The sequence below is a fragment of the Punica granatum genome, chromosome 2 (assembly GCF_007655135.1).
Source record: "Punica granatum isolate Tunisia-2019 chromosome 2, ASM765513v2, whole genome shotgun sequence".
Classification (NCBI taxonomy): domain Eukaryota; kingdom Viridiplantae; phylum Streptophyta; class Magnoliopsida; order Myrtales; family Lythraceae; genus Punica; species Punica granatum.
Genome location: NC_045128.1, coordinates 41,736,938 through 41,790,286, shown reverse-complemented (window position 1 = coordinate 41,790,286; position 53,349 = coordinate 41,736,938). Strand labels below are relative to the sequence as shown.

The window sequence follows — 53,349 nt, the reverse complement described above, 5'->3', positions numbered from 1 at the left end:
AAAACCTCCTCTATTTACAATCAGAGTTTTGGCGTAATTTCGACGCAAGAAGAAGATAAGAATGCTTATAGTGAGGGAGAACGTGAGTTAATTAGCAAGATAATGGGAGATAAGGCTATTGGAGGCCACATGTTTAAAAATGGATTAAACATGTGCTTCATTCTCTTAATGTCACGTGTCCTTATTGCATGTTATGCAAGTGATTCAATTAATCGTTAACACATGTTATCGAATGAATCCCTCGAGAAATTAATTTTATATCGGTAGTAATTAGTAAGGGAATAAATATCCCGATTTTATCACACATAATAATCCCTTTGGAAGTCACTAATGATTAATCACCAAGGTGGAAGCCAGCTTTGCACACATCTCACTAGATTTCCTCGCCCATGACCCATGATCGGATCTCGGAGACAAGCTCCGGGCAATCTTCCCATACATCGACGGAGTGCGCCTATCTAGGAGGCTAAACATCCAACAACTCCCTGAGTAATAAACCCGACACTTCATACTATACGCACATCAATACTAAAATGATCTGCGACTGCACCGAGCACATTTTAAATTAAAGGATAGGAAAAAAAATTAAAAGGCAGAAAAACATAAAAACAAAAGGGGAAACTGGGCATAATAATTCGAGACGCACCGAAAAGGCGTGAGCTTTTAATTTTTCCTTTAGCATCGATCAAGAGGGGATTGCTGATGCTTGCCCGGCGACAGCTAGAGACCCCAGTGAGACAGCTGTGCAGCTGCGGACGTGGCAGAACCTCGTTGGTTGGCCCCCGCCCCTCATCGTCCTTTTTACTTACATGTCGTACTATTTCCCTCTCTCACAGTCACACAACACTGATCTACTTCGGCCAGCTAATTGGTCACTGTAACGGCTACATTTTTTAAAAGAAAAAGAAAACCGGAACCAGATTGCTGTTCCGACGTGGAAATCAACGTGGCACTAGCGACAATACACTGTCAATCCCTCCCATGGGGCCCACGTCCTGTGGGAGTCGCTCGCTTGTGAGTGTGGGAGAAGCCAATGGAACAAGGAAAAAAACTCGGCTATAAATAAGACCCCACTCACTCAGTTCACTCATCAGTGTGCTTGAGAAGCAGAGTGAGCTGAGCTGAGCATCTTCTTGAAGAAGAAGAGAGAAAGAAAGAAAGAAGCTTCCTTTCATTTGCCTGAGGAAGCTCAGCCCTGATGGCGGTGTCGAGGATGTGTGTGGTGTTTGGTTTGTTTGTGGGTCTTGTAATGGCGGTGGGTACGGCCAGCTCGGCCAAGTTCGAGGAGCTCTTTCAGCCGGGCTGGGCCGCCGACCATCACGTCCGTGAAGGAGATGTCCTCAAGCTCAAGCTCGACTACTATTCTGGTAATAATAACATCATGACAAGATAACCCCATAAATAGCCAGCTTAATGAGTTCTTTTCCTTATGGGGTTGAAACCTTAGATCCTGAAAACATTTCCAGATTATCCTCATTACTGAAATGGGAACGGGATCATCATGATCTGGACTGATTAAAGTTGCAATTTTTTCTATCAATTATTATTATTATCGCAGGAGCTGGGTTCTCATCGAAGAGCAAGTACATGTTCGGGAAGGTCACCATTCAGATAAAGCTAGTGGAGGGTGACTCTGCTGGGACCGTGACTGCTTTCTATGTGAGTTGCTTGATATCTAATCACTTCATTGCTCAATGCTAATAGTACGTATGAATGATTCCTCCGCTTTCTTTTTTTTTCATGAATTGTTATAATTTTTGGTTCATATATATTTTGCTGGCTTTTATTAATGATTAATTCGAGTGGACCATGTGGAAGAACGTAAACTCACAGTGCAAGTAAGAACAATGTTGACACATATCAGATGCTTTGCTTTGCCTTTTAGTAAGAACAATTTTGACGAGTGACGAACAACTCATCAGCAAAGTGTCGATTCCACCTGGGTCCCCCAACTCCTCCATACTTAATAATATTATGTCAAACAGTCCATTCACTGCATAACTTGAGCTCCGAATGCATCAGCTGCATATCCAGTAAAGAATGACAATTGGAAAAGAATAAATATTATGTAATATTATACGTGTGAGTTTTCTACTTGTTATGATTGTGGTGTTGTGGACGCGGTAGTATTAACTTGTGTGCTTACTGTGGGACAGATGTCATCGGAAGGGCCGAACCACAACGAGTTCGACTTTGAGTTCCTGGGCAACACCACTGGCGAACCTTACCTGGTGCAGACCAACGTGTACGTTAATGGGGTCGGGAACAGGGAGCAGAGGATGAACCTGTGGTTCGACCCAACCAAGGACTTCCACTCCTACTCCCTCCTCTGGAACCAGCGCCAAGTAGTGTAAGCACCCATTATTATATATAAATTACTATTTAAAACATTGATTAGTGAGATACCATTGAATAAGTGTTGCGAGTGTGGGTTTGGTTTGTCTAGTTTGATTTGCACATATAGGAACAAGGTTTCCCCGAGAAAGGGGAGGGAATCTTGCATTGCATTATTAAAATGGCAGAGCAACCAAAAGCAACGTATGTGTCTCATAAGAGAACAAATATATCGAAGGACAAGTGGGTTGTCCAGTGTCTTTGCCCTGTTTGGCTGTTTTGGTTTGTTCTCCATCTGCATCTCGAAATTCCGTACAAAGGAAGTTGGAACTGATTATATTATATAAAGTAATATGCATACTGTACTTCCATTGGTGGTAATGGTATTTCATTTGATGGTATTGGAATTTTTGTCATATTATATATTTATTTAGGCTTCTCAGTGAGCTTATGGGATTTGATTTGGCTGACTTGCAGATTCCTAGTCGATGAGACCCCGATTAGGGTCCACACTAACTTGGAGCACCGGGGCATCCCCTTCCCCAAGGACCAGGCCATGGGCGTGTACAGCTCGATATGGAATGCTGACGACTGGGCCACTCAGGGTGGCCGGGTCAAGACCGACTGGACCCACGCTCCCTTTGTGGCCTCGTACCGTGGCTTCGACATCAATGCATGCGAGTGCCCCGTGAGCGTGGCAGCCACCGAGAATGCCAAGCGATGCATGAGCACTGGAGCCAAGCGGTACTGGTGGGACGAGCCAACCGTGTCGGAGCTGAGCCTGCACCAGAGCCACCAGCTCATGTGGGTTCGGGCCAACCACATGATCTATGACTACTGCACCGACAAAGCCCGGTTCCCCGTGACCCCGGCTGAGTGTGTGCACCACCACCACTAGAGGGGAAAGTTTCGAAGGATTGGTATCGTGTGTAAATTTGAATGAAAAAAAAATGGTGGGGCGCAACATGGCCTCCATGTTGTGCTCGTTGGGTTCATAGTTCATGGCTTTTTGTTCTTCTCGTTACTTCTTGTAATATAATAAATGTTCCTGCTGTCCAACACTCATTCCTCTTCTCCTCTCTGGATACTTTCAAGCTTATTAGTGAAAACTAATTCGATTAGCGTGTGAGTTAGGACATATGCAGGCCATATATATTAATTAGTTCATATAGGCACATTTATTAAGTTAATGGCTTTATATAATATCCTCTTAATGAAAAATATAAATATAAATAAATAGAAGAGGGAGACAAGGATTTGATTTGGGGAGCTGAAGGATAGGCCGCTGAAATTGGCAACCCCATAGGCCCCATGCATTCAATGTGTGTTATGGTATGGCCTCAATAATTTGAGGGGCATTAGCTCTTATGTAGCTGAAGGAAATGATTGTCACCTTTTCATTTGGACCCATCCTAATCTTTAGGTGAGGAGTCAATTTATTTGATACCCTTGTGACTCTCCTCTCTCTTCGCCCCCTATTATGATAGCTACCCATCCCAATGTTAGAAATCAAATTTTTCATATAGATTACATCTTAGCCACATATGGCGGATATGAAATGCTATATATATATATATATATTTTGTCGTGATTTTTCTCACATTTGGTCAAAGACGCTGATATTATTGTCGGTCCGTGAAATTATGGGATGTGTCTTCGTCGCTATTCAGACTAACGATTGATTTTTTCTTTAGCTCCCGAGACAATCAATTCTTGATAAAAGTCGAAACTCTATGGGCTTGATGAAGTCGGGTAGCTATGAAAACTTACACTGACCCACGTATTAAATCGCCATAGAAGAGACCTGCCATTAACAAAACATTTTCTGAAAACATGCCAGACACGTACTAATGTTAAAGGGATGGGTTTCAATTTTAAAGGGACGACTGAAAACTCCATCAATGAACAAAGGACATTTGAACAATAATGTTGATTTCAAAGAAACTTTCATTTACTGTAGGACACTGCAAGTTTAGATATAATACAGAGCTGCTGTGCTTTAGAACAAACACATGGACCTGATGAAACCGCATTAGATATTTCTCGTAGGAGGAAGGTTTGGGCAGGAGAGTGCTGGAACGAGGCCGATCTACAAGGCGCTTTTCGGGCACTTTGGGCTAAAATGACTCGAGACAACCCTCGAGTCCAAGAGCTCAAATGACGGATGCTGATTTCAGGCAGCGTGGTGTCTTGTACTGATTAAAAGACGCACCTCAACTAATAGCACAGTCCATGAGCTTGTCAAACGTTCCCATCCCCACCACTTTTATCTCCAAAGGCCCAATGGACTTAACCGTGGTCCGGCCTTGTCTATTGACACTATTCAGTGACTCCACGATGATGAGGCAACACTCCTCGAGCACGGAGGAATGTATCGGGGTCGAAGTCGAGCCAGTTTGGTGGATCTCCCAATATATGATGCAGTGCCCCGGAATTGATGATGTGTCCGCACGACTCGTGTAGTCAATCACAGTTGCACCAAACCCTAGAGGTGAGCAAAAGCGTTATTCACCGCATTCTGGAGCTCAGCTTCATCAGTTTTGTCTGAATCAATACTGAGAACCACGTTCTCCGGCATACGAACTTGAACTGCGGGGCATTGTTCTTGAAACCAGATACTCGTAGTATGTCCCCGACTCTATATCGATAGAGACCTGCATAAAGTGGTCATTTATAAGGCTCATCATAATTTATTAACTGGTCCGCCGGGGCCAAACGACTCTAGCGATGGCAACGGCTTAATGTAAATGGATATTTCACCCGTCCCAAACACTGATAGGCGATTAACGCGTTTTACCTGTTGGGTCATGAGAAGGCTTAAGGATTCGAGATCAAAACCTTGTAAGGTTTGGGAAGGATTTAAGATTTATCTAAAAATCCATCACAAACCTGTTAAACATAAATAAACTAAATTACCCTCCATATTACTCATATTTATAAAAATAGCATTCGTTATTTTCTTTTGTTTCCTGTTTTTTGATTCTAATTTCTAGTATTCACAATACTTGTTTAGTGTAATGAATTTGAAAGCGTTGTGGTTTGTGAACAAGTTATGAACTTATAAATGTTTTGATTTATTTTCTTTCGTATAATCATTTTCCTAGAATTTATATTTTGCATTTGAATACTTTTTGTTATATAAAAATATTTTTCTGTAAATCAAATATGATGATAAGTTTATACAAAAATTTCTCTCAAACTTAGTAACATGGGAAAAATGGGTTCCCAATGCATTTCTGTTAAATCAGTGGGAAGGGTTTGATAATTTTCATTTAAAATCTTTACGGGTTTGAAAAGGGTTTAGGATTGACTTTTCTTAACAGGTATGAACATAGCCGTCCCAAACCCTCATAGCGCCATCCCTAAACGACTCCAAGATTTCTCTTTCTCACAAGGAGGTACGATCACTACTCTATTCGACAAATATTCATGTGAGATCCACCATGAAAGCAAAACCAGGGACCATTGGACCAGGGGGGCTACGAATAATAACACTATCGAAACAAGAATTTTGCTACAACAAAACAACCGTAGACAAAGAATAAACTTACCGGCATAGGTGGTGACAACCACCTCTTACTCCTATCCGAGTTTGACATCAACCAAATCGACCACCTCTAGTTGATCTTCCTTGTGATCAAGCCCCGGTTCATTTGAGACCACATTGTCAAATCCATGGTCACGGTTCACAGTTAAGAATTCGAAATAGGCTAGCGTGGGAATAAGCGTGTAAGACAAATCACTAGGCTTACATAAAGGATCCAGATTCAGTCCAAAGTAGCACTCGGAAGATGCATATATGTAGGACACCAGAGGTAGCCCGTTAAAGTAGTACTCCAGCATAGGAACGTACTGAGACATAGTCCCAGTCACCACGGCATCCACGCACTTCGTGTTTGGCCAAAGCTGTCTAACGATACCATGCCACGATTCCTTACAGCACTCTGATTCGATGAGTTCCGCCAATTCAGGGTCGGGAGTGAGGATTCTTGAGACTGCATTGATGACACTCTAGTCTCTTATCTCGGGTTCCAGCGCACCCATTCGGATATCACGGCACAGAAGGGCCCAGTTCTTTTCCAGGAACTTTATGGCCCGTAACAAACTGGAAGCGAAGGTCGACCCAATGTGAACCACTTGGGTGTTTTGGCAGAGCCCGCAGAGCAACTGGGTGTACATGCTCGGGTAAGAGTCCTGACAGAGGATGGCTTCGTGTGGACTTGTGTAGTTCTTGTTGTGTCGCCTTTTGTTGATGATTGTTAAGAGTGGCTGGGCCACTATGCCACCTGCGGTCTTAAATTCCGATTTTCTGAACGTAAATCGCATCGCCTTGCCTTTGTCTAAATCAGGGTTGAATTGATTCATCAAAGGCATTGCGAGGTCATCCAGCAAAAATCTCCTCTGGATTTCCTCTTCGGTTGTAGGAATCAGCTTCCATTCTCCACCCGATGTCCCGGAACTGCACGCACCGAACGAGAAATCACTTTCATGTATTTGAAATATTTACACCTCGACGATGTGCACGTCAATCACGAGGATTACCTTGTGGAAAACTCAGATATGGTTTGGGAGCACAGGATTGGTGAAGTGTCACCCTCAGCTATACAGTCGATATCAGGCTTTAGATCCTCGAACATGACGACAGGTATGACTCCTGAACATTTCCACATTGGTGCACCCCTCGAGACCGTGTCCTCGCAGGTACTCGATGTCAGCGCTGCGAGACAATATCTCGGCCAGAACCTGCTTCTGAACATCAGCGGGCGCGAGTAGTAATATCTTCAATGAACTGTAATGCTTTGGCATTCTCAATATCTTAGGAACTTCCGACATTTTGCCCAGACAAAATAAAGTAATCAAGACAAGTTAATGGAAAGCTATGGATCAATAGGAAGAGGATATATAGAACGGGAGAATTATAACAATGGTCATATGAGTTTCTCGTCCTCTTGCTATTGTTGTTTTTTTCCTTTTTTCTTCCGTTTTCTTGGATTTAGCAATTGATGGGACCTTGCCAGTTGCCGCCACCTCCATCTGGGTGGTGGATGGTGATCATGGACAAGGGTGGATCCACCGGCGAGGCCCTACTTCCCGGAATGGAGAACCACATAAATATGCAACTTCTAGAGGTCACTCGACCTCGATAATTGGTGATTGTAGATCTAATGGACACGTGAATATGATCCTGTGTATGTATGAGTTATTATACTAGCTAATATACGTTCCAGTCTACTGCAATTCCCATTCTACAAAAAATTTCCATGCATATGCCATCAGCGATTTAAGAGTCAATGATGCTCTCGATCGAGTAACTAAAACGCACGTGCTTATTTTTTACTCCATTTTTTTTTTGAAAATTAATACAAGTGCTTATTATTGCCTGAACAGAACTTCGAGGCACATGCTTTGCAGCACGATAAAGGACTGACATGAATATGACTTTGCTTTATATATATATATATATATATATATATCTCTTTCATTTTTTGGAAAAAAATCTTAGCTCGTCCTACCTTAACGGCATACAAATCTACTTAATGCGGAAGTAGCAATAGAAACTTGCCAAATCAGTGTGTGGGCCCTCATCATCCTCCCTGTCAATAAATAAATTGGTAGTTACACAAGGAAGAATACCCCCAAATAATATATTTGTGTGTGTGCGTGTGTGTACACAAGATAAGATAAAGCACATGTTAGATTTCATCAGACACGAGAGTTGCTCATCAAGAGCCCAATGGACCAAATGAGGCCCAGTATCTACCAAAACTGAAACACTCGGCCAGCAACGGAAGCCCAATATGAAAAATGCCTGTCCAAAAAGTTGAGGGTGCGTTTGGAAACAAAGTTTGATTTTAATTTTGATTTTGGAAAAGGACAAATGAGATTGTATTATAAATTTGACTTGGAAAATGTGTATTTTTGTTGTGTAGTGGATAGAGTTAAAATCAAAATCATAATTCTAAAATTAAACTCCGTTCCCAAAGCCTGAATCTCTCAATTGAGGAACGTTAAGGATGTCGGTAGAAATGGTAGGAAATAGTAAGATGGACTAACTGGTCAACGAATTGGAAATGGTGGATACACATACACTTTTTCTTTTCTTGGAAAAAGAGAAGTCAACGCACGCATTTTACGGTAAAGAAGTTTTGGAAACTCAAACTCATCATCTCCTGCTGACTGAATTGGTCCATTCTTTGGGTTTTTCGCCCGACAAAGGATTCCATCTTCCCCAACTGCTGCAAGCAAAGGTTTTGAATGGGAAAGCTCCTCTGCATCCATGCTCAATTTTTCAAAGCCATGGAGGAAGGAATCAGCGGTTTGGTTTGGAACTGGTCCCAAGTAATGCTTTGAATCGAAACCAGCTATCGAGTTCCATACGTGTAGTTGCACTGACAGCCCGAGTTGCCATATGATCAGATGACACCCTCTTGAGCAATGCATGCCTCAGTAAAATGCAGTGCTTTGAATTTGTTTCTTCCAACTAGTCGCCTCATGATCTGTGGAGGTAGGTGTCACGTGTACTTGGCTTGTAAGAAACTAAGCATATATATTTTCATCCCCCCCTAAAAAAAAAAAGAAAACTACACATTTTGTGTGCGTGTGAAGGTTTGAACAATTTTAATGGAACAGTGGCATTGACAAGTTATTTTGGCTATTCATTCAAAAGCTCACACTTTCAAATCTTTCCTATTGACCTTTGATCAGACCGCAATTCGACTTTCCTCCGTTCAGAAGTCCAAGCCGTCGAGGGAAGCTGCTCAACAACACATGGTGAGACCATATATTGTATCACAGCGAGAGTCAATTTTTGAAAATTTACAAAGAGAGCAAATCTACATCATTGGACAAAGAGACAGTCCGCGGATCACTTCCGTATGTAGACCGCCATGAATGACTCGTGACCTTTCTAGTAATGTTTGTATCGATTTATCTTGTGGCACAGGACTTTTTTCCCTAGATCAGCAACAATACTCTGATGCTGCTGTCATGTTAATCAGATCAGATACCAAGAATCTTTTTTATTCCTTAGCTATCGAGATCAGATTCCTTTCATCGGCTTCTGCACCAAATTCATGAAGAATATCAGAAAACGAATGAGATCTGTGTTGCCAAGTTTGATCGGATTAAAGTGAAGCAGCGCCATGACCTGCTTCATTACTCGCACAACATTGTTTCACGAAATACCTGTATTTTCTATAACATAATCACCATATGGATATCTATATATCCGGACTGCAATTATTAGTTAAGGAGTTGAGTTATGGACATTCCTTTCCAGTGGATCATTTCATTCATACTGTCATTTTTTTTCCTCTGAGATCGAAGAAGCAAACACAAGCATGACATGGACAGGAAATTGAAGAGGGCGAACTAAATACAAAGATCCCTGCAAGTTCCAAATCCTATAGGGGTATGTTCAACTCTTCTCAAGATCTCTGTGGGAAGAGCTCGTGTTCGAGGGCCTGATCAAGCCATGCGCTGGACTGGTCCATGAGTTCAGGGCTGAGGCGGAACATGAGGACACAGAACTCCATCTCAGACAGGGCACCGTCACCGTCAAAGTCTCCCTCCCGGAGCATGCTAGAGAGCTCGTCATCTCGGAGGTCCTGGAGGCCCAGGAGGGCGCTGTTCCGTCGGAGGCTGTCGAGGGTGATGACGCCCATGTCCTTATCCATGAGCAGCCTAAACCCATTGCACAGCTCCTCTATTAGCCCCTCTCCTCCGAGCTTGTCCGCCATCACTGGCAGCAGGTCCTCGAACTCGAACCGCGATGACACTTCTGACGATCTCTTGTCGACTCCGCCCTCCATTTCTGATGACTCCTTATAATGTACTGTTGGCTTTACTCAATAGGAGATGGGCTGGATTGCTGATTATGTGCGAGACTTATATGAGTATATATATATACACTCACATACACGAGGGGGAAGAGGATAAAGGAGATGATAGAGAGAAGAGAAAGGGCTTCGTGGAAGGAGCATGACAGCGGAGGGACAGGCAGAGTTAATGAAACAGGTCCAAGGTTTGATTCTGTCCGTGTGAGCTGCGGGTGCCTGCCTGTCGTCTCAGTCCGTGTCGGGGGCATCTCCGTCCCATCAGCTTCAAATTATTCGTTAGAGTGGGGAGAGGGGGAGATCAAGGTAGGGAGGTGAAGGGGGTGAGAGGACGATTATACCCCTCTGACTTTGCGAGACAGTGCCCGGATGCTTGGTTACAGGGTGTTAATTTTTGTTCACATGCCACCATGAAGATGCCAAGATGCTGCCACTGCCAATGGTACTTTAATTAATTATTGCACAATTCAGAATCGACCAAGAAAGCAAATCGGTCTGTCACGATTCAAATCATTTTCGGATTGAGGTCTCGATTATCTTGTTTATCTTAGCTGTCACCATACACCGGTTGATAAGGCATCGACTTTATCTAATTATTTTTTTTATTGGCGATTGCGCACTAGCACGACTCTAATAATATGCCATTTGATGTATATGAATAATCGATTGATCCTTTAGCTTTATGATGGGCAAAATCTCTTGATTTAGGCAATGAAATGTGAATATGAAGTTTCCAGTTCACATTCCCTTCAACATAAGGCAACCCTATGGAAGGCAGGCTGGATTAGGAAGGGTGCAAACAGATCTCACCTGCCTAGTACGATACGTGTCCTATACGCGTACGTGTACTCGCAGGAACTGCCTTTATACGGTCAACTTTGGCCAGATTGTGGGGTTGACTCATGGTTTGGTTCAACTCTAGTTCTGACATATTGTTGACACTTAGGCCGGATTTCGCAAAGTTCGTTCCGTCACCAAAATTGTGTTCAAATGTGCCCAAGGCAACGTTCAGTTTCAATCAGTGGGGATGGCCGGCCCAACGCTTTCATAAAGTGAAAATGTCAATGGTTGAATACTCTTCGGTTACATTCCAATGAAGTTCGATACAATTTTGACTATCAAATTAGTCGCAAAGACGATGCTCTCAAAAATGTCATAATAAGAGAAGAGGAACCAAAATACAGGCCGCGAGATGAATGATTTACAGTTACTAAAATATAACAATCGGATGACCAGGGAAAGGAAAGATCTAATCATAAAGCAATAACACTCCGTTGGTTCATCAGCGGCCATTTTTAAGAGTGACAGTCAGGTCATTGTGGGAACATGTTTCCAGCTTACTCGACAATGAAGCTCTGCTCGAGGGGCATCGCCTAACAACAAATGCAGGCTTCTTAGGGCTCGGGAGAGTCGCAATCTCACTCCCGAGCATGAACAGCACATTTGACATCTTGGGACGATCATTTGGATCCTCTTGCACGCACAGCAACCCGATATTCACGCATTTGAGGAATTCATTTACATTGCAGCTCTTACAGAGAGCAGTATCCATTAAGTCGAGCGCCTTCTCTTCTTTCCACAGCAACCATGCCTAGTAAAATTAGCAAGTTGTATTAGACATTGTCAAGATTCCGTAACGACAGGACATTCATCCTATTTAATGATGGAATTGGTGGCTTTATGGATTTCTGATGCATTCTCATAGGAAGCCCTCTTACTTAACAAATTTTTATGTCATGTTTCTTTCTCGATTCAGTCATCCTTGCAGTTCAGAATTTCCCGGTTCAATCTGTGCAGTAGCAAGAAATGTATAAGAAAATTATCGCAACTCACGTAGCCTAAAAGACTCATCTCTTGCTCGGAGTGGTAGAATCCCGTGTTTCTTTTCCCAGTGATTATCTCAAGCACCACAACACCAAAGCTGAAAACATCTGACTTGACCGAAAAGAAGCCGTCTAATGCGTACTCAGGGGACATATAGCCACTGCACGAAAAGGCATTGGGTCATATAGCACATAATAAAAGTAGAGTTTCTGAATATATTGTGTTGGAATGGTTTAAGCTTACTATGTTCCAACAATACTGTTTGTGCTTTCTGCAGTTTCTTTACCGCCGATTATCCTTGCCAACCCAAAGTCTGAAATTCTTGGGTTCATCTCCTCATCTAGCAGGATGTTGGCTGTCTTCAGGTCTCTATGGATGATCCTTAACCTCGAGTCCTGATGAAGATATAGAAGTCCCCGTGCAATCCCTGCTATGATCTTGTATCTCATGACCCAGTCCAGTGACATGCAGAGAGTGCGATCTGCGAGGTAGATAATTAATCCATTTCCATGGTAATGGTGAGTGAGTAAATTGATCCGTGTGTGATTTTCCCACTAAAATTGCATGGAGTTCGTTCAAGACTAACCGAATATAAAGGAGTCTAAACTTTTATTGGGCATGTACTCATATAGTAACATCTTCTCATCTCCTTCCACGCAATAACCCAAAAGTCTCACGAGATTCCGATGCTGAAGCTTCGCAATCAACACAACCTCATTCTTGAACTCCTCAAAACCCTGACCGGAGAAACTTGACAGCCTTTTGACAGCAATCGCCTGTCCTCCCGGGAATTTACCCTGCCAGACATATTGCCATAGCAATTCAAAGGTAACTCTCTAACTACGAGCCTCTACTCGAATGAGCTTCAAAGTAGATAAAAGGTATTGGAATTACCTTGTATACAGGCCCGAATCCTCCTTGCCCGAGCTTGTTTGCATTTGCAAAATTACCTGTGGCAGCTAAAATACTTTCCAAATCGAAGAACGGAACATCAATCCCATTAGTCTCATCCTCATTAAACCGACCAGAGTCGATGAAGCTCTTCACATGTCTCTCGTTGTTGTACAAGTTAGGGGCGGAGTGTCTCCAAATGCTTGCCCAGTTCTCTGCATATGGATCAGCTCAATAGTTTAGTCTCCTCAAGCTATTCAAGCTTTGAGCCTTATTTCCCCTTTTTCAAACAATTATGACACAATGTACTGATCGGTACTTACCTGGCCTCTTGGAAGGATTTCTCCTCTGTATATAGAGATATACGATCATAGCCAAGAGAACAATTAGAAAGACAGAACTGATAAATATCACAATGACTATCAGGGTCGATGGCAGCTTTTCGCTTGATGGTCCCCCGAGCTTCTTATCTGCATTAATATTTACAGCATAAAATCTTGGCTGGAATGCAGGAAGTGTTTCTAACTTCCTGAACCCAGCTCAACAAGTAATACAGTTTCGTAGTTAGAGGCCACTCTGCACAAATAGAGTTGGTTACCTTGAGTACAATTTATGAGGAGAGGATCCCATCGGAATTTCGAATTGCAGATGCACCTTCTCTTGCCATCTAATGTTTCATGACAAGTTGAGTCGGGCCAATCCTTGCAGTCCAAGGATGAGCTGCACGTTGGCTCTTGCGGTGGGTCCCAAGTAATCTCCACTTCATCTCCACGTCCGATGAGATTTCCAGAGCCAGCACTGTTCTTGTCAGCATTGCACCAACGAGTCAGGTGAAAAGGCGAAGATTCATTGAGCTGCAAGACTTTGCTATCATCCTCATTGTTGCAACTATCAGCTTCCAATTTGATGAAGAACTTGCGTGATTCGGGGTTGATTCTCGTGATCTGATACGTCCCACTCAGTGCCTCGAAGCTCAGTTGTCCGCTGGAGATGTTGCAGTGAAAACTAAGATATGCAGGGTCCCCACATTGCGCTCCAGTACTGAGAGGGTAAGGGATCAGGTTTGCTCCACAAATCAGACAATCTCTATCCGTTGATTCTGCAAGAATAAGCGTATCATCTTCAGCAATTTTTTGTCATCTAAATTTAAAGGCCGATGTTACTGAAATGTACATCAGGCATATGCAGGCAGAACATGGAACACTTTGTCAAAATCGAATGGTAGCATATATGTCAAGCAGGATCTAGTATCACTTACCTAAGTCAGAGACTGCCATCCGGATATAAAGATCTCGACCATCTTCATATTCATCCTGAAGATTGTTGAGATCTTCTGTCCAAATCCAGCAAACGCGCGAGTCCTCATCTCCATTGTAGGAGTAAGCTTGGCACTGGCAATTGTTAAGGCACTCTCTCCTACACTCCATTCCATCCTTGGCTACAAACTGCGAGTCGGGTTTCCCCACTTTCATCCCCTTCAAGCTAAGGAAAGTGTCGCCGGTCGCGCTCTTCCCACAAAGTGTTGATTTCCTGATACAGCCGCCAGAGAAGTCCCCAGAGCTCCAAAATTCCAGGGAGGCAGGCCCAAACCCGGGCAAGCACTTACATACTACATCACCATTACTATTGCAACTCCCAAAATTCCCACACATGTTATAAACACTGCATCGGTCCCTCGGCTCTGCCCAGATCAAGGACCAAATCTTCTGCGAGTCCCACTTAACGTACTGAACCTGACCCGAGACACTCATTATCAGCCTCGTGTTATCAAATAAAGAGGAAGTGATGTAAGGAACAGAGTTGTTTTGGCCCACACTGGAAGTGAAGTTGGATAGGACGTACGAGATAGCATATGGCATGTCATCCGAGGTTATGAATTTGCCCGAGACCCCGCTCTTCCAGTACCTTATTGATCTCCTCCACACAATATATTGGTTTTCTTCCTCCTCATCTAGCTCGAACGTAAAGTTTCCTGGAGCAGGATCATCGTAACTTCCCCACGAGGTTAATGTTATGTTCTCATTCATCCTCATTCCGGGAAGAAAAGTATCAGTCGGGTTCTCAAAACTCTGCCAGAGAATCATTTCCTTAGCCGAACGATTTTCTTGCCTCCGTAAGACCAAATTCCCACTGTCCATGAGCTTCAAGGTCGGTGACGATGACAAGGATGATGTTCCAAGATTGGTGCTCCAGTGAGAACGTCCACTCCCGTCAAGTACTCCGAGGTTACCATCTTCGGTGATGGAGAAAACTCCATTAGAGTCTAAAACCGGGTCATCTCTGTTAGCAACCCACACGACAGTTCGTGGGGTCGAGCTGTAGTACCAGATCCCAACGTATCTTCTCTTCCCGGCGCTGCCATTCGGGGAAAAGAACCCCAGCTCGAAGACTCCACCCGAAGAAATGAGAGTATCTCCGCGCTTGTCGCTGATCGGGCTACCTAGAGTCACTGTATCTCTGGCAGAACAGTGTAATGCAAAGAAAGGCAAGAGAAAGAAGATTAAGAATGGCACAAGGTTAGGCATGCGTGCGGAGGACCATGAAACTGTCGCCGTTTTTCGCTCGGTTCTCGTTCCTTTCCTCCTTAATATCATGTCCATGAAGTACGAAACTAACGAGGAATTCGAATTTAGAGGGTTCAGTAGAAGAAAGAAGGGGAATTAGAAGAGGTAGTTGGGACGTAGGTGCCCTCAGCTGGGAGACAAACAGTGGAAGGACTAATCAGATCCTGCCAAGAGGATGGATGCTGCTGAAGTGAGTTTTTTTCAAAATGTTTTCAGTCATGTTGCTTTCAATGGTAAAACTAAAACAATTATATTTACGAACTCTCAGAACATTCTACCAATCCGAAACCCCAGCCCTGTCTTTGGCTATTAGCCCAGTTAAGGATGTGGATTCCGTATCACAAATATACCGAGACAATCACAGACGATCCAGTTTACCATTTTATTAGTTTAGACTTTTGAGTTAGGCGTATTATCCCAATCACTTATAAACTCAGTAGAACTTTACGAAACTCCTTCGTTTGCTGCAGCAAGTGTGCTACTGCAAAAAAAACTCAAAGACCAAAGAAAAGCGAAGATAACATAGGGACATTCATGATCAAATTTGATGTCTTCTCTTTTTCGATATCACATCCTATATTGGCATGATCGGCCAAAATTCGTTACCTATATTTTTGACGTATTTAATGCACACATTTGGTTCTACTCTTTGACCAACGTCTCGCTTTGTGTTACAAGGGTTTTCTCCATGATTGAATTTTATCAATACTGAAATCATATGCATGCGTTCGTTTAAAAAATATATATTCATTGAGTATTTATTCAGTCACGTGACGGTGTAATATCTAATTACAATGCTTGAAAGTAGAAAATTAACCTCACAACATCACGAGTGATCCATGGATTCTTACTTATAATGAGTAAGATCGCTGTGATTCATATGGGTACTATATTTTTTCCCCCCTGGGTAGTAGTGGGCCACCACGGCGCCACTCGGAAGCAGAGTTGCATTGCCTTTGAAGGCGCAAGGAAAGGGGAAATGATCAAATAACCGGATGCAGCTTTGCTTTAATGTACTAATCGGCAATTTGAGTGGTGATTTTCAATTCATACCGACTAGTGGGGAATTATTGGAAGCACAAAAGGACAATCTAAGTCAAGGTTGGTGCATATTTGTCATACCTCCCTACCTCCCTTTTTACTCTTTCTTTTTTTTTTTTTTTTCCTTGTGGAGGTCCACACCTCTTTTAAGTGATTTCTCTCCTTTTCTTTTTAGTACTATATAAAGCTAAAATTAAAGAAAATGCACAAGACGCGACAATTTCGCAAGTTTCCAAACCCAAATAACATGCAGCATATGTCTTATCATGATAACCTAACAATTTGATTCTCATTATGAGATTAATCGTACTCCTTTGTTATTCTTTTGATTTCCTTGTATTAATTTATGAGCTTCACTTGTAATCAACAAATAATATATCAGATAAAATAATAATAATAATAATAATAATAATAATAGGCTAATTTATTATTTCTTTCTCTCTCTCTTTTTTGGGTTTTGAAAAACCATATTCTTAATTCTGATTATGCCCGTCCCTGTCGGATCGATGATTAGGACCCGCAGTGTTACATCTAGGGCGACACGTGTGGCCAGCTTTAATCTTCATTTGTCTTCTAATCACTAAATAATTATTTCATCAGTCCTACCCCTATCCTATATATTCACCAACAGTTGAAAGATTGCGTTGGCCTCGTACGTGGAAAAATATGCAGCCATGGATATATAAGTGGATTGCAATTTTCTTTATTTACTATATTACATTTTATTTTTATTTTTTTCATCTAATTGAGGTAATGCTTCGCTATCGATTGCGCATGCAGCTGAGCAAGAGGCGTTTGATTCTGCAGGTGGCTGCCTCTGGTCTGGCAAAGGTCTTGGATCATCAGTTAAGCTGTTCATGTTGTTTCCCGTTAACAATTTGACATACGGTTCAATATATGATTTATCTAATCTTTACTGATTTCTATTATTTAAGTTTTGCTATTCGAACTATGCGTAATTGCTTCTCATGAACTTGAAAAACTCTATTTGGCATTGTCAATCGGTTTAGGCAGGAGCTACACTTTTTCCGGTTAATATCCGGAAAATGGGTCCGCTGCTCCATTTCCACTAGGCTATGTACATAACGAGAGAGAGCCAGGCTTTTGGATCTTCTATTGCTAGATGGAATATGCTTATTTATTTATGGCTTACAGGCCATCTCCAACAGATGGAAATCGATCGATCAAGTTATCTAATTATATGTACACAGACATATTTGTTTATAATTAAGTGTCACCATCAGAAGAGGGAAAGTAATTTGTAAAAATATATATAATATAATGGATGGATATATGGGGTGTGCTCGAGGCGATAGCTCATGGAAGAGATTGGAACCACCCGTGATCCTATACAAAAATCTTCACATAATCCTTCTTTACAATATATTTGCGAAGTACAATTACTTACGTCTTTTAATTAAAAAAAAAAAGCTTATTAGAGCTGTAATTCATATTTTATGCGATATAACAAGAATATTTTCTTTTGGTGATATTTACAAGTATCTAGCAATAACATGAATTTTTTTTTGGGGTGATATTTACAAGTATCTGGCAACATAGGATTCATTTTTGAAATGTAGAACTAGTAATGTTGTTGATTAACAATAATTAAAATAATATTATTAGTTGAAAGCCTCAACTGTAAAGTTTTAAAAAAGAATTTTATAAATTAGTGAGGGAAAAGAATAAACAGAAAGAAGAGGATGAGAGAGGGAAAAAATTTACAATTATCCACTAATTCATAATTTCATCAAAATTTATTGGTTGTCAATTTTTTTATAATTTTTATTTTTATCGAGTATTTTGATTAAAAAAATAGATAAATTATGCATGGAAACACGATTGTGAGACAAAATCCACACTAGAAAATAGAATATTTGAATCCAACAGAGACATACTCCAGTCAAAAGGAAGATACATCATGCGAGCATTTTAATTTTGCTTTGTTATTACCAATTTTGCATCCTTATATTACATATATAAAATCATATACGCACAAGTTGGAGTGAGATGTAGTGAGAATAATGGGGTGTTCTAATCAATAATTACTATTTTATTTTCATGTTTGTTTTCTGGCTGGGATTTTGATTACTGCTATATGTCCTGTGACAGAAAAAATATAATTGTTAAAGAAATTTTAACCTTTCTCGTCAAAAGAAGTGATTTCCTGTCGGAAATAATATGTTTTTCTTCACATCATTCTTCTCTTCTCCACTTCTTTAATTTAATCTCAGTTTCCTGTTCTCATTGTAAATTATTAGTGAATCAATTTCCTTGCAAAAAAGATTTTCTTGCATGTGGATGACTGATCCCGAAGTTCATCTCATCCTATGATTGACAGCTACAAAAAGTAAACCACATATGTCGCATCATAAAAGGTAATCGAACAACAACCATATATACGGCTGGATGAGAATTTCACACATTAACCATATATACGGTTGGATGAGAATTTTACGCATTCACAGCTTGTATGTAATTGGTTCAAGCAGTCGAAAGTAAAGGTTTGACATGGTCGACCATGCATGGCGGCCAACCGAGCCTTCGGATTCAACACAAAGCTCGATGAAATTTTGATTGGACCCCATTGATCATCCCGCTTTAGTTTAAGATTCCTAGCTAAGAGTCAAATGTAATCATAGTTATAAGAGAAAGGGTGTCATTACTTCAAACGGACCGGCGTCCTCTCTCACATATTAAGAGGAGGGGTTAATTTAATTAATGTATCTTATAATAACCTTATCATCATCTTTTTAAGCAGTGATGCAAAAAAGGAAGGCAAGAAATGTCAAAGTCAAGGTCTCGAGGTTTTGTCCACTTCTCATCCCAGCTTTAGACCAAGGATCCAACCCCATTGGCACGAATTTAGCTCTGTTCAAAAGAATATGATCTCTGAGGCTGAGCAACTTATGGTGTGTTTAGTTTTAGAATTAAGTAGAGTTGAAATTTGATTTTAATTTGGTTATAATGATTGTGTTGTTAAATTATGATAAAAAGTATGAAAAAATAATGAATAGTTAAAAGAAAGTGATGATTGTGTTGTTGAATTGTGAAAAAAGTAATGAATAGTTAAGATAATTTAGTATTAAAAATTGAATTGAGTATAATGGAGTTGTATGTGGGTTTACATATGGGGCCCACCTTTTTGAATTTGAAGTGTTGATTTTTATTGTGTAGTGAGTAAAGTTAATAGTTAAAATTTTAAAATTAGATCGTAAACTTCTTTTTGAAACTATTTTTTACAATAGACTTCTCCAAAAAAATTTCTTCAAAATAGATTTATACTATTCTTTTGATTATTCTTATAAATCCCTTAAAAAAATCAGTTTTATTATTATGACCCTTCCTTAAATAAATATTTTTTGGTAATTATTTCTTAAATAAATTATTTTTAATAGATTTATCTCATCAACTTAAATTTAAATTTTATATAAGAAATTGCTGAAGATTTCTCTTGAAACTTTTAGAAGTTATGTTAAACCAAGTATGTAAGTTGGAAAATCTATTTGATTAATAGGAATATTGGAAAAAATCTTATTATAAATTGTTTAAAATACTATTGAGAACTTCACGCAGAGAATCCAGTGTTTTAGAAATAATTTAAAACTATGGGACTAAAACAATAGGGAATAGTTTTAGTTAGTACATGCATGCCTTAGAACATATTATTGTAAATTTAGTGTATTTTCTCACTATGTATGACGATTATATGTCTTAATTATGATAATTTTGTACATTGTTATGACTCTTTTTAAGGGGAAGAATTTTAAATCTAGAGCATCGCCTAGGTTTACTATAATCATACTTCCTATCAATTGATTTGCAATTGTCAATGTATATTCCCGTAAACCCAGAAAAAAAGAAATATATATATTCCCATAATTCTTTTTATTATATGTAAAGGTATTTTGACTGCCTAGTTTTCTATACTTTTAATTTGACAAATCTCTAATCAAATTCTAACATGTATTTTATAGTTTCATCCATAATCCTTATTGATTGATTTATGAAAAATTTATTTTAAGATATGTTTAAAGCAAATTTGTAAATAGTTCATTTGTGATAATAACTAAATTAGGTTTTTTGTAAATGAATTTAAAAGAAACGAATCAATAAATTATAGGGACTAGAAAGATAATAAAGAAACTGGCATAAATCTATTTTGAGAAATAATTTTTGAGGAAGTATATTGTGGAAATTATTTTAAAAAATAAGTCTAATATGGGAAAAAAACTCCAAATATTCGGTGTTGTTCTTGTTGTCCATGCATTGCAGTGAAAGGTGTGCTGCTTATTTCTGGCAAACACCGTTCTTTCAGAATCCAATGCTACATGCGTGTGGTGTAATGAGGGAGTAACTGTACTCACCGTGAACTAAGCAAAACCAGTCGAACTTAGGTTGGGGTACCATGCCGAAAATTCAAGAATTTCAACATCCCGCAAATACTTGGTTTCACGGTAGTCATTCATTTACAACCAGCTAAATCTTTATTCTATTATTACCCTAAATGAGATTTTGAGTTTGAGTCTTATGAATGAAGAAATCAACATTGCAAATAGCTTTACTCATTAGCGGGCCGACTTAGTTCGAGCTAAATTAATCGGGTCCGATCCAGATACTAGGGTGTAGAGTGAATAAAAAAGATTTACCTTTGCACATATCACATGTTTTCTGATGGAATACGGACAACATCCACATTATGTCCGAGTAGCTGAGGAGACAGACTTTGAAACCAGTTGAACTTCGCCTGTGCAGGTTCGAACTGTGCTGTCCGCGGTTCACGGTTCACCTTTTAATTTAATTTAATTTTATTTTTTGGTTGGCCATCTGCCACAACTTGGGGTGTGCACGGGTACCGAGTATACCCGGAACCGGTTGGAATCTACCATAACGGGTAGGGTCCGGGTAGCTCGTATTGAAAATAGGATAGGTTCCGGGCAGTAAAATTAGAAACCTGTGAAAATCGATTCCAGTTCCGGTTCCTGCTTACAAGGTACCCGGAATCAGTTATTTATTAAAAAAAAAGAGAAAAGAGTAAAGTTACTATTTTCTCTAATGAATCAGAACATAGGCACTTTGTTGTGTGAGATCGTATTATGGATGTTCAATTTTATCGATGGATTGATGAGACATATTATTATTTCATTGTTGTGGATTAATCTAAATTTTGTTGATATTCTATTTGGCGTAATTACTGATTATGTATGTGATATTTTCGATTTTATTTAGCGAAAAGAAAAAATTTACAGGTTCCAACAGGGTATCCGGAACCTGTGGTATAATACAGGTTCCGGGTAGGTTCCGGTTCCATAATTCAATAGGGTAGGGTCCGGTTCCAAAATCTTGCAACCTGTCCCTTACAGGGTAGGGTCCGGAACCGATCACCCCTAGCCACAACTATCTATTCTTTCTTTCTTTCTTTTGGGTTGGGCCTCGGCCCATTAGTATGCCCTTTGACTCTTAATAAATCAGATTGACAAGCTATGGACCGAGTGATTGGTAAATGGAGGATTCAAATCAATGGACTCGCGGTGGTTGTGAATCGTTATAGACTGAAATGGCAGTTGCTGACCTTATTATCCCGATAACCGTCTTCCCACCACCTTTCTACATGTGCCCGGTGCCAGTCGCGAGACAGAAAGAGCGAAAGTCACGATAATTCGCGATTATGAAGTGAGTACTTGAAGGATAACATTATTTTCATTATTCATAACTGCAATCGTGTGCGAAGCATAATGCAGATTCTTCTCCTGCACCATTGAGGATGCAATTTCGCAGTACTCATGCACAATATAATGGATAAACAAATTTTTATCGCATTCAAGCTAATTGATGCAATTGAATGGACCGACGTCCAAAAGGTTCATTTAGATTATTAATGACGCCTTTTAAATGTGGGGCTCAAGGCACGGTACCATCTACCCACAGAATATACCTTCAAACAAAATTTAAAAATCCATATATATTAAATATTAAATCTAATGAGTGTTTTCCCACTTTACGTGATAAAATAGAATCAACGAAAAATTTTCCGGCTCCACTGGAAATGTGCTCTATCGATGCAGGTGCAAATGCAATGCAAGTGGTACTTCCTTCTTCAACCCTGTCTCTGACTACTCCTCTCTCTCGTCCCCTTGAAATATAATATATATATATATATATATATATTAAAGAAGGAAAGGGCTTTAAATTATTGACCGAGAGAAATAGGGGGACCCAGCCAGCAGACCCAACCCAAACCCCACACTTCGAAATCAGGTGAAGCCCACGTGGTCCAGCCGCTCTACGTGAATGGTGTGGCGCCACGTAAGCAGATCGGAATCTTCAGCAGTATCACCATTCCACCTAATACGACACGTCACCACCCCAGTTTAGGAAAATTGGGGAATAAAAATATCTTCCAGCATCGCAGGTAGAGACCATCACCAGACACGAAATTATTCGGCGGTGGTGGTCGTCTACCCTAAAACCCGAACATCCTCATAAATCGATTCGGTGCCGATCTCGGTCGACCCGTAAAACTTACTGACTCCATCGAAAAATTTAATATTCGGATGCTAAGGTGGCCAGACACGATGCATTTGCTGCTGGGCGGGAAGGTGTTACGGAACACCACTTTCGGACCACAAAAGGAAGCGAAATGGGGTGCTCCATGAGGATCCAACACCTGGCGCTTTCACTCACCACAGCCTTACTTTGTTTGTTGTACATCTCCTTCCCTCCATTCATACGTTACCTTGCAAATTACACATTATTCCTCTCCTTCTCCTCCTCTCAAATCCCTAGGCTCTCCCCCCTACTTGCCTACTTTGTGAAGCCTTTCCTAGGTTTATTCCTGACATGACAACTTTACCCCCTCCTCTTAAAAATATTGGTTATGCTTTTAGCGTAACTTCGTGCTAAAATCTTGAGAGTCAAGAAAATATATTATTAGAAGTATTTTACTTTTTAATGAATTAATTCTGCTCAAGTTGAATTATTCGGATTCATTGGACTTTTATAATGCTAAGATACATGCTTTTAAAAAAAAAGGTATACATTAAAAGTTTCGCGAGGAATGTCATGGGAGCGTGATTGTCGATGAGCAAGTGCCGGCTGCGGTGGTTCCATCGGTAAGTTTGTATGGCTGGATGATAGTGCTGATAAAAGTGACCGGCGCCTGAATGATTACGTTAGTAAATTAATCACTGGTCCGATACAAGAAAAGACTAAGAATTGCTTGGCGTGCGAAGTAAAGTGTTGTAGAACGGGGTGGGTGAGATGGTGAATCTGTAAGGATGACCGAGTGGGTTACGAGTGATTTTCAGTAAATTTGACGACAATGATTAAAAAAAAAATCAATGAGACGTAAGCAAATACGTTAAAAATATATTATATTGAATGAATAATCTCCTATTTGAATAATGATTAGCACATGCTGTATGTACCTCCCCACCTCAAACACGCGGATCAAACCTTAGAATTAGGAGACCGTGAATGAATGATCTAATCTTAAATAGATAATTAATATCCACTTAGATATGTGATTGGCAGATTTTATTAAGCATTTTTTTAATATTTAAAAAACTGGAATAAGATATTGCCGGGTGTGGTATTTGGTAATTATGAGGAACAAGGAGGTTTATCTTTTTGGGCCACAGGACAAGAAGTTGCCCATTTCTTCCATCTTCCCTCTCCTCCTCCTCCTGCTCTTCTTCTTCCCTGCTCTTCTTCTTCTTCTTCCTCCTCCCCATCTTCACCCACTCTGGTGGTTGCAGCAGCAGCAGCAGAGCAGAGTGCAGACGAAGTCGTAACGTGAAGGATACACGGAAATAATAATTATTAAATAAATATATAAATTTTTTACGGAGAAAATTCATAGACCGTTGATTCCATGAGAGGATAGAATCAGAGGACGGGAAAATAACAGTGTGCGACCGCCGACTGTGAGTGGAAGAAGGGAAGGGAAATGAGGAGCTGTGCGCTCTGCAAGGTCCAGGCGAAGACCTTCTGCGAGTCTGACCAGGCCGCCCTCTGCTGGGACTGCGATGCCAAGGTCCACGGCGCCAACTTCCTCGTGGCCAGGCATTCACGGACCCTCCTTTGCCACGCCTGCCAGTGCCCCACCCCGTGGACGGCCTCGGGCGCGAAGCTCGGCCACACGGTCTCCGTTTGCGACGACTGCTTCAACGGAGTGCGGGCCGGCGAAGGCGCCGAGGAGGGGAGCGGCGGCAACGACGACGACATGCGGGACGACGAGGGCGACGCTGATCGCGACGGTAGTGACGCCGATGACGACGGTGATGATGTGATGGAAGACGAGGATGACGGAGGCGCTGAGGATGAGGACGGCGGCGGCAGCAGCGAGGGGGGAGGCGACGAGGACGGGGATAATCAGGTGGTGCCGTGGTCGTCGACGACCCCTCCGCCGGCAGCGAGTTCTTCGAGTAGTGATGAGTCGGTGAGTCGGTTATATTTGGGTGGTAAGCGTGAAGGGGTTAGAGCTTCGTCTTCCTCGAAGCGAACGCGTGGGAGTTCAGCAGATCTTTGCTCGCAGGTCTGCAGTTGATCTCGTCTCTGTTATTTCTCTTGAGTTAGAATAGATGTCTCTGCTTCCGCTTCCGGTTCACTTTAATAATGTCGTTCTTCGGCAAAATTAATTGCCGGGATCACCGACATCGATATCAATGATGGGATCACGATTTGCAGGAGGATCTCAGCGACTCGTCTTCTCGAGGAAAATCGGGGAAGACGTTAATGTCGTCCAAGGGTCGAGCAGCTACCTCGACCGGCCATCTGATGGCCCGGAGAGTTCGACCTCGACCGGTGATAAATCGTATCCATCGCGGTTATTACGATTGACAGGTTTTAAGCACGGCCCGATTTGATCTTTATATTAATGTTAACTCGTTAGGCAGCAGCTCTGTTATTCGCAGAAAGTGTGCGAGAAGAATGTAATTCAGATTCATATTGGTAGCAGTCAGCAGCTTAGTGCTATATCAAAGGTTGATTGAGGCAGAACATCACCGCTCCGGTATCCCATTTATGCTCTTTTGCTCGTTCGGCACGAGTTATGAATGCGCGAGGCGTGATCGGAAGATGAAATCGTTCTGTTTTCTGGGAAAGAAATTTTTTTGTTTTTTTTTCCCCTTCCGGAAAACAGCCCTTTTCACGGTTTTGATGGAATTATAGCCGGAAAATTCTTGTGGGTCGTTTTCGATATGGAATGCGACTGCTGGAGCGGGTTACGGTTCATGTCATTCCACTTGTCCGGAGGATTGTCGTCCCAGTTAGGTCAAGCTGTCCGTAGCCATGGATTTGGTTGGCGGGGTTGAGGGCCGGGCTACTTTGTCCCGAGGAGATGAATCTTTATTAAAAGAAAAGGTCAGAGGAGAGGCGTTGATAGTTGACCCAATTTGGACCATAAGTTTTATATTCTTCTGTCATTTGTAATGTCAAAATGTGTGTGTGTGGCAGTTTTATCATCATCCCAATAGCCTCCCTATTATTAAAAAAAAATAAAAAAAAAAAATAGAGTCTGTACCCTAACCGGAAATGGAGACCATCCTTCCAAGAGACCTTGGGACTGTTGAATTCAGGCCTTCTTATATAGAGAGCTCTCTCCCCGTCCAACGATCTGGAATAATAGTATTTTCAACGGTGAAATTTTCTATTGCCAAGAAGGAAGAGTTTGTCGTGTGGCTTGGTATGCGTCTTCCGTTGACGGGGGGCAGGGCATGGGGTGCTTGTTCTGTCGAGCCACACGTTTTTTAGAGTTCCTTCCTAGCAATTCCATGATGTTGAAAGGCCCCTTTAATTTCTTTGGGAGTACATTGGTGGAAGGCATTAAGAGGCTATGATTGTTTTGGTGTATCCAATAGCCAGCTCCTCAGAGGTTGGATTCTAGCCATGGGGTGGGTGCTCTCTCTCGACCTTTTTTGTGCGATCAGTAAGACAAACGGCCTAGTCATAGTCATTTGGACGCGTTGAATTAGTATTTGGTGGAAGTGTGTGGAGTAGTCCATCCAAGTTTATCCTCGCTGTAATGAACATGTTTATCCAAGGCTAGGATTCTCCCTTGTCATTGAGAATGTCATCTGTCGTAGTCAGTCGCCTGTGCAGTTTCGTGTCGGGAGAGACAGAGACGTTGTCGTAGGCATCGATGATTAGCTCTCGATGGGTCGCCCATACCGGTTAGAGGTGTAGAGGGTTGCAAGCCCTTCGAAAGAGAGCCGCTTAAACACGGAGGAGATGGGGTCTGTTGAAGGTTTCATTGAACGTTATCGACATCTTATATAAGAAGGAAGAATTGATCGAAGCAAGGACATCTTTTTCTCTTTATCTTTTTCTGGATCCATGGCGATCATGATTCCTCTTGGTGGACCTTAGTAGATGATGTTGATCGCTTCCCTCGTGTTAGTTCTCTCAAGTCGATTACACGGGTCCATGGAAATTGTTTCTATTCGTCAGCTGTGGGTAGATATTTCGGAATTTCTTTTACATCAATATTTAGCAAAATATCTTCCGTTTTTTAATGACTCCCTCTCTGCCCAAATGTGAACATTGATCACAGTCCTCCTCCCTTTGTAATCACTCAAATTTAAAATTGAATAATTAGACTATTGGCCAGTTCATTGCCGGCCATCACATCAAGTGGGAGGGAAGGATTTTATGGTCCAGGAATTTTGAAGCTTTATTGAAACAATTCTTTATCATGTTTAACCCCTTTTAATCAGCAATTGTATAATAATAATTATTATAAAATCAGTAAAGGAGGAAGCTTTTGCGGAACCATTGGAAGAAAATTGTGGTTCAAGTTGAACGAAGGGTTCTCCTGCCCCACATGGATCGTATGATTATCGCAATGTTTATTCATTCCATATTTTGTGGATGATTTCTCTTCTGAATTGAGCCTATTGTCAATAGACAACCTGCTACTTGCCATTATTTTATCGAAGGAAATTAACGACCAGGAAACACGCAAATTATCTATATGGTCCTAGACCAAAACGAAATCAGACTAAATCTTTTGGAGATACCCGGGGGGGGGGGGGGGGGGGGGGGGGGGGGGGGGGGGAATTACATGGATGGCACGTGAATTTTCAACGATAAATGATACTTAAATTATATTAACTGCAAATGATATTGTTTACAGCATCTGTGTCTATCCATGTCCAAATGATTATGATTATAATTTATCCGAGGAATAACTTGAGAGCAAAGAAAGGGTTCAAGTAGGATGAGTTCTTCTTGTGGTGGAGAATACTCGAGGAGTTGTGGTGGTGGCGATGGTCTGAAAATTTTCAAGCACAGCCGAAATATATTTGTATATGTATATATATGTATATTAGATAGATAGATAGATATATAGATAGATCGTATCAGATCAGATCAGCAGGGCAATCATGTATTAGATCATAGGATTCTGCTAGTTTATGTGACAACGACACCAACATATATTTAGTACGTAGATCGTCTGTTATCTTCTTTTTTAGCTTTTAAATAAATCACACTTCCGCCGTATACTTCCAGGACGAGACCAATGAAGACGAAGACGATGATGATGATGTCATTTCCATGTCCTCCTAACAATACGCCACCTTTCCATGTCTCTCAATCATGGCCATTCATTCACACATGCTCTTACTGGGAAGATGATAAAGGCTCTCCCTCTTATATCTCCTTTGGTTTTGTTTTTTGGTTTTTGATGATGACAAGGTCGGGTTCTTGTTTATGTTTTGCTAGAACTCCACATAAAATGTGAATGCACGATGGTTAGCTTCAGCCTGATCGCCATGGGCCAGGCGGGAGGATCTTATGATATGCATCAATCTCGGGTTACTACAAAACTTTTAGGGATACGTGACGAGTTAATTATCATGTCGAGATACCGATCACCTGGGAAGGTTCCGAACGCCACATCCCTGTGTAGCTCAACTGCCGTCTTTGTCAAGTGCGGTTTCATTCTTTATCTCGAAGTTTCCTAACGAGCTATACGAGTCCTGAGCTCGAACCCAACAGGCCCCCCGTTCCCAATCATGTGATCTTCCAGTAAGATAATCTTTCCCCCATGCGGGCTGTCTGGAATCAAGAATCACCATCGGTATCAGTTATTAGATCTGCCAGTTGTAAGTCCAAAATTATCATATCACAGTCGATGATGACGCCCCTCATGCTAAAGACCATTCACTTGCAGAAATTCACATTTAAAATGCAAACTTCTATGTTTAACCATTTGCTACATTTATTTGGAAGAAGGACATCAGTGGACCGCCAAATATTGAGGCTACTTCAAACCAACATTAAGGACATCACCTAATGATCCCTAATTACCCTGCCCAGCTGATCCTCAACACTACATTCTGACACTTCTCATTAATAACTCGGAGAATGACTAATGAACTCACCCTCAAGAAAACTGAGAGGAGTCTGTAGCAGAAAATATTAAAAAGATCTGCAAGATACAGCATAGCGCCAGAGCTGCTAGGAAACATGGTTAACAGGCAGGGACGACGAAGAGCTTTCACGAGAGATCGATGGGGTGACCGCAAAGTTTTTCTAACTCAGCCTCTAAAAGTCCGAAAAGATTGGCTTTGGTTCTCCTGTAAACCCATGTTTTGGAGCTCTGGTCCCAATCAAATCTTGACGGACCACTGCAACAAAAACCAGGCATTTCAGAATTCATATAGGAAGTCAATAAATTTTTAAGGTAACGTAAAATACACATACAGCTGAGAAACATTAAAAAAGAAAAAAAATGATGGAAAGCACTGCATCCAGGATGATGAGCAGATTTTGACAAGTAGCCCATGCAGTTAAATAGTCAACTTCATCAAATAATGCATCTCGACTGAGAGCAGCTCCGATACACAGTAAGAGGAAAGCATGTCCAAGGTTCCCCAAATCTAAAGAACTCTCGGTATAATGGGGTAACCACATTTGAGATTAGTTTAAGCATTCTACTTGTGTGCAAACAGATTTTTTTTTTTTTTTTTAAAAAAGGAGCAAGATATTCTACTTATGAATCTAGAAGCTGCAAAACTTTTCATGGCAAGGTTGCCGCTGGACAGCACCTTGAGAGGTTTTGATCCTATTTATGTTTACATCATTTATACATATTAACATTCCACGAGACATGATCAAATGGTGAGAAGAAAAGTGAGGGAGAGGTATGTCACCCCAGAGCCTCAATAATCAGAAAGGAACAAGGCGGCCTTCAAGTAATGCGGATAGGACTAACTCTACATTACAATTACCTATATCATTCAGAAGAAAGAATGAAAAGGGATCTTAAATTTCATTTAAGAAAAAAATATAGAAATGGAGTTCCTATGTTGTACGATACAACTCATAATTTGACTGCTCCTCAAAGACTCCTTTTACTTTCACAATTGGTGAGCTCCAAGCAATCACTGAAAGAGTTTTTTTCATACTACCAACTGCACACATTATTAAGCATGATCTCCCCAGGTCAAAAGTCTTAACCAAGAAGAGCTATCCAATTCATACCTTACAGGGGAGGATAGCCAAATCTGCCTGTTTGGTGTCTGCTTGTTCAGGACATACGTGCCTAAATCCCCAAGTTTGAGCGTCAAAACATCATTCTGACAATGAAAAAGGAACTTATCAGAAATCAGCAAGAACATTAACTTCAAGGATATGGGGATCATATATACTTCCTCACCCCATAATCCACGTCAAAACCATCAATATCAACATTGTCCCCGTATTCCTGCAAAATACAAGAAAAGACAAATAAAAGTGTAAGCAAGTCCTTCGTGTCACAATCCGACATGATGCAGAAACTGATCTATTTAAAGGTAAAATTGTTCCTGGATTGATTCGAAAGCATTCGGTAGACCAATCACTGATTAAAACTAATCAAATAACTGACCCCATTGACTAGCCTTGCCTCGCTGCCTTTTCCTTTTCTCTAAAATGTCTATCCATAATATAATGGAAAGTTGAAAACACATCTTTCTTTTGGTATCTACTACACACAATCTCAGATACCCGTTGCTAACAAGAGTTATGAGACAACAGAATGCTATGCCAGAAGAAAAAATACGTGCACATTTTTAACAAATAAATCCAAAGGAAATGGAAGTGAATTGTCCCGTAGGAAGGCGCTTCATTCCAAAATCTTCCCGTTTATTCATACCAATCATAGATTAACTGCAATGCATAGCAAGTATTACCTCGAATTTTTCTTGCAGGGTGTGGATCGTGGAATCTGCTAGCTTATGAAATTGGTCCTCCTGCAACATAGAACTGTATTCACATTAACTCATAGGCACAACCACCTCTGTCCATTCATATCTTTCACCTTATTTTTTTATTTTTTTTTTTTGAGATGCAAATTATTCCTCCATTTCCTGTCCACATATATACATACAAACAAACCCAGATAGATATAACAGCACAATGGATCCCGAAAAGAATGCTCTTTATTTTTTTTTGGGGGGGGGGGGGGGGGGGGGGGGGGGGGGGGGGGCGAGGGGGGTTTTGTTCTCTCCATCAATACTAGCATCAGCAAAACCGATCAACACAACAGGGCACACGGTTCATTAAATCATCCGAAGTACAGTCAAAGGGGGAAAAGACTAAGTACCAATAGTCAATTGCAGTTGGGACTTGAGCATCATCGAGGTTCAACGGGCTAGAGCAGAAGCTCCTAGGATTCGTCGGAGAGGGAGAATCGAGAAAGCTTTCATGGAGAAATACTAGTAGTCTGGGACCTCGTGATAAGACTCTAGGCGAGAGCGGAGCAGTCGAAGGAATCGGAGGCCTTTGAAGAACTCTCGAGACCCATCTCCGGAGATGCAGCTTTGACGCCATAGCTCTGCTCTTCTTCAGCAGCTGAAGATGAATCGAAGAATAAAAGGGGAAGCTGTTATTTTTACTTCGGTTCCGTAGGGGAAGTCTGTTTCCGGGAGTTGCCGTGCCGACCAACCGCTTTATGGGCTTTTTATTGGGCAGGCTGACAGGGGATTGGGCTTGGAGGGCTCATTGTTACTTTTGGGCCAACCCAATATAATAACAAACGTTTGAGCCCAGCCAGAGGTGTAACCAAATAAGTGAGTCGCGAGCTATTATTAGAGGAGTGCCAATATGTGTCGTATCATATTTAAATAGGTCATATCTAAACGGATTCGTGTCAAAAAACTCTAAACCCGAACACGACACCTTTAATAAACGTGTCAAGATTTTCAAACACGAATACGACATGTTTAATTACAGATTAAAACGGATATGACACGTCTAACCCATTTAACTAAACGTGTCTAAATATGTATGTATACTTACCTACACGATATGACATGATTACCTTTAGGTACATATTATACATACATAATATGAAGCTATTAACTTTAATTACACTTTACTACACGATTAACATGATAAAAACACCATAAACGAGTGATTTATATAAACAAATTTAGATTATTTTATTGTACTTCCTTCTATAAATTGATATAATATGTGAAACAAATTTATTAACATGATAACACATAATATAAACGGGTCTAACCGTGTTTAAACGGGTTCACACGGGTTACAAGGGTTGAATCCGTTTAAACACGTTTATTTATCGTGTTTAAACGGGTATTACCGGTTTAGAAACGAAACACGTTTAGCCTTAACTCAAATCCGCTTAACTCCATGTCGTGTTATCGTGTCGTGTCAAATACTACCGGTCCTATTCTTAGTGCACTGCAGGAGCTGAGGTTTCAGCCTTAAGTTAGCCGAGCTCGAGCCCGAGTGCACTAACCGGCTGATAAATATTGAATGATTCGAAATTGACAAGCACAAAGCCTGGGCCGACGACATCCGTAGCTTTTCAAAAGCAAAGGTGTAATCGGAACTTGGGATCTCTTTTCATTGGTCTAGCTAGATTAAGCAACTCATTAATGGGCCTCTGCTATTAGTTGTAAGCCTATTTATTTTTGGGGTCTATTACCAAATATGGACGGTTAAATTGAGAGGCCATTAACTTACCACTTTACTCCATTTTAAAGTGCAATTATTATCATATATGTAGGAAAATAATAAAGGGTGGCAGAGAAGGCAAATGATTTAATTTCCATGCCATGTACGTACGTAAGTTGGGAAAAACGTGGCACATCTGTTTCTTTTATTATTAAATTTAGGAACACAAACCACTAGAAGGAAGCATCTTCATCTTATTGTATAATTGTTATGTTTGTATTGTATTATTATCCATAAAATGTATATATAATATATACAATATCGAGAGAACGCAAGTGAAGAATATAAGACGGTGAACTTCAGTATGAAGTGGCATCATTTTGCCTTTAAACACAAATGTCACCTTTATAATTTTTAATATATATATAAATATATAAATTTCGACAGTTATATTCACTCCCACGCAAAAGATATATATATATATAATATCTATTCTCCTTCAATTCCATATTGTTTAAATGCATTTTGCAATTTCGTACATAGATCCAAAAGTTATTCGTTTTCTCAACGAAAGTAGATAAAAGGAAAAAAAGAGAGAATAAGAACAACTTTTATGTGGAAGAAAGAACCTATATCTGTCGACTCCACTTACTTTTTCTGAAAATAATATACACATCCACTTATTTTTTTTCTGAAAATAACATACACATTACACACCCTACTACTTAGAAAAAGAAAAAAAGAAAAAAGAAAAAAAGAGAGAGTTAGAGAAACAAGAGGGGGTGACTGCAAAAACACTATGACCTTTATCTTTTTTGGCAATTGGCCTCTTCAAGGAGAAAGCAGATGTTTCGAAATTCACTTTTATTGATCATTTCAAATCTATCTAGAGATATAATTGAACTTTTTTTTTTCCCCCAGAAAGACTAAAGCTTGGTTTTTAGGGTTTTAGCGTTATTGTTAAAATAAAAGTGCTCAAATATTCTTATTGAAAAATAAGTATTAATTTTAGAATAATTAAAAACGTGTAGAGAAAATAATTTAAAATTACTGAAATTAAAATTAATATTTAAAATATAAAAAAGTAGAAGCAACTTTTGTAAGCATGTATTCAATCGCAGAAATTAATCAAATTATTTGAAAGAATTCATAAAACACTATTTCTGCTTATAAAATAAGTGTTTATCCAACTGTTATCGCATCATCACATTATGCATAACATAACTCATAACTTTTTATGTTTATTCGATATTTTGTTTTTGGCTTTTTTGCATTGGGAATATATTTGACTTCACCAATCAACTTGTGTTCTTTGCTTTTAAAAAACACAATGTTTTAGAATTACTTAAAGCGACAGAAAAGGTGGTTTAATTAATTAATTAATTTTATTTAACGGCGCGCTTTTTCATTCGCAGTCGAGCTGGCGGTCGACTGACTGCTTACCAGTAGAGAGAGAAAGTAAGAGAGAGACGTAAGATTTGATTTTGCTGCCCAGAGGAAGCCGATATGGCGGCATCTCCTGCTTCTCTTCTCCACCGCTCCCCATAACGACAAGATCCCCTCTTTCCTCTCCCTTTCCGTAAAACGCCCTTTTCCGCCTTCCTTTTTGTGGTCTCCAATCAATTCGCATTTCGCCCTTCCCTCTTTTAAGCTCTTTCTTTGTTGTGATATATATATCGCCTTTCCCGTCCTCTCTCTATAGGTTTCCTGATAAGGCAACAACGCAAGGAAGAAGAAGACGTTTCTTTCCTCTTCTCTTCGATTTATTCTGCACCCCAAATTGAAATTTCATATTTTTCGCTTCTTTTTATTTTTATTTTTATTATATACACATATATACATATACATCATATAAAAAAAGAAAAGAAAAGAAAAATCACGGGGCCCGGATAAATCTAGAGCACCCCCAGATTAGGGTTTGCTCTGTGCCGTCTATTTTAACCAAGTTCGTTCTGCGTTTGTTGTGGGGAGGTAGCCATAGCTGAATAAATAATAAACAGAGAAGTGGGCGACTCTTTGGAACGGTTTCTGTTCCAGACTGGCTAAAGAAAGGTATAGTCAGATCTTCTCTTCACCGTGCTTACCTCTCTTTAACGAAAGGTCTGATTTTTATTTTTATTTTGGGTTGTTTTGGATCGGGTGCAAACAGTTTTTAGCTCGTTTGGTTTTGTGATTTGTTTGTTCTGTTCTGTTCTGTCTCTTCGGTTCTGTAACGTTACTCGCAATTCTAAAACTGGGTTGCCTTGCCTCCTATGTATTCATTTCATATCAGATGGGCGCTCATTCCGATAACAATGGCCTCTTCCTGGTCCCCCCCCCCCCCCCCCCCCCCCCCCCCCCCCCTTTTTTTTTGTGTGTGATAGCAATGCTTAGTGATAGGCTTGTGATCGATTTTCGCATATGTCTATGAGTGAATTCGTATTCTGCTCTCTTATGTTGGTTGAGCCAACTGAAAGGAGAAGAGTTAGATCTCATTGCATTAAAAAAGGAGGGATGATTGGGATTGCGCAATCAGGTTGGTTCCTTGTTGGGTTGCCTGCTGAATATCATGGTATTCTAGAATTCGTTCGACTTATTTTCCCTGCCCCCCACGAATTGGAGGAGGATTTTGATGGTCTATGCAATGGAGTTTTTCAACATGTTTTTGTTGGTTAAAGAATAGATAACAAGTCCGCGATGTTTCATATTTTGTGGATTCTGATTGTCCATCTTGCTTGAAAATAACGTTGAGCTCCACCAATCTCATCTTTTTGCAAAATTTGCAGCCTTACCATTTTATGGCGTAAGGTGAAATAACACCTTTTGCTCTTCCATCTTGACAGGCCAGGGTTTCCTTTCCATGTTCCAGATTCGGCTTTTATAGCTGATAGACATCCTTTTCACTCTGGCCGCTACTGGAAGATTTAAGTCTCCTCCCACCTTCTTAAGGGTGTGGGGCAACAATGATGGGGAGATTTCTCTTTGCGTTCTGAGAAGATCGAGATCATCGTATGCTTGGAGATTGTGCCGTGTATCAGAGGGTCTGTCTCTTGATTATGGCTAAAGTTATCTTTGGCCAATTTGGAACTTGGCGTTGAGGATTGTTTGTCTACACTTAATAGAGGATCTCTTTTTCTCCCAATTTCTGGGTGATTCATGAGTAGAATAATTCGTTATCAGTAGGTTTTCTCTTAGTAGAAGCGTGAGAATTGCATGTGGATGTAGTTCTCATCAGTAGTAACAGAATGGTTCGGTTTTCGTGCTTCATCACTCACATCCACAACCATAAGCCAAAAGTAAGTTCAACCCTTTCACTCTTGTTTGATTGAAGACAATAGCATTGATGCAATTTTTTTCTTTTCTTTCTCCTTACTTCGTGTATCCATTTCTTCAGCAGAAAACAGGTCAATCTTTTGCAGAACCAATGAATATACTTCAGCATTCCTCCCAAATTCAGCCACACGAGACCCCTTTAAGTGATGTCAATGGCAGTTGCAATAAGGTTGCTGATTCCTTATCCCTTGAACGAGGCTGGAAATCTGATCATATGAATGGAAAATTGAGCTTGGAGAGTGAGGATGCTGGAGTTCATCAAACTGGATATCTCAAAAAGAGTAAATCAGAGGGTGGGCTCCACCTGAAGGGAAGAAGTTTGGCTGATGAAGACACCGAGGATGAGAGTCATGAGACTGATCGAGGATATTCTTTTGATCATAGCAGGTCAGTCTTACCAGATGGAAGCAATGAAGCAAGCTTAAGCCCCACGAATTATGAGAAGCCAGCTCCCTTGGACACTTCAAAAGAGTTTTCTTTCGTGAACAATGAGTCCATTTTCTCGATTGGAGATCCTCATAATTCTGAAAGAGGGGCAGGCCTGGAAATTTCAGATGCTCGGCCTTCTGGAGACCGTATAGTAAATTCTGGTGAACGTACGCCTCAGACTCCACTTTCAATTGTACGGTCCCGATCGTTGCCCAACATTGGGACCTCATTATCCCCTTCGGAGAAATGTGTCCAGTTAGAAGCTAAGTCGAGGTCTTCTGATGATCTACATGTCCTGAACACAAAAAGAAGTGAGGCATCACTTCACGAGGTGAAAATGCGACTAGTCCATGAATGGGGAAGAGATTACCACACAAGTGAGTCTCATAATGTTAGATTTGAGAACCCAGTTGAACATTGTGATGACACATTCAATTATGACAGCCCAGCTAGAGAATGGATTGTGCCCATTGAGGAACCTGAAAAATCCATTGAATATGGATCATCCTCAGCTCATCATCAATGGGATGAACCCCCCGGTACTGACTTCAAGATCAAGCGAACAGAGGAGTGGGTTATCGATCTTCAGCCTTGCTTCCCTATTGAAGAGACAGGTGAGATATTACAACCTGATGATAAGAAGAAGAGAGAAGTGACTGCTCCAAACGATTCAGTCGTTTTGAAGGCCATCCCTGGCATGGAAGCTGCAAAGAGATATATCTCTTCTCTGAATCCAGCAGCCACTGCGGCTCAGTTGTCGAACCATGGGTTGTTCGTTATACCATTTCTCAGTGCATTTGTGAGCTTGAAGGTTCTTAATCTTTCAGGAAATGCTATAGGTGTGTTACCTTTTCTGCTGTCATGCTATAGGAACCAAACAGTTTGTTTTCTCTTTTCGGGTTAATAATCTCTCCATCTACTCTCTTGCTTGCTAGGGAGGATAACTGCTGGAGCTCTTCCTAGAGGACTTCACGTGCTAAACCTGTCGAAGAATCATATATCTGCAATTGAAGGTTTGCGGGAACTGACCCGACTCCGTGTCCTGGACTTGAGCTACAACCGTATACTCAGAATCGGACATGGTATTTACAATACTCAAGCATAATGCAGTTGGTTTTGGGCAATGTTTTTTTTCTTTTGTGTGTCATTCTAGTGACGAGCATTTTTTTTTGTTTAACTCAAATTAGGCTTAGCCTCATGCTGCTCTCTGAAAGAGCTCTACTTGGCGGGGAATAAGATCGGCGAGGTTGAAGGACTGCACAGGCTTCTGAAGCTGAACATTCTCGATCTCCGGTTCAACAAGATCTCCACAGCTAAATGTCTTGGGCAGCTTGCAGCAAACTACAACTCCCTACAAGCAATTAGCTTGGAAGGAAACCCCGCACAGAAGAACGTTGGGGATGAGCAGCTTAAGAAGCAACTCCAAGGGCTTCTCCCTCAGCTCACTTACTACAACAGGCAGTTGATAAAGGTCGGGACTACAAAGGATGGTGCAGATCGATCAGTCAGATTGGGGATGGGGTCCCACCAGATCAGGTCGGACTATAAATCTGCAAGGAAGGGCAGCCATGGAATTTCCAGCAAGGTGGGTACATCCTCGGGACACAACCGGAGAAGTCACGTTCTGGGATCCGACAGGTCCAAGGGGAAGCATGTGAAGTTGCCACCCAGCAGTGTGGCCAAAACCTCTAGCAACCACCACCACAACCACCATCAGTTGGATCTGGGAGATAGGCTGAGGAGCCTGAAGGAGAAGATTTCGATTCGGAGGAGCCGCAGCGAAGGAACAATCGAGGCTCTCTGAACTCATTGTTTGATACTATCCGTTGGGTTTATGGACAATTTTCCATATTTTCTTTGGAGCAAAAGCTCATGAATAAGGGTATTGTGTCGGAGGAGATCCTCCGGGGACCCAAATATGCTGGTTATTGATGTTGGATTGGATTTTGATGCATTCATTTTATTTTCTCCTCTTCGTATGTTATTCAGTTCTGTCGTCATTCAATTTGCTTTTTGATAACCGATGAAACACTCCACTTGCAAAGACGGTACAGTAACCCATAATCTAAGACAAATTTCAAAATTTGCTCTAAAGTACTTATTTGACAAATGAAATTTTTTTTACCTCTATTTTACTTGATTTCATTTCAATTATAAATAATTATATTTATTTGAAATTGTAATAATTGTATTGTTGAATTACAAGAAAAAATTTTAAAAAAATGAATAGTTAAAAGAAAGTAATTATTGTGTTATTGAATTGTAAAAATAATAATGAATAGTTGATAAAATTTAATATTAAAAATTAAATTGAATGGTAATTAAAAAAATTTTAAAAATAATTATTATATCGTTGAATTGAAGATAAGTAGAGTTAAAATAGAATAAAATTTAAAAATATTTTATATTCCCTTCTGCTGTGGATATGGCTCTAAAAGCAAACCTTTCTCGGAGTCGCAAACAAAATTACCGGTCGCTTCAAATGCTTTTATTTTTTATTTTTACTTTTGTACATAAGTTGTGCTCCTAAGAAACCTTATGGCCATACAAGTAAATCATCTATCTAATCGGATCTCTGGGTATTCCGAAGAGGGAAATTACATCGACAAGACTAGAACAATGGTGTGGACCTGCAAGTCCTTATAGAAACTTTTCATTTACAAGTCTGAACTCCATTCCAGAAACAAGATCATCCATCAAACCCTTTCCAATCTCTCCAAACCTTCCATTCTGTGTTTGACCGGATCATTTTTCTGCAATGTCAAGGATAATGCATGAGGAGATTGAACTTCGCTCCACAATGGGGGGAAAGGACACTTGAATTATCACAATATGCAAGAAAATAATGGCAAATGAGGTCTCAAGGCTAACACAGGCATCTCAACACAAATGATTATAATAAACAGCATTTTCACAGGGTTATCACTAGGATAGTGTTCCTAGACAATTGCTTCTGAAATCTGCAAAACATATTTTCAAGACAAACTTTCTCCAAGAAAAATTGACTCTGTTCTCAACAAATATTTACAATGTTTGATTAATCTGTCGATGCTGATTCATGCATAAGGAAAAGAAAACGAATGGAAAAGGAAAATCAACGTTTCGTTTTGTTGTTCCCCCACATAGACAAATGAATATGCCAACAAAACCCAAAATGAAAATAGAAAACAGCAGAATGACATGCTTCAGTTTCTTAAATGCTTGCATCTTATCAAAAGACCTACGATCACAATATAAGATTGATACTGATAGTATGGCCGATGAAAGAAGCAAACGAAGCATCACCTGATCCGTGGCAAAGGTCGAAGAATCACGTGTTCCTCAAGCATCTGGAAGCCGAAGAAAAAGGAGTGATAGGAAACTTAAGTTAGAGTTTTGATGTTTGAAGAGCAAAATTGAAGTACCCGAGGACATTCTCAAACTTGCAATTGCGAGATATCATCAATCACAGACATGTAGTAAAGCCACCGACATTTAACAGGGAAGATGCTCCCTCTATGAGATAGATTGCAATTAAATGCTGTTAAATGATCACAAGTCACAACAATGATGAACAAAATGGCATCCACCATCAAAGCTTCTAAGATATGAATCATGGATTTTCCAGTACCACCTCAAATATTTAAGCTATCAGACATGTTAAACAAAAATCAACTCAAACAAACAGAACATCACAAACGAAAATTAAGCAATGGACCCAAATTCCAAAGTCCACATCCACCACAATTCATATTCAAAATCAAGATGCAGATAATTCGGATCAAGCTGGAAAACAAATTAGTTGGAGAGAAACAAGCAGAACCAACCCAAGCTTCTCCATCTCAGATTGTGTTGCCACCTCCTACTCACATACATCTGGCTTAGGTTCAAACATTAATCTATCAAAACGGTTGGGGTAACATAATGTTGTATTTTCCATGGCAAACTTCACTAGATTGATGGTATAATTACCAGTCCAATTCCAAGCTCCTACATGGTGAAAGGGATAAAAGCACTAACTCATCAGATTTAAACAGGGCAAGTTCCGTCCCCTAGCTCTCGAGTCTTTCAGTTTTCCAAATAGGAACTTCTTGCCGATCACCATAGCCTTTACCAGCAACACTATACTCTCAAACCCGAGATGGGAAACGAACTTCATAAAGTCACACCGAAAAATCGTGGCCCCGTACCATACTTGGTTTCGAGCATAGAGTAAAACTCCGCAACTGGACGGCATTACAAACTTCCAAAAAATGCTTTGAAGAAATAAGGACGGACATAAAACAAACCTCCATATTGTCTTTCGTCAGGTCAGCCGGTGTGAAGAATTCAAATGGCACAACTTTATTACGAGGAAAACGCAGGGCAGGTCAAAGTCAAACCTTTGTATTCATCGGTGACGTCGTGATACTCCTGGTCGTCCTCCTCTGGCACGGGATGAAGCTCAGCCTCCTTTCCTCCATCCTCAGCCCCACAACCACTGACGCTGCCGTTGCCTTCCTTGTCGTCAGGATACCGTACCACCACAACTGGACAGACACAGTGTTGCACACAGTAATCACTGACTGTCCCAAGTTTCCCCAGCTTACTCTTCCTCCTGGTCCTGGCCGCACCGAACCCCCTGCTCCCCATTATCATCGCACTGAGCCCTAACCTCTCCACCTCCAAGCACAGCCTCTCCTTCAGGTCGTGGTCCTTCAGGATGTGGATCTTGTACGGCACCTGAGCCTCAACCAGCGGCTGCGCCAGGTCCTTGGCCTTCGAGGCGGTGAGATCGTCGAAGTCGGACTCGACCTGCTCATCCGACCGGTCGTCCCCGGCCTGCTGTTTTTGTACGGCGCCCCAATCGGCGCCGTATAGGACGGAAGTGGGGCGGACGTGGAGGAGGATCACCGCGTCGCCGGGGCGGAGGTAGTTCTGGACGGACCAGCGGACGGCGTAGGCGCTCTCGTCGCTCAGATCAACGGCGATAGCAACCTTGCGCTGGGCACCGGAGGTCGGGTTAGTGATCATGGGGAGGCACGGGGAGGGCGGCTGCAGGCGGACAGTGGGCGGGGGATTGGGGAGAGGGCGGTCCTGTTCCGAGGTATTCATTCCGGAGACGGCGGAGCAGGAGGGAGGGTCGAACAGAGACAAATGCGGGAGGGGTGAGTTGACCGGTGGGAGAACCGATGGATGGAATTACGTCTTCTCCGTCACCCGGGAGAGAAAGTGAGAAGGTGAGTGTGAGGTCCCCCTTAAGTCTCCTCCGTCACGCTTCCTTCCTTTGATAAACAAAACTTTTATCAGTCGCTTTTTCTTTTTTCTTTTATATTATTTTACAATTTATAATTTATAATTAGTTATTAATTAATTTATCATAAAAGAATATGTTTAGTACTAATTAATCATCATACGAATGGGATAAGGATTCGGCTCAGTCTTAATGTACGTATTTAGGGCAGTGACACTTATTTTTCATTTGAATTGAAGACATTTTAGGCGCGATTTTTAGTGCGTTTTAGGACAAGTACAGTGATATAAGTCGGTAGTTTAATTGGCTCGAGTTCACTTGCTAAAGATATATAAGATATCATTCATTCTTAAAACTATCGAAAACTCATTTTGACCACTATTTTTGGCTGTTAACGCATGGATCTCTTATCTCCAATCGGGTAATTTGATACATTATTTTATTAATTCATAATGAACTTTTGAAGCTATACATAAAGAGAAAAATGGTATAAGTTGATTGGATTGGATATGAAGCGGACTTATTGGAGGTTTCTTAATGTTGGCTGGATTCACTTATCCGAATTTATGTACAACAATTGTAATCGTCATTATACGACTACGGAATGTTATAGTGTTTGTTTGATGTCTAGATATTTGTTTCGTGAGAAAAATAAAGATGTATTTATTATAATTTTGGCTCGTCGAAAATGCATTAAATATAATAGACATGGCAACGAGGGCCTACGATTCAACGGGTCAAAATATCAAGCATCCTTTTTCTCGTCGATAACAATGTCTGCTCAAGATCATATGAAATTATGCGAAATATATGTCGACTTCTGATGTCAGATGGGTGTCGATAATAGATATTTGATGCAAAAATCAAAACGTTGAAGCATGCACGTGGACAACTGTAGATGTTCTTTTGGATTATCGTACAGATGATTTGGCAAACTCCCAGATTTCGGATTGATCATGAAGCTCAGAATTGTGGGTGTAATAATAATAAAATAAATATTCCCAAAATAAAAGTCAATTCAGTAATAAATAAATATGAATTTTTAGTTGTATCACGTGATAAAAAGACCTTTTGGGGACTGGGGGGCTGTGTCCATCGTATTATGATCGTGAAGATGATCAAATTGGCAAAATTAGGGAAAAGTATCGTTTGGTACGTGAGAATAGAATATAATAAAATGCTCATTTTTTTATTACATTATATTTTCTTATTAGTGTCTTGAGATGGGAAAGGCACTCAATCATAAAAGGAAATGATCATTTCCTCATTTCATATTATATATTGCGAACCATCATATATGTTCTATTAATTCATATATCTAAGAATGTATATAACTGTCAAAAGAGAGAATAGTGTTGCGATGCAAGTCCTCTCATAGGTTGACCATGAGATCACAGATTCAGTACCTAGTGAGACTATTCGTATCTCTTTATTAATTATTTAATTTTTTTAATTATATTAAGTTATTGATCTCTTTTATAATTGAAAAAAGAAAGTATATAATTATATTCATTCATTTTGCGCCGATTATTAAAGAAAATTACATTTTTTAATTCAATATTATTATATTTTTCTATATAAAATCAATTTATTTTCATTTTATTCGATTCCATTCCCCTACTAAACGATTTCCATTCTATTTTCGCATACGAAGCGGAAGCGAACCACTCTTCACTGGAATGGAAGTCCATAATGAGCCAAAACTGTTACCACCTCGGCCTATCATTGTCGGGGTGGACACAGTCCGAGACAGAGGTTCTAAGGATTAGAAGCAGGAGAAGAAGAAGACAGGAACGGCCTCCATGGAAAAAAATGAAGGCCTTCAATCAAATCATCAAAAGCTGGCTGGAGTCGAGCTGTAACATGATGATGTGTCAGTCCATTCCCTCAAAGCTCCAAATTCCATTTCATTGTTGCTCGTCTCTGTCTCTGTCTCTGTCGATCCCTGTCGGATCATTTACATGTTAACCTTACGAAGTACGCCCGCACCTTGTATTTTGGTTATTCCATTCCTTGCTTGGCAAGGGAGGAATCTACCAAGTTAAAAAAATCTAATCCAATCTTTAGATCTCGAGATTGAATAGACACTGATAGTATTTTTACGCATATATATATATATATATATGAGTTAGAGCTCTCTTTGACTGTTAATTCCAATCAAGTTAAAATTCAACCGACTAATATTGGATTGATTCATATAATTCAGGATTTATTTTCATTAAGTAAAAATCATAATTAAAAGAGTTTTACTTTTTAATAGAGCGATTCAATTTGTACTTGTTTAATAAAGGTCTGTTGAGTTTTCAGATATTGAACACGTTAAAATGAAAATTCAACACTGGAGAATTTTTTTTTTCGGCGAACACAGAGGAGAATATTTTTGCATTTCATTTTTCTCCTCCAATCATAACATGCCTGCCAAAAGCATATAGTATATATCATACACACGATCATCCACAATCTCTTATTAGTAAATGTGTTTGTCCCTCAATTGGACATATTTATTCGACGCTGTATCGTATTCCAAACAAAGGACAAAATATGACTTAAGGTCAAGTGACTTGACCTTAGAACCTCTGATATGTATAATATTAATGCTTTGTTATCGATCAATCCACAATCCAAGCGCACCAGCTACGGCCCACTTTTTTATATGTTGAAAAGTCGGATCAACTTATACGCAGACTGCTGGGACCGATGCACATCGACAACCAAGGACGGTTCTAGAAATTCAATTTAAGGGGGCCAAATTAAAGAGAAGGCAAAGAAAAAGTAAATTAGTAAAGTTAAGGGGGCAAATGTAACAATTTCACACAAAAAAAAAATCAAAATTGCTAAGATATATAAAAAATTTGTAATTTTTTCCGTGTCGAAGGGGGTGTCGCGGGGATCCATCCTTGTCGACAATGACAAATTAATGAAACGTCTAGTATAATTAATTATGGATTGATCGATGTAGTAAAAAAATGGGTATATATGCATATATATCGCCCATGGCACCTGCACAGGAACCTTGGAAAGGCCGACTTACTTGTATCCCATACGCTCGTAAATGTTTGCAATCAAATGAGATTATCTGCTTTCGTCAAGGTCCTTCGTATATCCTAATAATCTTATCTTATCTCATAAATAAACTAAAACCGTTGTTTACTTAGACGACTGTCATGCTGTTACATTTTTAATAAATTAGACTATTCTATCTATTTTAATATAAATTAAGCTATATTAATTTGTTAATAATTTCTTTTTAATATTACTAATATATTTTCTCACATTTCGATCATATAACAATGTTATTTTTTGAAGACCCTCAACATCGCGGGGCTCCTTCCTGGTATTGTGGTATACCAAATCTACGGTATAGTGTGTAGGTCGATATTGGGCTGCCCTGTCTATATAATGAAGATTGGACTAGTTAAATCAAAAGCCCATAAGCTTAACTAAGAATTCTGGCCCTGCTGAACATGCATCAAACTTTATAAGAAGCACCCCGAATATCGTCAAACATATTCAACTCGTGTTATACTGGGAAAAGTATAGCATATACTCGCGTAGCCATCAAACTCATGATTCCGCAGAATCAGCAATTGTCAATTGATCATGCTGTCATTTGTATTTTATAGTATCAAGTGGAGAGTACTCATTGCCATTTTTAGTGCAAATCGTTGTCCAGTATATACCTGTCCCAATTGATTCTCATTCAGGTTACCATTCCATTATATTATGTTTAAGAGATGCATCAGCTTTAGCTAGTGTTTGACCATCCGCAGAAAAGGGTTTGATGTGGATATATCATATATGATATATATCTATACGTGTAATTGTTTTGAAAAGATGCTGAATTAGAGGAATTAAACGGAGAAGTAAGGATAATAAACACCGAAATATACATGGTAAAACCCTTAGAGTGAGAGAAACATCTACGGACAAAGTAGAAGATTCCTCTAGATCAATAAACTGGAGATTACAATATTGAGATCACTCTCGTGTTTTCCAGTCCCCTATTACAAGATTCAACCCGAGAATAGCCTCACAACCTTCTCAATTCTCACTACTCTCTCACTCTATGAATCCTAGAGACTCCAAGAGAGTTAACTCGAGAACTCCCAAAAGGATTACATGTGATTTCTCAATCTCACAGCCGATATCGACTTACAAGGCTCATCCTGTATTTATAGATTCAAGACTCAAAATATCCTCTAGAATATATCCAAAATATCCCTAAACCACCTAGAAAAATTTCTCATTTGAATGGATTATGAGTTGCAACAAAATTGCACCAAAATAGAAATAAAATCTCGCATGCAAAAATTTCGCTCAGCGAACAGTGCCACAGCATCCTGTTCTGAACTGCGGCACTCACAAAGTGCTCAAAATTCTGTACTCTTGAAGTGCTGCGGCACAAACTGCTGAACCTCATCCTTGTCTTCGGTCGATCTTTCATTCGGTCTTCGGGTTTTCCATTGAATACGAGACATACTCAACAATAACTAACAAAGATGTGATGCTAATTTCAGTGCTTTTTTTTTTTTCCTCCCTGGCCCGTGTGCCTTTAATTTTACAATAAGCCCGGTTGCATTGAATTCAGTATTTCAATTTGAATGAAGAGCTACTCTTACGAATTGGAAAAAAGGAGGGGGGAAAAAAGGATGTAATGCTCTCTTTGGACCGAATTCATGAGTGATTTGATTTATATCATCGTGATCTGTTCTGATCTACGACAGATATCGTGATTTAGGAAGTACTACTAAACCAAAAGCAATATTATCCCATGCAAAAGACATGCCGAGGAAATGCATGGACAGATGAAAAGAGAATGTCGTCTTTCTGCAGCTTTTATATTATACATAAAAAGCACAATCGTTCTAGCGTGCTTTTCTTCGTCCCTTTCTAGTTTTTTTTTTTGGTATGTGCCAAAGTACGGAACCACAATGAATCCCAAATAGTTCATCAGTTTGAGCCGAGCCCATTAAGAAATAGAGGAAAAAGCACCACCGAGCTTTTAGAGTGCTAAAGATTTGCCCCATGACCTTTTAAAAGTTGCACATTACTCACCAACCTCTACGGGAAATAGGCGTTTTGCTCCCTCGGTTAAAATTGTGGTCAAATTCCGATGAAATCATTTATAATAATAATAATATAATATTAATGATGGGAAAAGTTAATCCTGAAGTTACAGGAGGAAATATCGGTGAATTAAAAGATTTTCCGAACTACATTCCTGAGGACACCTGCTCTGTGCTAGCTGCTCCCGTTACACCTGAGGAAGTGAAAGCTGCACTATGGACAATGGATGGGGATAGGGCCCCTGGCCTCGATGGTTTTGGCTCTCACTTTTATATGTCTTCGAAGGATTTAGTCGGAAAGGACTTTACTTAAGCTGTGCTCCATTTCTTCCACTCTGCTAAGCTGCTAGGGGAGACCAATAATACTTGCATCATGCTGGTTCCAAAAATTCCAAATCCTACGAGGATGACTAAATTTCGGCCTATCTCTTGCTGCAATGTGGTGTACAAATGCAGCACCAATGTACTCTCTAACAGGTTAAAGTCTTTTCTTCCAGACTTCATTTCTCCAAGCTAATGTGCTTTCGTGGAAGGACGCAGTATTGGTGACAACTTATTATTGGCATGTGAATTGGTCAAAGGGTATGGAGAAGAAGAATTTCATCTAGATGCACTATAAAGGCTAATGTAATGAAGGCTTTTGATTCCGTTGACTGGAGATTTCTTATGAATATATTTCAAGCCTGAGAGGTTCTCTGACTGGGTTTTTGCCTGCTTGTGGTCCAAGATTCTCCGAGGTCATTAATGGTGAATTGCATGGCTATTTTGAGGGAAGAAAAGGTCTTAGACAGGGGGATCCCCTCTCACCATGCCAGTTTGTCATGGCCATATAGGTGCTCTCAAAGCTTCTCAGTTCACCTGCTCTCAAATGCTCTAAACTCCAACTTACGCACTTGGGATTTGTTGATGATCTTACGATATTCTCGAGATGTGATGTCCATTCTATCAAAACAATTTTGAGCAATTTTAATGCATTTTATACTATGTCTGGACTTAAGTTGAATCCAAGGAAAACTGAGATTTTCTGTGCTGGGGTTGATCCTGGAGTTAAAAGACAGATTTTGCAGCTGAGTGGTTTTAGGGAGAGTGCCTGCCTGTAAGGTACTTGGGGTTCCTTCTTATCCCTGGAAGACTATCAGATAGAGAATGCAAACCGGTCATTGAGAAGATTACCAGCAGAATAGAGGGATGGGTTGTCAAAAAACTTTCTTATGCTGGGAGGCTACAACTAGTAACTTCGGTTATTCAGTCCCCTCTTAACTTCTGGTGCACTGCATTCACTCTACCCGAAAAGGTTTTGAAGGAAGTGGAGAAAAGATGTAAGGCTTTCTGATAGAGAGGAAGAAGCAATGGAGCACAAGGGGCTAAAGTGGATTGGAAAATTGTTTGTCTTCCTAAAAAAGAGGGAGGCCTGGGAATTAAGGAAGCTGTGGTCTGGAGCAAGGCTTGCAGCCTCAGGTACTTATGGCTGTTATTCAACATAGCTGGGTCTTTTATGGATCGCCTAGGTCAAGGCTTACCTCATCAAAGGCAGGAGCTTTTGCTCTCTCGAAGCCCTTACTGATTGTTCATACGCTAGGAGGAAGTTGTTACAATTGAGGGACTGTGCATATCCTCTTATCAGGCAAGATGTGAAGAATGGAAAGTCTGTTTTCTACTGGTTCGACAACTGGTGCAGCCTTTGCCCTCTTATCAACCATTTTGGGGGATGCAGGAGCAAACATCAAATACAATTCACTGTTGCTAAGTTTGTCTATGAGCTTGGCAGGGTTAGGCATCAAAGGGGACTGTGCTTATCTGCTGAGATAATTAATCTCACTTTGACAGAAGGAGTCGATGATAGAATTATCTGGGTTACAGATCATAAGGAAGGTTTTTCCCTTGCAAGTTCTTGGGAAGCATTGAGAAACAAGGCAGCAGGGTGAGATGGTACAAGTTAGTCTGGTTTCACTCATGTGTGCCGAGGCATTCCTTTATAGTTTGGATAGCAAGCTCGCAACTAAGGACAGAATGGCTCAATGGTTCCATGGCATTGATGAATCTTGTGTTTTCTGCAAGGTCGAGAAGGAGACAAGGGACCATATATTTTTTCCCTGTCCTTTCACTAAGAGAGATTGGGAGAGGGTGTTGAATGCAGCTGGACAACATAGAGAAGTTGGGGCCTAGAGATCTGAAGTTGAATGGGCTACTGTTAAATTCAAGAGGAAGAGTACTCTTGTAGTTATCCTTAGAATTGCCTTCCAGGCCTATATGTATTACATTCTGGAAAGCAAGGAATGATTTCATTCACTTGGAGGTTGTGCTCACAATATAAGTAATTTGGGATGCTATTAGAGGGACGGTACAAGGCAGCTTGATGGGGGCTTGACAAGTGATCCTACAGGCACAGACACAACACCAGACGAGGCCCGTCGGCCACCCCATCCCCCGATCGATGTCGCCGAGGGTTATCTCTGAAACGCTAATTTCGTCGAGATTTCCGTAATCGGGGACAGGGGAGCACCCGCCAGCCACCCCACCTCCCATATCGATATTGCCAGCGAATTCTGTGCCAGTCGATGACGCCAATTAGGGGTTGGGGTGATCGATGGGCCTCCCCCACCCCAACTCCGATTTCTTTCTTCTTTTTTTAGTTGATGTTATTATTATTATTATTATTATAAATGATTTGACCGGAATTTTAATTGAGGGGCAAAGCGCCTATTTTCCATAGAGGTGGAAGGTAATGTGTAACTTTTAAAAAGTTAGGGGATAAACTTTTATACTTTCAAAGTTCAGGGGGCAAACTACTTTTTTTTAATTTAAGAAAATGAATTTATCTCAATATTCGAATTCAATATCTTGCTTAAAATGTTCTTTTTCGTTAATATAATCGAAAATCGATGATTGATACATCAAAAGATGGAGAAAGACGAGGCAAAAATGAAAAGATGAAAACTTTATTGGTCAATTGCATAATAACTTAATCAGCCTGCTCAGTGCATGCACACCTTTTTCTCTTTTTACAATTCTCTTCTTTTTTATCCTTTTCTTTTGCTTTTTCAATCTTTAATAATTTAATCCTCTTCAATCCCCGAACTTTTTCTTCATCTTCTTCTTCATTATACATAGACTTAACCCACATGTGGTTTCAAGTTTCCATTCCCAAAAGGAGGATAAATAAAAATATTTATTTAATAGATCTGTTTTTGGTCACCAACTTCGGCAAAATTTGAGGAGGTGTGCCTTCAAGTCTCAACCGACTACATATAATAAGCAAAGCAACACATTGGACAAGTTTGGTGACCGGGCCTGACCTTATCCGCTTGCGCAAAGCGAAGCTTATAATATATTTAGAAACTATGGTGTATATAACGATATTTTTATTAAAATTAAATCAACTAAATAATAAGGAGCTAATTATCGCCGAATATAATGTGATGCGCCATGTTTGACATTGAAGAGTGGAGCGTATGAGTTCACGGGCTTTCCATTAGTTTTCTCGCGGGCTTTGTCATGCTGACTTCAACTCACCGAGTTAAACCAAAATTTTCACCATCTTACTTGTAAATTATTCTCAACAAGAGAGGTTTAAAACAACTCAAAACAACTTTTCTAGCATGCACGAGTTATATACCTCGACATATACAAACGAGTTTGTACCCAGTAAGGCGTATGAAATTCTATCTTGTGAGGGTACATGCAGATGTAATTTACATGATGCATCTGACATACGCCAAAATCCCTTACTCAAAAATTAGAAAGAAAAGGATAAGGCATGCAAGAAGTGTGACTACAAAAAGTAGAGGGGAGCAATTGCAATTTCACAAAATTACACCACACTTTCCGTTTGAGAGTTCAGATTTCAATGCTTCCGGTGACGGTTCCTCTGAAGCAGCCCTTCCATGATCGCAACCCGCCGCTTCCTCTCCATCTCCGGCGGTGTTTTGACATCCAACAGATGGCGGCCGTCGCCTTTTCTCCGAAGTGGAACTAAGTACATCAACGTACACGTCAAGAGTATCGCAAAGAGCCTCCCCCAGAACACCGTTACCGTGAGACAAAACAACAGATCAAAACACAGTACGCCGACCCCAAAGCCGGAAACATCGTCCATGCCGGACACATCTTCCATTTCCGACTCTGTTTCTCGCTCCCTTTTACAGCACGCAACGTTCCCATCACTAGACCAACAGCAGGCGCAGTGACTTGTTTGTGGTTCGGATAACAGAACCGGAGTGCAAACCTTAGAGCGGTTGTCTAAGGTATCACTCTGTATGGTCGCAGACGAGACGGTAGCGGCAGCGGAAGAGCGTTCGAGAATCACATCATCGACTACAACTGGGCGGAAACAGAGTAGAAACTTGCTCCTGGAGCCGTTCTTCATCGCATATATTGTCTCAGCACTTAATTGAAGGACTAAAAATTGTTAGTCGCAGAGTTAAGTCGGTCTATATATACTCGGACTTGAGACACCGGCCCCGACCGTGAAATCTCCACCACATTATTTTGCTTTTCGTTTTTTATATTAACTTGTTTTTATCTCTGAACTCTCAAATGGGATTTATCCATGCATCACGTGACCTTACGTGCATCAGAAGGGCAAGTGCACCTCCAGATAATAGTCTTTTCCCTCTAATAACTTCTTAGGATGTTTTTCTTACCCTTTTTATGTTGGGGATCTTGTAACTGAGGGCGGATGGTTAGGAGACGACGACGACACCCAATTCGAATTCGGAGAAGGTCGAAAAAGACGATGTCGATCAAGAACTCGGAGGTGAAGAAGATGACAAATACGATATTCGAGCTTCGAGGCACAGGTCAACGCTTTCCGAAAAAATGTATCCGCCCCCACATGAAATTGCTATTGGATCAGTGGCAAGTCTCTTTGAGGATACATTGAAACTTTTGCGTGTTTTACGATTAGCAAACTCGTAGAACACCCTAACTCTCTCACTCGATATTCTGGAATTATTTTGATTAGTCGACCATACTGACTTTTGGCAAGACAACTTTTATTTATATATGTTCAATAGGCATCATCAGGATAAAAGACGTGTCTTTTATTTGGGACATGCCTCACAAAGAAACTTTTTAATTAATTAACTTTCAGTCAAATGATCGCTCTTTCTAAATTCAAATTCTATATACATATACATATATACAAATATACACATATATATATATATTAAATTCAAATTTTTGATTTTGTTCACTAAGTACATGATTAGAAGAATAATTAATCGAAAAAATAAATTCAATAAATTTGCAATCTAATTTCTCAACATTTTATTGATCAACATCCAACAAAAAATTTCATCAAAATGTATTGTTTTTAATTAGGAAATAATCAATTAAAAATTAAACAGATTTGACAGCGTATATTCTAGGGATTTAGGCATATCAATTTCCATATCTGTTTTCTTACCGTTGAATTATATTTTCAAGATCGATCTTTGGATCATCACATATCTTTTATCTTCCTCTCTTTTCCGTTGTATGAAAGTTAATATTGTTGTTATCCAACCTCCGACTTATCGAGCAAAGCTATTCATTAGCAAGCGGGAGTTACAGCACACGTAAGCGTTAGGCACATAATTCTCTTTCGAGCGGGCAATTAAGTGAACACGGGCACCCGTATATATTCTTGAAGCTGGATCCCAGATAATAATTCTAAAGATCTGAACCGACATGAATATTACTGAAATAGTAACTGCCGGTTACAGCAATAAAAATTGCTCTTTCCTGAAAGTTGGGAAGGGGGCTGATGCTTCCCGTGAGAAACAGATCGGATGAGGATATGATAATCATGAATCAAGTTTATTTAAAGCTTTTCACTTTGACCGTCATGAATGCGTACAGCGATGTCGCCATGTTTCTTTTTTTCATTGTTTGGATTTATTTTATTTATTTATTTATTTATTAGTTAGAAATGCAATCCATTCACCTGATTCCGAGAAGGATGGATGACGCGTCCATTGCATAGGATAACACCGCCAAACGAAAACACTTTGCATGTAAAAGTTTGCGTCCTGTGGATTGATACAACCCGAGCAACTTTACCTAAAAAGAAAAATGAAAGAGGTGTGGGGTTGCAACGTTGCATATCCTGGGTTTATTTCTTTGTTTTTAAGGAAATAATATCGTAAATTTCAAATAAATCGGTGATTTATATCGTAGAGATTTAAGCATATCTTTGGATATTCAATTTGCTTAATATTTCTGTTGACACCGCTTAACGTATAAATACTAGTCAAATAGGTTATTGTAATTCTTCGAGTCGTTCATAGTCCTAACATCTCTCTTGTATTCTCGCGATTGAACCTCCGAGCCATCATATACCATGTTATGCTTTTCCCTTCTACAACATATAAAATTTGTCGCATACCTTCACTATATTGGTGAGATTTTAGTTCCCGTTCTTTACATGTATTTGTTCCTGTCCTTGGATCATCATCCTCTATTATAACCGAAAATATAACGGCATAAGATTTTATTTTTTTTTGGGATAGATTAAGGTTGTGTTTATTTAGACTTAATTTTAAGTGCTGAAAATTTAAAATTTAAAATAGAATAAGTGCTTAATTAATTAAATGAAAAGTGTTTGATTGGATGAAAATTATAATGACTCAAATTTTATTTAAATAGATCCTATCTAGACTTCTTTTAACTTTTGCCCACAAATTTATTTTAATTTTTTAAAATTCAAACAATTAAAATAAAATAAAAGTTGCAAAAAAAATAGGGATTGAAGATTTTAGATCAGGAGAGGGAGGGAGCATTGTCGGCGCCATCGCCGGGCACCACCTCCACATAAGAGGAGAGGGAGGGAGGGAAATTGAGACGGTGGTGGTCTCGATCCCAGCCACCACCGCTTTAGAGGAGGTCGTTGACCACCTCCTCTGTGGAGGTGGTGGCCAGTGACGGTGCTGCCAGTGCCCTCCTAACCGGTG

General features: G+C 40.2%; 8 protein-coding genes and 1 pseudogene across 13 annotated transcripts; 3 read left to right on the top strand and 6 right to left on the bottom strand.

Annotated features, from left to right (window-relative positions):
- Nucleotides 1-1,075: 1,075 nt before the first annotated feature.
- On the top strand, nucleotides 1,076-3,399 carry LOC116196477 (xyloglucan endotransglucosylase/hydrolase protein 9). The gene is made up of 4 exons (XM_031526216.1): nucleotides 1,076-1,367; nucleotides 1,559-1,659; nucleotides 2,157-2,350; nucleotides 2,812-3,399. Exons 1-4 carry the CDS (start codon nucleotides 1,199-1,201, stop codon nucleotides 3,230-3,232), a joined length of 885 nt encoding a protein of 294 aa, XP_031382076.1. The 5' UTR covers nucleotides 1,076-1,198; the 3' UTR covers nucleotides 3,233-3,399.
- Nucleotides 3,400-3,821: 422 nt separating this feature from the next.
- LOC116196476 lies at nucleotides 3,822-7,150 on the bottom strand (annotated as a pseudogene).
- A 2,356-nt stretch (nucleotides 7,151-9,506) lies between these two features.
- On the bottom strand, nucleotides 9,507-10,293 carry LOC116194217 (calcium-binding protein PBP1-like). The gene has a single exon (XM_031522973.1). It carries the CDS (start codon nucleotides 10,143-10,145, stop codon nucleotides 9,762-9,764), a length of 384 nt encoding a protein of 127 aa, XP_031378833.1. The 5' UTR covers nucleotides 10,146-10,293; the 3' UTR covers nucleotides 9,507-9,761.
- Nucleotides 10,294-11,217: 924 nt separating this feature from the next.
- LOC116197780 (G-type lectin S-receptor-like serine/threonine-protein kinase At4g03230) lies at nucleotides 11,218-15,607 on the bottom strand. 3 transcript variants are annotated; one of them, XM_031528025.1, is made up of 9 exons: nucleotides 14,727-14,867; nucleotides 14,143-14,617; nucleotides 13,483-13,983; nucleotides 13,208-13,354; nucleotides 12,888-13,099; nucleotides 12,580-12,790; nucleotides 12,237-12,474; nucleotides 12,003-12,153; nucleotides 11,218-11,760 (listed from the first exon to the last, which is right to left on the bottom strand). In XM_031528025.1, exons 2-9 carry the CDS (start codon nucleotides 14,534-14,536, stop codon nucleotides 11,452-11,454), a joined length of 2,163 nt encoding a protein of 720 aa, XP_031383885.1. In that variant the 5' UTR covers nucleotides 14,537-14,617; nucleotides 14,727-14,867; the 3' UTR covers nucleotides 11,218-11,451. The 3 variants fall into 3 exon arrangements, with proteins under 3 accessions (XP_031383885.1, XP_031383883.1, XP_031383884.1); XM_031528023.1 differs by having other exon boundaries at nucleotides 14,143-15,606; XM_031528024.1 differs by lacking the exon at nucleotides 13,208-13,354 and having other exon boundaries at nucleotides 14,143-15,607.
- Nucleotides 15,608-24,128: 8,521 nt separating this feature from the next.
- Nucleotides 24,129-26,134, top strand: LOC116196796 (dentin sialophosphoprotein-like). The gene is made up of 2 exons (XM_031526699.1): nucleotides 24,129-25,025; nucleotides 25,178-26,134. Exons 1-2 carry the CDS (start codon nucleotides 24,438-24,440, stop codon nucleotides 25,328-25,330), a joined length of 741 nt encoding a protein of 246 aa, XP_031382559.1. The 5' UTR covers nucleotides 24,129-24,437; the 3' UTR covers nucleotides 25,331-26,134.
- Nucleotides 26,135-28,641: 2,507 nt separating this feature from the next.
- LOC116195144 (frataxin, mitochondrial) lies at nucleotides 28,642-31,386 on the bottom strand. Its single transcript, XM_031524124.1, has 5 exons — nucleotides 31,080-31,386; nucleotides 30,667-30,739; nucleotides 30,153-30,200; nucleotides 29,978-30,072; nucleotides 28,642-29,121 (listed from the first exon to the last, which is right to left on the bottom strand). Exons 1-5 carry the CDS (start codon nucleotides 31,304-31,306, stop codon nucleotides 28,992-28,994), a joined length of 573 nt encoding a protein of 190 aa, XP_031379984.1. The 5' UTR covers nucleotides 31,307-31,386; the 3' UTR covers nucleotides 28,642-28,991.
- A 2,471-nt stretch (nucleotides 31,387-33,857) lies between these two features.
- On the top strand, nucleotides 33,858-38,123 carry LOC116195142. Of its 4 annotated transcripts, none has more exons than XM_031524122.1 (5): nucleotides 33,858-34,450; nucleotides 35,221-35,673; nucleotides 35,775-36,978; nucleotides 37,075-37,221; nucleotides 37,327-38,123. In XM_031524122.1, exons 2-5 carry the CDS (start codon nucleotides 35,623-35,625, stop codon nucleotides 37,941-37,943), a joined length of 2,019 nt encoding a protein of 672 aa, XP_031379982.1. In that variant the 5' UTR covers nucleotides 33,858-34,450; nucleotides 35,221-35,622; the 3' UTR covers nucleotides 37,944-38,123. The 4 variants fall into 4 exon arrangements, with proteins under 4 accessions (XP_031379982.1, XP_031379980.1, XP_031379981.1 ...); XM_031524120.1 differs by having other exon boundaries at nucleotides 33,859-34,450; nucleotides 35,772-36,978; XM_031524121.1 differs by lacking the exon at nucleotides 33,858-34,450 and adding an exon at nucleotides 34,786-34,913 and having other exon boundaries at nucleotides 35,772-36,978.
- Nucleotides 38,124-38,593: 470 nt separating this feature from the next.
- On the bottom strand, nucleotides 38,594-41,382 carry LOC116196693 (universal stress protein PHOS32-like). The gene is made up of 3 exons (XM_031526548.1): nucleotides 40,501-41,382; nucleotides 39,425-39,468; nucleotides 38,594-38,892 (listed from the first exon to the last, which is right to left on the bottom strand). The coding sequence occupies exons 1-2, from the start codon at nucleotides 41,210-41,212 to the stop codon at nucleotides 39,461-39,463; spliced, it is 720 nt and encodes a 239-aa protein (XP_031382408.1). The 5' UTR covers nucleotides 41,213-41,382; the 3' UTR covers nucleotides 38,594-38,892; nucleotides 39,425-39,460.
- An 8,604-nt stretch (nucleotides 41,383-49,986) lies between these two features.
- Nucleotides 49,987-50,876, bottom strand: LOC116195045. The gene has a single exon (XM_031524012.1). It carries the CDS (start codon nucleotides 50,781-50,783, stop codon nucleotides 50,262-50,264), a length of 522 nt encoding a protein of 173 aa, XP_031379872.1. The 5' UTR covers nucleotides 50,784-50,876; the 3' UTR covers nucleotides 49,987-50,261.
- Nucleotides 50,877-53,349: the final 2,473 nt, after the last annotated feature.

Coding starts and splice junctions, on each gene's coding strand:
- LOC116196477 (XM_031526216.1), top strand. CDS start 1,199: ATGGCGGTGTCGAGGATGTGTGTGGTGTTTGGTTTGTTTGTGGGTCTT. Junction 1,660..2,156: donor GGACCGTGACTGCTTTCTAT/GTGAGTTGCTTG, acceptor ACTGTGGGACAG/ATGTCATCGGAAGGGCCGAA. Junction 2,351..2,811: donor TGGAACCAGCGCCAAGTAGT/GTAAGCACCCAT, acceptor GCTGACTTGCAG/ATTCCTAGTCGATGAGACCC.
- LOC116194217 (XM_031522973.1), bottom strand. CDS start 10,145: ATGGAGGGCGGAGTCGACAAGAGATCGTCAGAAGTGTCATCGCGGTTC.
- LOC116197780 (XM_031528023.1), bottom strand. CDS start 15,484: ATGGACATGATATTAAGGAGGAAAGGAACGAGAACCGAGCGAAAAACG. Junction 13,355..13,482: donor CCTCATAAATTGTACTCAAG/GTAACCAACTCT, acceptor ATATTAATGCAG/ATAAGAAGCTCGGGGGACCA. Junction 13,100..13,207: donor AAATCCTTCCAAGAGGCCAG/GTAAGTACCGAT, acceptor ATCCATATGCAG/AGAACTGGGCAAGCATTTGG.
- LOC116196796 (XM_031526699.1), top strand. CDS start 24,438: ATGAGGAGCTGTGCGCTCTGCAAGGTCCAGGCGAAGACCTTCTGCGAG. Junction 25,026..25,177: donor CAGCAGATCTTTGCTCGCAG/GTCTGCAGTTGA, acceptor CACGATTTGCAG/GAGGATCTCAGCGACTCGTC.
- LOC116195144 (XM_031524124.1), bottom strand. CDS start 31,306: ATGGCGTCAAAGCTGCATCTCCGGAGATGGGTCTCGAGAGTTCTTCAA. Junction 30,201..30,666: donor CCCTGCAAGAAAAATTCGAG/GTAATACTTGCT, acceptor TGTATTTTGCAG/GAATACGGGGACAATGTTGA. Junction 30,073..30,152: donor GTTTTGACGTGGATTATGGG/GTGAGGAAGTAT, acceptor TTTCATTGTCAG/AATGATGTTTTGACGCTCAA.
- LOC116195142 (XM_031524120.1), top strand. CDS start 35,623: ATGGTTCGGTTTTCGTGCTTCATCACTCACATCCACAACCATAAGCCA. Junction 36,979..37,074: donor TCTTTCAGGAAATGCTATAG/GTGTGTTACCTT, acceptor CTTGCTTGCTAG/GGAGGATAACTGCTGGAGCT. Junction 37,222..37,326: donor TATACTCAGAATCGGACATG/GTATTTACAATA, acceptor AACTCAAATTAG/GCTTAGCCTCATGCTGCTCT.
- LOC116196693 (XM_031526548.1), bottom strand. CDS start 41,212: ATGAATACCTCGGAACAGGACCGCCCTCTCCCCAATCCCCCGCCCACT.
- LOC116195045 (XM_031524012.1), bottom strand. CDS start 50,783: ATGAAGAACGGCTCCAGGAGCAAGTTTCTACTCTGTTTCCGCCCAGTT.